At 39.5% G+C, this 72,089-nt stretch overlaps 4 protein-coding genes across 9 annotated transcripts; all 4 read right to left on the bottom strand.

Moving 5' to 3' along the window:
• Positions 1 to 2,214: 2,214 nt before the first annotated feature.
• Positions 2,215 to 5,625, bottom strand: LOC122299033 (protein FAR1-RELATED SEQUENCE 5-like). Its single transcript, XM_043108869.1, has 3 exons — positions 5,593 to 5,625; positions 2,349 to 4,609; positions 2,215 to 2,257 (listed from the first exon to the last, which is right to left on the bottom strand). Exons 1-3 carry the CDS (start codon positions 5,623 to 5,625, stop codon positions 2,215 to 2,217), a joined length of 2,337 nt encoding a protein of 778 aa, XP_042964803.1.
• Positions 5,626 to 16,943: 11,318 nt separating this feature from the next.
• Positions 16,944 to 50,831, bottom strand: LOC122299783. Of its 6 annotated transcripts, XM_043110223.1 has the most exons (9): positions 50,603 to 50,829; positions 49,042 to 49,622; positions 48,661 to 48,813; positions 39,725 to 39,862; positions 39,445 to 39,588; positions 20,731 to 20,886; positions 20,024 to 20,340; positions 18,858 to 18,935; positions 17,621 to 17,743 (listed from the first exon to the last, which is right to left on the bottom strand). In XM_043110223.1, the coding sequence occupies exons 2-8, from the start codon at positions 49,589 to 49,591 to the stop codon at positions 18,876 to 18,878; spliced, it is 1,518 nt and encodes a 505-aa protein (XP_042966157.1). In that variant the 5' UTR covers positions 49,592 to 49,622; positions 50,603 to 50,829; the 3' UTR covers positions 17,621 to 17,743; positions 18,858 to 18,875. The 6 variants fall into 6 exon arrangements, with proteins under 6 accessions (XP_042966154.1, XP_042966153.1, XP_042966156.1 ...); XM_043110220.1 differs by lacking the exon at positions 18,858 to 18,935 and having other exon boundaries at positions 16,944 to 17,743; positions 49,042 to 49,619; positions 50,603 to 50,831; XM_043110219.1 differs by lacking the exon at positions 18,858 to 18,935 and having other exon boundaries at positions 16,944 to 17,743; positions 50,603 to 50,830.
• A 17,167-nt stretch (positions 50,832 to 67,998) lies between these two features.
• Positions 67,999 to 68,526, bottom strand: LOC122299032 (protein FAR-RED ELONGATED HYPOCOTYL 3-like). The gene has a single exon (XM_043108868.1). It carries the CDS (start codon positions 68,524 to 68,526, stop codon positions 67,999 to 68,001), a length of 528 nt encoding a protein of 175 aa, XP_042964802.1.
• Positions 68,527 to 68,805: 279 nt separating this feature from the next.
• LOC122299031 (protein FAR1-RELATED SEQUENCE 5-like) lies at positions 68,806 to 70,449 on the bottom strand. Its single transcript, XM_043108867.1, has 4 exons — positions 70,369 to 70,449; positions 70,226 to 70,300; positions 70,014 to 70,142; positions 68,806 to 69,924 (listed from the first exon to the last, which is right to left on the bottom strand). The coding sequence occupies exons 1-4, from the start codon at positions 70,447 to 70,449 to the stop codon at positions 68,806 to 68,808; spliced, it is 1,404 nt and encodes a 467-aa protein (XP_042964801.1).
• Positions 70,450 to 72,089: the final 1,640 nt, after the last annotated feature.

Here is a 72,089-nt window from a genome sequence, read left to right as displayed (position 1 = left end):
GGTGGTTCGAATCGCACCGGCAGCCCCATCCCGAGACCAAGTATAGTTTATTGTCGCTACGGGAGGTTCCTTTCGAGACGGCTTCAGACGAGAAACCCTTCTCGCTGCGGGACCTTCGAATCGAGACAGAGGGCTTCGATTCCCTTCTCCCTGCCGGTGGTTTTCTCCCTGCCGTTGGTTCGAATAGTGACGACAGCCCATCTCGCGAACGTGGCAAGGAGACGGGCAGATTCAACCTTGGGACGAATTTAGAAACCCTAGCAACAACTTGGGTTCTTTCTTTTCACAGATTAATTTTTTTTCTCGTTCATATCTCTTCGCAGATTCAAACTCGTATTTTAATTGATGGTTGTTTGTTTTCTATTAAGTTTTTGGATTTTGCTTTGTAGATTCGAAAAGTTCATTCGGTTATCTTCAAAATCCAGAAGTTTGTGATACTACTTTGTATATTAATAGACAGATTCACTTCGTGAGTTATTTATTTTCTGTTAGATTTGTGGATTCATAACCTTAGATTTTGCAGTTTGTCTTCAAAATATTGTTATGTCCTATATTGTGGATTCAGAATGCTACCACTTGACTTGTTATGAACTGCTTCTAAATTGTACATCAAATTTGTGACTGTTTAATGTGAACTGAACTTTGCTATATTTCATGTTTCTTATATGTCAGTTTTTTGAACTTTATGGGTTATGACAGATTGGGTTTTCAAAGTAGTCATGCCCTTCTTATATAATATGACAGAGTTGTTAACAATTGCTTATAAATAGTTCAGTTATTTTGTGACTGTTTAATGGGAACTTTGAACCGAACTCTGACCATGAACATGAGGTCCAAGTTTAAAAAGCTCAATATGCTTTAAGTGGTATAGTTGCTTTGCTATTTCTCATGGTTCTTATATGTAAGTTTGTTGAACTTTATGGGTTAGGACAGATATTTTGTGACTGTTTAATGGGAACTGCAAGCCATGAACATGGCTTCTTTTATATCAAAGTCTCAATATGCTATTTCTCATGGTTCTGGATTGCAAGTTTGACAGATTATGTTTTCAAAGTAGTTGATGCCCCTTCTAAGTTTGACAGATTATGTTTTTCAAATTAGTTGATGCCCTGCTTTTATATTATGACAGAAAATGAGAAGTTCGGCTTCTTCTGGTTCATCTTCATGGACTGTAAGAAGAGAAGAAGTTCCACTGGAGAGACCATTTTGCTATTGTGGCATTCAAGCAAAATTACGGATTTCTGGGAAGTCAAACAGTTTTGGTAGAAGATTTTACAACTGTTCAAATTATAAAAATAATGCACAATGTTCGTTTTTTGAATGGATTGATCTTCAAAGTGATCAGAACAACTGCTGTAAGATAACATTGGAGTTAGCTGAGCAAAGGAATGAGAGGGTACTTCATCAACGTCTCGGCGTCGAACAATCTAAATTCCAAGTAATGGAGAAGAAGTACAAAAGAATATTGAAAGCGTTTATCTTATCATGGTCATTTTTTATCTTATTTTGTGTTGTAATTTTGATGTCTCCAAAAAACTACAATATGTATCTGCCAATGCTACCAGAACTGTGATTTTGGATGTAATGCTTGGATTTATTTTGGATGTAATGCTTGGATTTATTTTGAATGTAAAGGCTTATACAGCCCTGTTTGACCAGATTGGTATCAAGACTTAGTGTATTTTTTGTGAATCTATGGAGAAGAAACCTGTACTGCTTTGCTATGATGCTTAATTTATGTAATGATTTTGTATCCTCAAATCTTGCAATTTGCTTGTCATAGAAACAAATGCTACAACCAGAAATTTTTTTTAGCCGTGACAATTAGTTGAACCTGTGCAAAACACCTAGCACTTTGCTAGATCCCAGATTCAAAATGTTAGCATAATACTTGAAGAATAAAATCGGCTTGAGATGGCTTTAAAAACCCAATCCAACACGTAAAAAACACAACTACTCGAAAGCTTGCACATAAACAAAAACAAGTAGATATTTGACTCGTCCCATTAACAAGGTTACATGAACTGATAACAATCAAATACTTTATAAAGCTAAAGTCACAAAATCCTTAACATTGCAACCAAGTCCGGAAGTCTCCAAAATTTAACAATAAAACCATTGGCAGTACACATTAGAACTCAGCAATAAAGAAATTCTCCAACAACTCAAGACTTTGGTAGTTCTACTCGTAGACTTCCATATAAAAACTTGCAATTACATTGGTTGTGACAGGTTGACAGATGTTGGCCGAACATCCCTACATAAAACACAACAAAACACAAATTTGTCTAGCTTCTTCAATTAAATACCAATGAACCGAAGCCACAAATAATTCAAAATCTACATACCTTACTGAGGGGCAATTGTTCTTAGCATGTCCTTCAGCCTTGCAAATGCTACAACGTCTTTTCTTTGTTGTTTGCGTTTCTTTTGGATTCTTGGATCTCAAAGACTTTGGTCGACCTTTTGTTGGCACCCGTGGAGGGTCCTGAACCGTTTGTGAAAAGTTTGATACAACTTGACTTGTTAATACTTGATCAATACTGCAAAATACTCCTCTATTTGAATAATGTGTTCCCTCAGTATCTACGTGATCTTCCATTGCAAGTAATTCTTTATGAATCTTCTCTAATGCACGGGTGAGGAAACTGTGTTTTTCTTCTGATTGCGACCCAAGTTCAACAATGTCATAAAGTTGTATCATGGACTTGCTTTTTCTCATCGTAGGATCATCTAATCCTAGCTGAAGGAGCCCTGTAGGACTTGGTATGTCAGGGATTGGCCGACTCTTAGCATTAGTAGTCCATCTTTCCAATACATAATGCTGTGCCAATCTATCTAACTTACCTTTCTTGCCAAAAACACACAAGATATGCTTGCAGAGAATCCCCATAAACTCCCACTTATGGCACGTACATGTGGCAACACCTTCACCACTCTCCAACGTGACATGGTAAACAGGTGTTTCTTTACCATAGGGTGTCACCCCATAAGTCTTGCTTTCACTCTCTGTGGACAATTTTCTTGATATGTACAGTAGACTATCAAACAACTCATCCTGAAAGATCATAAAAGACTTTCTTGTATAAATCAGTGCTGCCTCCTCTTCAATTTTAAGAGGTGTCTTCAATATCGCACGAGTAGACTTCGTCCGCACATCTTTCTCTTTCTCTTTAAAATAACGTGCATCTATAGCCGCCTCATACTGATGAACAAAGTCACTGACCATAGTACTGGATCGAACATAGTCTTTGAAAAATTTGTTCATACTTTCACTCCGTTGAGTTGTTGACATCCCGGCACAGAATGTTGAACGCAAGTAAGCCGGAACCCACTTTTCTCGTCGAATGTAAAGATTTTGCAGCCAAGTATTTTCTCCTAAATCATACTTCATCAATATCGATGCCCATTCCTCTTCGAACTCAGCAATTGTAATAGTCTCATGGATGCAATGACGAAATCGGGATTGAAAGTCAGGAAACTTATTATATACATGGGCCAAGTGTTCAGGAAACTTTTGAAGAATGTGCCACAAGCACAACCTATGAGTTGTATTCGGTAGTACCTCTGCAATAGCTTTCGCCATCGCCTTATCATCATCGGTAATTATCGTTGAAGGGGCACGCCCAAGCATTGCCTCTTGCCAGGTTCTCAATAACCATGTATATGACTCCGCTGTCTCATTAACTAACAAAGCACAACCAAACATGATTGTCTGATGATGATGGTTGACTCCTGAAAACGGCACAAATGGCATTTTATAAATGTTGGTCAGGTATGTGGCATCAAATGTGACAACGTCTCCAAAATACTGGTATGCCGATCTTGATCTAGCATCAGCCCAAAAGCAACTTCCCATACACCCATCTTTATCAACTTGCATGGAATACACAAATCCAGGTTCTTTAAATTGGCGATCACGAAAGTAGGAATATAGTCGTTGTGCATCACCCTCTTCAAAAACTTTTCTCCTTTTGGTGCCCAAGAAATTTTCTACATCCTTGCCAATACAGCCAACATTGAAGTCACCACCTGATTCTTTACTCAACACCGACATAATCTTCCTTGTTGGTACCCCGAACTCATTCAAAGTCATTATAAGTTTTTTTTGGACTTTAGTAACTCCCCTATGTCCACGTAGGAAACTAGTACTTCTTGGTGTGAGTAAAATATGGTTATGTCCAACCACAAACTTGTTGACTATCCAGTGTTCACCATCTTTTTTTATACCCATCAAAGCTTTACATCCAATCTTTGTCTCGTCAGGTTCAGGCATTATTCGTTCTTTTTCTTTCCGATTTATCCGCCGAAATCCTTCCCTTGTGCATACATAGTCTACTGCAAGTAGTTTTTTATCATCTTTAGACAATCGAGTATGATTCGTCCGAATAGCAAATCCTTTACGCCTTGCATATGCTTTATAATATGCTTGGGCGTCTTCCACATCGTCAAATAACATACCGACATATGGCTCCAAAGGACAACTACTCGAAGAGGGCATCACATTGACCCCATCTTCGACATTGACCCCATCTTCAACATTCACATCACATTGAATGTCTACACTTTCAGCCTCAAGTTCATCACTATCAAGATTATAAAGTGGTTCCTTCAATACAAAACCACACAATCAATTAGATTGAAATCGTTTATACACCTAAGTATAAAAAAAAAAAACATTAGCTTAAATAATATATATCACAATAATTTTTAATGATATGAGTTTTTGTATTGATTTCCACTTCCATAAAAAAATAATCATCGACTTTGCCCAAAATATCATGTATTTTAAAAATCAGGTTTCTTTAGTTGTTGTTCAAATTTTAGACCTTAGAGAAAGACACATAAATATATAAAATGGCTGGATCTTAAAATATTTATTTTGTATTTAATTTTTTCTTGAAGATTTTGTATTAGCAATAAATAATGTTATATATATAATATAATTTACATATCTGTCTTTTTCATTTTAAATTGTAAAATTCCAATAAAATTCTTTAAAAAACTCAATCCATATCAACCATAAAATACCCTTGATATTAAAACACAAAAACATCTCTTCTTCCTTTTCTTTTTTTGGAAATCATTTCTTGGCAGTAATTAGGGTTTTCAAAATGAATATTTCTAATTATTGGTCATAATTTATATCGGTTAACTTTGAATTACTAGTCATTTTGTAAAATAAATTGAGATGAATACTCTCTTGTTGGCTAATTCTTGAGCCTTCCCTATAAGCAAACCAGAAAGTAAACATGTTTGATGAAAAATGATGTTTACAATCATAATATATTTTACAAAAGTCCTACGTAAAACAAAAACCCTTTGGCCATCTCTTTCAGTCATTTTGTCAAACACCTTTGGCCACTGCAAACCCTCAACAACAAATCACCCTCAACAACAAATCAGTAGCCCACAAATGCTTTGTTTCTTCCAAGCGCAAACCAGAAATTTAATACATCACATAAAATTACATTTCATAAAAATAAAGTTGAAAGCAATACAGATTTTATTGTTTAAACTGCTACCGGTACTAAACTTTGCCCAAAAAAAAATTGCAGTGAACAACAACTGTGGATTGGGATGGAGAAACACCTCAGAAACACCAAGCGCGCTAGAGTCAGCCATGAACGGATTGGTCCGGATTTGTGGTGGGCAACAAACCAGTCGAAGATGAGAACGGCGCTTGCGTGGGCGACTCACACGTCGGGTAAAATCCTTTGGCCAGAATTCGGCCTGGACCAAATCAGCCAAGGCGGACGATGGGAGGACGACGGGAGGACGACGGACGGATTCTCGACGGATGTGTGGTGGTGAACTGGTGGTGGAGATCGTTCGGGATTGGCTGAGGGTCGAAGTCGTATGGAGAAGCACGGGTTCGAATAAAGGAGTTCAATTTGCCGTTAGTTATTATCCCGTGTGCATGAGTGTAGCGTGAGTTTAGTGTGCTAGCTGAGGTGGCAGCTGCTGAGTGGAGGTCTGTTATTCTTTAAAAATCGGTTCGACCGCTTAGCAGCGGAACTGATAATATATACATGGGCAGAAGCCTCAGTCCATGATAAGGTTATTTTGTTTATAGTACCATATATTAATAATATATAGAATAAATAAGAATTTAATTAAGAACATGAGTAGGGTAGGCCAGACTGAGTTGGAAGTGTCACCACTCATTATTGCAGTATCTAATCGCACGCATAAGAGGTGGACAATGATCCAGATCGAATGGTGTGATCTAGATCTTGAGTACGTAGACAATGGGAGCGAAAAAGATATTGCAACGATTCATATGCTTGTTAATAATTTGCTGTATGCATGATACCATACTTTATCAATAATTCGCACAAAAATATAAAAAAGAAATCATATATATAATATGTTATGCCCCTTGATCTCATACTTTCTTTAGTTAGGCCAGACTAGAATTGGAGCTGAGAAGAATAGCCGGAAAGATATATAGCTAGATGATGATCTGTTTCTCACTTTGTTTCACCGAGATTAATAAATAAATATTGGCACTATCATAATTTGTTGGTACAAGAGAATCGCGATCGGGATAAAACGTCTGTACTGCACTCCTAGGGCTCACGTGATCACATACCAGCTAGCATGAGATCAGTATATTAATAATCAACGAAGATGTTGCATGTATACAACATTTTTCTGGGCAGATGCTTGCTAATTAGCTAGCATGAATGGATTTGTTATTTGTTTTCTAGAACCGCATGTGGGCTGGCGGCTGAAATTGCAAGCAAGTGCAGGACTGAATCTGAAAATTAGCTAAGCAATTGCTGTTCAGTGCTTCATAATTCATACTAATTTTTGTGACGGACAATAACTTGGGCCATCACCACTAACATCTGATGTATTTCTATCTGCCCACGGCTAGGGGTGAATTCGGTCCGGTCCGGAGAGGTTTTACGGACCGGACCGGACCTATTTGGTCCAGGGTTGGAAAACCCTGGACCGGACCGAACTTCATACGGTCCGGTCCGATCCCATTCGGTCCGGTCCGGTCCGGTCCGGTCGGTCCACCCTATGAGTTTTTTTTTTTTTTTTCAATGACATTTTGTTTAATACTTATGTAATTATATTGTGACATATTTAATATATATACATATAGTATACTATTATATATATTAACAATACACTACTACTATTAGTAATAGTGATAACTATATATGTAACTATATCATGTAATAATAATAGTAATATATGTAATATATGTAACTATATGTAATATTAATAACTAATACTATTAGTCTATTAGTACTAATAACTATACTAGTACTAATACTATAACTAATAAATATATGTGATGATAGTGATAATATATGTAATATTATATTAAATAATAGTAATACTCTTATTACTAATATTCTATATAGTTATAGTGATTTAATGCTAACATATTATATATTAAGTTAACTATACTAATACTATTATAAATTTACAAATATATGATATATTATAATTGATACTATAACTTTTATAATATGTTAATACATTAATATATATACTAGTACTATATATTTTTTTTGATCGGTTATACTAGTACTATGTATTATAGTTAATAGTTATATATTACAAAATATAGTAATACATTGATACTAAATATATATAATATAGTTATAGACTTACATTGATTTAGTTATTATGAATTTATAATTAGTATAACTATATAATTGTATTAGTATTAGACTATTAGTAATTCAATTTGACTATATTATATTAGTAATATTAGTTATGTTGAACTTGAATCAGTTAGTTAGTATAACTGTATTCTATATTATTAGTATTAATATAAATATTAATATTAGTTATAACCATATAGACTATATTAAAATTGAGTCTTAGACTATATAATATACTAATAGTATTAGTACAACTATATAAGTATACTGTATAGCTATATATTAGTTTTAATTATAGTGATTAGTATAACTATATAATATTAGACTATTAGTATAACTATATAATAGTAGACTATTAGTATAACTATATATTAGTATTAGTTATACTGTTATAGTGATTTAGTATATTATAATTTATATATTATATTTATACTATAACTCTTATAATATATTAATATATACTACTACTATATATTATAGTTATATATTAAAGAATATAATAATACATTCATACTAAATATATATAGTTATATTTCTAGTGATTTAGTTATTAACTCATTATGATTAGTATAACTATATAAATTATAATAGTATTAGACCATTAATATAGCTATATATTAGTAATATTAGTTGTGGTGAATCAGTGATTTAGCATAACTATATAAGTATTAACTATAATGATTAGTATAACTATATAAATTATAATATAGTGATAATTATATTAATTAAATATAAGTATATTGATAATTAAATTATATTAATTATAGTGATAAATATACTCTATAGCTATACATAGTATTAATTATAGTGATTAGTATAACTATATAAATCATATGATAGTATATTAGTATTAATAGTAAACTATTAGTATAGGTCACTATAACTATTGTTGAAGTATTAGTTATAGAGATTTATATAACTATATTAGTATAAGTATAACTACAATCTATATTAGACTATTAATATTTTTTTATACCATATATAATTATATAATTAATTATATACAACTATTATATAAATAATAATTTTTTTTTTAATCTATTCGGTCCTGTCCGGTCCGGTCCGGGGTGAAAAACCCCCGGACCGGGACCGGACCGAATACCTTCGGTCCCTTAAAAATTGGACCGGGACTGGACCGGACTCATTCGGTCCGGTCCAAAAATGACCGGTCCGGTCGGTTTTTCCGGTCCGGACCGTTCGACTTTCAGCCCTACCCACGGCCACCACAGATCATAAATGTTTGAAAAATAAAAATAAAAACCAACTATTTCTCTTGGTGGTAGCTTAGGCTTCATAATTTGTATATATAATTATTTTCTCTGGAAAGAAAATCCATGCATATATGCACAAAAACTTTCTTTCTCTCAAGACATTAATGTAAATGGCTTCTTCTAAAATACGATTTTGATTTTTTATTTCCCTGTCCTTTGAGCCTAAAGGCCTAGAATTTTCATTCTATCACAAGTTATGCTCAAGACAAATATATATGCACTGTTACACAACTGGGTAGTGAGTGAAGCAAGAAAAAGAAGACTTAGGGCATGCGTGCAGATGAGTGGATGACAGGCGAAAGTGTTAAAGTGCAGAAGGGATTACGAGAAAGGGGGCATACGGGAGTTAGCTGAAGGTTAATTGAAGTTGGGCCATCATGGGCCGTAGGAGAAGAAGTGGGTCACGGGCTTCAACGCAGCTGGCCCTTCATTTTCCTGATGGCAATTATATGACGTAATAACATAAGCCCATAAACTGTTAAGGGGCACTTTAGTCTTTTCATTTTCAATAGTATTTAGCATCTGTCTTCTGACAGAACGGTTATGCAAAAACATTCCAGAATTCTCTATTTTCTTACAATCGGAGGAGCCTCCCTCGAAGAAGGCATCTGTAGTTCCTTTGAATTTACAGAATTAATACAAACTTCTATCAATTTCTCATTCATATTTCTAGTTACATTACTTCCATTCCTATCAACCTGTTACAAGTGGTATCCAGAGCCCCTTTCCTACTCTATTAAACAATGGCTGAAGGTACTCGCTCCCAGGAGTTACACAAGGAATTCCATTCCTTCAAGCACCTATTCGAAACTCATATGCAGCACACTGATTCTCAATTCACAGCTATGGGGGTCGAAATGCAAGCTCTTAGACGGCAAATGGAGGCTATGATCCAAAATATGAATTCCCAGTTTGCGACTATGGCTTCAGATCTGCAAAAAATGGTTACTCACAAGTCAGTGGATGCACTTAATGGTGAAAGCTCTAATAACAATAATGGCATGGTGTTACACACTGGTGAAATACACACAAGGGCTATACGGTTGAATTTTCCTTCCTTCAATGGTGAGAATCCACATGACTGGTTGTATAAGGTAACTCAATTTTTCTCTTTTCATAATACACTACCTCAACACCGTTTGAGGCTAACTTCATTCCATATGGAGGGCAAGGCCCTAGTATGGTTCCAAGACCTTGATGAGTCTGGAGCATTAACATCTTGGGACGTGTTTGTTAAAATTTTGCTGTTGCGTTTTGGACCAAGTAGCTATGATGATCCAATGGAACAGCTTACTAGACTCAGACAAATAAGTTCGATTGAGGATTACAAGGCTCAGTTTGAGTCCTTATCAAACAGGTTACGGGCACTATCTGAACAGTATAAACTAAGCTGTTTTTTAAGTGGGTTGCGAGATGAGATAAGGCTAACAGTTCGCATGTTCAATCCCACCAACCTAATCTCTGCATTTGGCCTTGCCAAGATCCAAGAAGAAAAGATATCCCTCAAAAAGAAATTTACTCCCAAGTTCCATAATTCCCACCCATATGAACCCAACCCTTTAAAACTTACTTCCAACCTCCCAGTTCAGCCCACCCCACTTGACTTCAACCCAAAAGCTATTGTACCTGTCCACAAGATTAGTCCAACCCAAATGAGGGAGAGACGTGCTAAGGGCCTCTGTTTCAGCTGTGATTCTAAATGGCACCCAGGCCATAGGTGCCAAAACCCAAAGCTCTACCTCATTGAAGAGGTGATTGAGGATAACACCTTCATAGAGGAACCCCCTGATTCCTTTACAGACACGGCTGAATGTTGGTTAGATTTATCCCAAACTGAAAAGCACCACCCAAAACCGTTTCCCAACCTGATAAAGAACCCAAAATTTCACTCCATGCTATTATTGGCTCCATTAATCCTAAAACAATGAGGGTGAAAGGAAGAATTGGCAACCATGGGGTCACTATCCTTATTGACTCCGGCAGTACACACAATTTCTTAGATGCTGCCTTGATATCAAGGTTACCCTTGTCAGTTTTATCTGACCAGAAAGTGAAGGTTCAAGTTGCTAATGGTGATAAACTTGAAAGTGCAGGGAAGGTAATGGGTGTCAAAGTTAGTATTCAGGGTGCTGTTTTTCCAGTTGACATGTATTTACTGGAACTAGCTGGCTGTGACATGGTCTTAGGAGTCCAATGGTTGCAAGGATTGGGCTCTATTCTTTGGAACTTCCAGGAATTAACAATGCAATTCCAACACAATAATAGTGCTGTCATTCTCAAAGGGCTGAATGCTCATCACTTACTTGAGAAGGGGGTGCTACATGGGGCTAACAGTATGGAGAATAAGGGGTTGTTGTTGCAATTATCCCTCGAATCACCTTCTCACAAACCTCACCTTATCCCTCCACCTATACAAACCCTCCTAGACAGTTTCCAAGACATCTTCTCCACTCCAAAAGGCCTTCCTCCTACCCGTACCCATGACCATTCTATCACCCTACAACCCGGTACCAAACCCATTTCTGTCCGGCCATACTATTATCCTTATTTTCAGAAGGAAGAAATTGAGAAGATTGTTAAAGAACTCCTAGAATCAGGAGTTATTCACCCCTCTCAAAGCCCCTACTCTTCCCCATGCCTTTTGGTGAGAAAGGCTGATGGATCTTGGCGATTATGTGTGGATTATAGGGTGCTGAACAATGTTACTATTAAGGATAAATATCCTATTCCAGTTGTAGATGAGTTGATGGATGAGCTCCATGGAGCCAAAAAATTTTCGAAGCTTGATTTGAGGTCGGGCTACCATCAAATCAGGGTGCGACCAGAAGATGTCCCTAAAACTGCCTTTCGCACACATGAAGGCCACTACGAATTTTTAGTTATGCCTTTTGGTTTAACTAACGCGCCTTCAACATTTCAAAACCTCATGAATCAGGTTTTTAAACCTTATTTACGTCGTTTTATTTTGATATTTTTTGATGATATACTAATCTACAGTTCTGATGTTGAGACACACATAGCTCACTTAAAAATCACCTTTGCATTGTTGAGACAACATCAACTGTTTGCCAAGTTAAGTAAGTGTTGTTTTGGTCAAGAAGAAGTTGCATATTTGGGCCATCTTATCTCTGGTCAGGGCATTAGATCTAACCCGGATAAACTGCAAGTTATGACCAAGTGGCCTGTGCCCAAATCTATTAAAGCCTTGAGAGGTTTTTTTGGTCTCACTGGGTATTATTGCCGTTTTGTGAAAGGCTATGGAGCCATTGTAGCCAAGCTCACTGAACTACTGAAGAAAGACAGCTTTAAGTGGACTGAAACAGCCCAAACAGCCTTTAAACAGCTTAAAAAAGCCATGACTCAGCCACCAGTCTTGGCCTTACCTAACTTTCAATTACCGTTTGTAATTGAGTGTGATGCTTCGGGGGCAGCAATTGGGGCTATGCTGATGCAGGAAGGGAGACCCCAAGCTTTTTTCAGTCAAGCTCTCAAGGGCCGAGCCCTAGCTATGTCAACCTATGAAAAAGAGCTAATGGCCTTGGTTTCAGCGGTGCAGAAATGGTGCCCCTATCTGTTGGGACACTCATTTGTCGTCAAAACTGACCACCAAAGTCTAAAATTTTTGCTAAACCAGTGAGTGGGCACTCTAATGCAGCAAAAGTGGATATTGAAACTCATGGGATATGACTTTATGGTGGAGTACAAAAAAGGGAGAGAAAACTTGGTAGCGGATGCTCTATCTAGACAAGGTTTGGATCATGAAGTAACCTTGGCTCTAAAGGGCCTAATGGCCTACATCCACGGTAGGAACAGCCTCAGAGATCATTTTATTGATGAATCTGCAAAGCCAATGTGCCAATGTACAAGATTGAACCAATATCGAGCCAAGAAAACACTCTTTGACGGCAGAATGCACAAATGACCATCCTCCCGTAACCCTAACACAGAAAACACTCCTATATATACATGAAGCACAGATTACACCACGTGACTCGATCGGACGGTTCTCCTTCACTTTACATCCTTAATTGAGACGGTACCGTTTAATAACACATGCCCTGCACATGTCCTCATCACTTCATTTAAATATAAGAGCTGCTGCTTATCACCGAGTATACCTTTTAATTTCTGCATGCACATCAGTTAGTAACATAGTGATTATAAAAAAATAATTGACACATATGACCAAATATCACAATTCTCCACCTTGACAATACTTTATTCATCACTCCTATTCTACTCTCATCTTGGTTGTTCCTGCTATGTCCCTCTACTAAAGGACCCTAACAGATTGCATATTAATTAAGTTCAAACAGTGTTTGAACTTTGCTAACGGTAAGGACTTAGTCATCATATCTGAGGGATTTTCCTCAGTTGAAAATTTCTCCACTCCAACTTCCCTAGACTCAATTACATCCCTTACAAAATGAAGCCTAACATCTATATGCTTAGAACTTTCATGATATACTTGATTTTTAGCCAAATATATTGAACTCTGGTTATCACAATGTACAATTATATTTCCTTTAAAAATACCTAATTCATGTGATATACCATTCAGCCATATGGCTTCCTTTATTGCTTCTATCATAGCTATATACTTAGCCTCTGTTATAGACAAAGCTACAACAGATTGCAAATTTGACTTTCAACTAATAGCCCCCCCATAAGCAATAAAAACATATCCTGCATCATGGTGATCGTGAAGTCACTGGATGAATTGTTGGGTAGATAGCTCAAATTCAGGCATGACTCTTGCATCATGGTGATATAGATTTGACCTGCTCCTATACACCATGATACACCAAAGCATTTTGGGAATAAAGGAGGACATATTGGACATAACTACTCCCTTGGTTGGGGGCTGTGCTACTCTGCCTTTCTATCGATACACAGTTAAGTATGCTGATCATAAACGCTATTGGTGTGGGATACTGATCTAAAGGTGTGCGAAACATGACGTTAACACATAATAACAAATATGAGCATAGGTCTAAAATTACAATCTCAATAATAAAAACAATAAAAATATAAGTATATTGAGAAATACCAATATTACAACTTAACAATAATAAAACTTTAATTTTGAAATAAATTCTAAACGAGTCAAAACAGGGTGATTTCATGTTAAGCAAGTTGACCTGTTATTGACTCATTTATAAATCGTGTCTTAACAGGTCAACCCGTTTTGACCCAAATCCGTTAATATCAAATCCAAACTCTCTAATCTCATATCATATTTATGTTGGATTCACGGATCGTGTCACATTTTGTTACCCCTATTTCCCTCTCTCTCCCCATTCTTCACAATAAATAAGCCCTACTTCCTAAGGGGTCCCTTTCTAATAAGGAAGGAGTCAAAATAATCTCAATTTTACAACAAATCCAATCTTGTAATTGACGCAGCACTTTTTCAGGAACTTGATTAGTAATAGCTCGTTTTCTTTTTAATTGTTTGCGCGATTATTCATCTTTCCTAATTAGTTATTAGGGTACTCAATACCAAGAATAATTAAAAACAAAATTAAAAAATAAGCATCCTTATTCATCACAATTTTTTATACAGTGTTGTTACCGGCAAATATTAATTGTTGGTCTTGAGTAAATTCTTCTATAAGTTTAAGTAATTTTACCTGAATATTAATTTTTTTTTAATGTAAAAAACCTTTTGTTTGATGGAAAATACTTTTAGGTAAAAAAAAAAAAATGGTTTTATGTTGGTTGGTTAAAATAATTTCTTGGCCGGGCAGTAACACTAACGTGCACTAAGAGTGAAAATGATTAACTTACAATTATCTTACCACTTAATATTGAATAGATGATAGTTTAAAAAATTAAAATTCATTTTGAATAAAATTACATGCTTGTATTGATGAATTGCAAAATGAGTTAAAAAAAATTGTGCATCAATACCTAAAACAAAGGCAACGGCTAACAAGCAATTGCTCGACTGCACCATCAAACCACACTTTTGAAATATGATTAAGATTATGATTTCAGACATTATATATATAGTAATAAAGAATATTAAATAATATTAAATAGTATTAAAAATAAATAAAAATTAATAATAAAATAATAAATAATAGTAAAATATTTTTAAAATATTCTAATAATCACAATAACCATAATTCTTTACAAAACTCAAAGCTAGCCCACTTAGGAGACCTAGACAGTCTAGGCTAGACTTATGGCCTATCTGAGCGATGCAACCATTGAAGTCCACGTATAGAGCCCTCTTATAACCTATCCTATGGTTGGGTAGTGGGCCCTCACAATCTGGCCCATTCATCCAATTTGCCCCACACTCAAGGGTAACGTGTGGAACATCCGCTCATTAACCTCACCCTTATCCTACCTTGCTGCTTACCCGCCCTTAGAGCAATCTTAATGGATTAGTTCAAAGATTAAAAAATAAAAATAAAAATAAAAATCTTGTTATAAGTGGAGTTCGTGTACTAATTCATGTTCCGATATTGATATGTAAGATAGATATTTAATGAAATAATGTGAATTGAAGATAAATAATTTTTATGAGATAGGAGATTTTCTTCTTCTCTCAAAAAAATTTTTATATTTTTTTTTAAAATAAAAAAGATCATTGGTGCGCGAATTGGTATACAAACTTATTTGTACCTAGCAAAACTAAAAAAAATGCCTATTGAGAATTATTAGGATAAAATACGGTGTGCATTGGATTATGCAAAGTGTATGAATAGTTAGTTTATGCTACCGTAAATGTAAAATAGAAGTGATATTTGCTCTTTACTGTAGATGAACCAAATTTTAAAATAATATTACTTTTGTTCTACTTTGTGCATTGTATTTCTTTTCTTGATAGAATATTATTAACCACGTATTTAATTAGAATATTATTACTAATTCATATATAAATGGTAGAATGGTAAAATAGGATAAAAATAAATCAATAAATAATATAAAATAATATTAATTTATTATTTTTTTATTATATAATAAATAAATAGATAATCCAAGATGACAATTAGATATGAATGGAATAGACAGACAAATTCAAGTCATATTAGCTAAAACCTGTTTGTATTTTTCTATTCCAATAGAGTGCTCTTATCCTACCCTTTAGCCTGCCTTGTTACACACAACACAGATATATAATGCTAAAAATCTTCACTTCTCTCCCACATCTGAAGTCCCCACAACCTCCTCTTCCTATTTTTCTTCACCCCTCTCCTTCTCCTTCTTTTTCTTCTCATCCGTGTCCTTTCCTTTTCTATCTTCTCTTATTCGGTTTCTATTTGAATCTTTATGCTCATCTATCATGTGTAGTGTTGTGCACATGCATGAACAAATATTCCCGCCAAGCCATGACCCTACCCATGTCACAAGCTGACTTTGGGTTTGTCGTGCACTAACCGTGGTAGATCTATTGTGTATTTTGCCTATCTTTTGGCAGATATATTGTGTATTTTGCCTTCTATTGGTATATCTTTTGTGTATTTTGCAATCATTTGGTAGATATGTTGTGCATTTTGACATGAGTTTGTCACTGCGTGGTAGATCTATTGATGTGCATTGCGTAGTGTTTTTGTTAATACGGGAGGCCAGATGGTAGTAGCTAGGATGGGAAACCTGCATGTTCAATGGGTGGGCAGGGTCTAGGAAGAGATGGAGGCGGTGCCAGGGTACATGAACGAAAATCACTACCCTACCCAAGCACATAAGGGAGGTGGTTCCCACTAAAACCCACCAATTCAAATTATAATAACCATCATTACTATCAAATCCAACCCTAACTCATAAATTGAAGAAAAAATTGAAGTCTAGGGTAATTTAATTTTTAATTATAGTTGTTCATCCCAAATTGAAAATGATGGATTAATGAGTAAATAAGTGAATTTTTCTAAGTTCAATTTTTACTAAACTTCACAATAATTGTTGCTTGCGTTCAACATTAAATAGTAAATAAGAAAGTCATGTATTTTGAAAGAGTTATAAAAAGAAGAAGAAGAAGAAGTTATCGAGTAGTACAAAAAAGACAAGAAAGAAATGTCATAACTCCAATAGAAGCAAGCAATAATATTCCATGGTTTTCATTTCATATGGAGATCAAACAGTATTCTTGTCAAGCATATAATTATAGACGCATAGGATCATCAGATGATCAGAACTTATATATGTGTAGTACAAATTCGATGGATTAAATAGAAGGAAAGCTTAAAAGGGAAACAAATGAAATAAATATAAACAAATACATTAAAAATCATCCTCGTCAAGGCGCTCTGGCACATCGCTGAAAGTAAACCTAAGAAGATTTAAAAACACCGAAGAATTCTTTATAGTCAAGTAAATTACCAACGCAACCATCACAACATAAAATACCAACGCCCCAGTTTTCTCATGTTTATCTTGAAACAGAAAGAAATGTGAAGCGCAGAAGGATATCATCATTGAAACTATGCCCATAAAAAGCATCATTAAACTCATCAACAGCTTCTTCGGCAAATCACTGCTGAAAGCTCTGACTTCGTACGGTGATGACGTGAGGACGATAAACATGACCGCCGAAGTGATGGAGAAAAAGAGTGCAAATAGCGATGAGATGGCAAAGATGTAGAACGTGGGCTGGTTTTCGTACATTGGAGTGCCACGATCCTGCTTCAAGCCTCCTGGTATTGTGGCAGCGGTGGCAAAGGCCACACTAGCGATAACTGTAGCCACAACGGAGGAGGAACTGGAGGTGCTGCTTAGCCACTTTCCACCACTTTCAATGACTTCCTTGTGGCTTTCGGTGAAAATTTCTATGGGTGTCTTGCCCTCCCTATTGTGGAGGGGGAAGAAGTTGGATGGCATGGAGTCCTTGACAAACTGCACCAAGCAGGTCAATAATTAACACCCATTATCTTTCAATCTCTACCTTCCGGTCGATTGACTTGTTACATATATGATCTGTACATATCCTTATATAAGACTTTCAACCGATCAAGCTATATAAAATGCTCTCTTTAAAATCTAATAAAAAATAAAAACAGAAAACGGGGCCACCTACTACAGGTAGCTAGGTTAGTTGGGTAGTACATATCTGCTAGGGATGTAATCGGTCCAATTTGATTCAGTTTTGTACAAATTTTAAGACCGAATCGGTATATATTGGTTTTGTACTTTCAAAAACTGATTTTGGACCCGTTACCCTCCTAAATCGGTACTTTCGGTTTTACCAGTTCCAGTCCGATTTTTCAGTTTTAATCAAGTGTTAATATAATTATATATATTATATATATAAATTATATATACATATATAAAATATTTTATATAATATTAAAAATTAATTATATATATTTATATATATATATTATAAACCGGTCTGGTCCCGTGCTAAAAAGCCAAGAACCAATTCCGGACTAAATTTAACTAGTTTTTAAAATGTAGAAACCGATTTCAGATCAAACCGATTCGAAACCAAGCCAACCGGTCCTGTCTGATTCTAGCCAATTCTCCGGTTTAAACTTGCATCCCTAGTACCTGCATACAGCCCGCTCGACGCCCCCGCCTGAGACTTAAATTGATCGAATTGGCGAGCAACCAAATGGTTCTTTGAAGAAAAACAAATGCGGGACAAGCTGTTGCCAAGTGAGGATCCACACCCATCTAGAATACACTTGCCCACCCGTATTTTATTTAATTATCAATTATAAAGGTAACACCATTAGGAAAGTGTTGGTGTCTGGAATAAAGGGGTGATGTTTAGAATGAGTAGTGAAAATTATGGTAGATAATATTATCTCTTCTAATAACACCACACTTGAGTATTTGGATAATAAGGTTAGAGAGGTACTAAATATGTCAATCTTGGATTGTGAGTTTTTACATGTTCAATGTTGTAGATATCACATCCTTAATCTTATTGTGACCGATGGTCTAAAAGATGTTCATGAGTCAGTTGCAAGAGTAAGAAATGTAATGAGGTTTGTGAAATCTTTACCAGTTAGGCTTGAGAAATTCAAAACTTTTGTTCATGCTGTGGGTCTTGAATGTAATAAGATGTTGTGACTTGATGTTCCTACAAAATGAAATTCAACCTTTTTTATGGTAGAAATTGACAAATAGTATAGAAAAATGTCTGCGTCTTTGTTGAATTCTTGAGGTTTTTTATGAGAAAATGTTGCATCAAATGAATATATTATCAAATAGTTTGTGACGGAAATGAGCAATTAGATAAAATCTGTTAGAGTGTTAAGCCTACTTTACATATATGTCACTGAACATAAGGCTCAAGTCTAAGAAATATTATGAAGATCGATTCGAGTAGTATCAATGCTGTGTTATATGTTGCAATTATTCTTGACTAGAATTACCAAAACGATGGAATGGTGCATGGGCTGGAAAACATTAGCCGGCGGGGATGGGCTGATAAGGATATCATCAATAGGTTATATGATGAGTTCATTGCATTCAAGAAGGTTGATAGCGAAGTTCCTCCATTTACACATCGCCTCTTACCTAAGCTGGTAAGCCGAGAAAGTGTAAGTGATATATGAGGTTTGGTGATATCCACGACCTAAAGAAGAATTTAGACAACCATTCAAACTTGGAAATACACTTATTAGCTGAGTTACACCTATATATGAAGGAATAGGTTGGTGGAAGGTAAGTACCATTAAATATTATGTCCTTGAAAAGATAGCTCGTAGTATTTTGACCATCTCTAAATCTACCGTAATCTCAGAGTCTGCATGATTTAGCATCGAGGGGCGTATATTGCATTTAATTACAAGTTTTTTTGTCTCCTAGCACCATGGGGCTTTGATTTGAACACAATTGGATAAAAGGAAGGTGAATTCAGGTTTGGGAGGTGGTGGACTTTGCGGAGAGCTACGAGGAGGGGGAAGAGGTTGATTACACTGGAAAAAGTATCTTAATTCATTCGTTGTTCTACATTTTTTTATATTTATTTATAGCAAAATTATTTTGACTTCAATTGCTGTTGAAATGGATTTGGAAAAGAGGCTCAATCTTAATTTATTGGCATGCGGAGCGGGGTGCGGGGAGGGGGCTACCCCGCACCGTATGGTGCGGGTAGCACCCCTAGTTAAAGTGGTATACAACTAGTACAAATTGGGATGCATGCCAATAAATTGATTGTCGTACCTGATACCACCGGATCTCCCAGAGTACTCGCAGACCGGCCGGAACCATACCAGGCGTATTGGTTGCAAGCTTTGCGGCGAGATGCAAGGCACTATTCCCATCGTCATCCACATGCCCAAACAAGCTGTCTCTAGGGATAGTTTTTTGCAGCAATAGTTGATAAACATGTATTTGCCTATTCTCCACAGCCAAAAGCACTATATTCTTGTTCGTAACCGGAGTCTCATCGTATACGGCAAGGGGATATAGTTCTAAGATTCTCTCTATCATTTCAATGACACCATATTTAGCTGCAGTTAGTATGGGAGTCTCCCTGTCTGCCAATGAAACGCAAGAATGCATTCAAGTACAATTATTATATCTAAGCTGCACTGCACTTAAAATGTAAATTCATTTTGGGCCTGCTTAAGTATAAACAAGGGGTCAATATTTCATTGGCCGGCACTCTTTTTATTCACTTTTTTTTTTTTTTTTTTGTGGGGAGGTTCTTTTGTACTAAGGAAATGGAAACTGGTATTGCAAGGATTAATGTTGATTGGAATTATAATATGAGTAGCGATATTTGAAGATTTTTACACCACACATCATTTATATGGCTACATAATTTGATTTATAAGATTTAAAGTTTACTTTTCAAATTAAATTATACCATATGAATGATATATGATGTAAAAACTTTCAAATAGAATTATTTTTATAATATATACCTCGATTAGATAGTCGATAATGAATGCCTTCAGAAGCTTGGTATAATTCTGTATGCTCTAAAAGCTTGTTCATAATTTGAACGGCCCATGTGTGATTCTGTTCGACATAATAAGAACTCCGGCGCATATGCTCCATCCTTCTTCTCCTGCTATATCCTAATCAACATAATAATTAAGATTATTCTAATATGTACATAGATATATAAGAATTAAACAAATTAATAATGAATATACACACATGTACATATATCATGTGTATATAGACTAATATATTCTATGTTGGTGGCAGCTTATATATGCATGTGACAATGTCGCATTGATAATTTGGTCTGAACTGGATATACAATTAATTAAAATAAATTCACTAAAACAATTTTGCATTTTGGGAAAATTTTTTGGAAATACAAGATATACCTCAATATAAAAAGTCCACAGTTAGGGATGTAATTGTTTTTCCGGCTCCAAATACCACATCTTTAGAACCCAATTTGTGGCGAAAAGTAGTACTGGTGCTACCTACACATCTGTCCGCACCCCATCCCCATTCAACGAATGGTGGAAAGACATATATTTGTCCCCCGCCGACCTGGGTCCAACCCGATTTACAAAGGCTAAAAGTTCAAGTATCAAAAACTTAGCATATGGTGGGAAGAAGGCCCAAACTAGCACAGAAAAGATGAGACAGCATTCACATGGACACGCTTTTAGCCACGCCGCATTAAATGACTCGATATGGGTTGAGATCTCATCTCTGACACAAGCTGCCTCATTAAATGTGACATGATGCTACCCCTAGGCACAGGGACTTGGCATGAGTTGAGACCTTGTCCCTGATAGAGGTTGTAGCATTAAATGCGATGACATACTACCCAAAGCAAGGGCGGACATCCTAGGTATAGAAAGAATAGTGACCCCACTGGAAGAGATAAGTATAAAAGCCTTGATTCAAATACAACTCGATGATATGTTATCACACTCTCTCTCTGAAGCAAAAACTAACTTGGACATCGGAGGTATTTTCTGGCATTCTGGGCCACCAAATTTCCTTGTCTCAGGTTGAACGCAGAGATAGGCGGGGTACAAAACATGTCCTTAATAGTTGGCGCCATTAGTGAGATCCATTAAGTAGAATCAATGTGCATTTCGTATGCCTACCACAATGCGGTCCAGGCACCCCGTGAGTAGGAAGCTACCTCAACCAACATGAAAGGAAGGTTTGTAGAAATGGAGGAGCAAATGAAAAAGATGGCATCAGAAATGGAAAATCTTCAGTGAGAAAACGAGATCCTTAAGCAAAGGAACTCGGGATCCCAGAATGGCGTTGGCATGAGTCAGAATCACTGAATCTAGGTAAAGTTACAAAATGCAGGAGGGGTCGCTGATGATGATGAGGAAAAGAAAAAGATGCACCTTGAGTTACATAACCTCATGGTAAGTATGAGGAGATGGCCAAGAAATTAAGAGCATCATCCTTGGTTGACCAGTTGTTAAGTAGCACAAATCTCCCTTACCGTGCGAAGGTTATGGTAGTCCCGCTTCCGCTAAAATTCAAGGTCCCGTAAATTAAGATGTACGACGGATCCAAAGACCCAGTCAAACATCTCAAGTCGTTCAAGGCTCACATGACACTCCACGATTTGTCTGAGGAGATTGCATGTCAAGCTTTTCCCCTGACGTTCAAATGAACGGCGAAGGGATGGTTCAGGGCCTTGCAGCCAAGCACCATTGAGAGTTTCGAGGAACTGGGTAGGCAATTTATTACCCAGTTCATGGCCAGCAAAATAAGGACGGGTCTAAAAGCCTATCTCTTGATCGTGAAGCAGTTGGAGGATGGAAGTTTGAAGGCTTATCTCTCTTGGTTCAATAAGGACCACCTTACAACGGATGACCAGGACAAGGAGATCACGTTAGCAGCACTTGGGGATGTTGGTTCATGGTCAAATTGGCGAGAAGGACACCTACAATGTTGCGAGAATTCATGGACTGAGCATACGATTTTGTCAATGCCGAGGACACCCTCCGAGCTTTAACCACCCCAAGAAGGTCCTAGGGGGGGGTGATTAGAGAATGAGGACAAAAGAGGCACAAGTAAGGGAGCACATGAAAAAGAGTCAAAAACCAGGAAGGAGTAGTACAAGAAAGGGAAAGATGATGGTACTTCTTCCAGGAAAACACACTCAAGTATGAGAGCACAAACAAACAATGAGAAACAACCCTGAGGCAATGATGATCGTAATTAAATAACTCACAGATTTTGCACTTTTCACAATGTAGAAGATTACAGAATTGAGGATTGACATCATTTGAAATAAAAGGATAGAAGAGACGCAAGAAGATGGGGAGCTGGGGTGGCTGATCGCACAGTATTCGTCATCGCCTAGGCAAGTAGATCGCGAAGGGAACGAGTGAAGGAGGAGAGATCGCAAGAGAGAGAGCATGTCGAGAAGGACCATAGTGAGAAGCGTGGAGAACCCCCTATGCCGAAATCAGAACAACGTCCCTTTAGGAGAAATCCAAACTATTGCTAGGGGATTTCTAGTAGAGGCATGTCTACATCTGGCAGAAAGGCATAATGAGTCAAGCTGAGCTGGTCTTTGGCTTGCCAAGCTCAGCTCAACTCAAAAAATTCGAGCTCAAGACTTTTTATTTAATCTTTTTTCAAGCTCGAGATTTTTATTTAATCTTTGTTCAATCTCGACTCGTTAAACTAAAATCTCAACTTTAGCTTGAGCTCAAATTTGACTCAAGTTGTTTATCTTTTATTTATTTTTTGAAAAAGATTTAATAATTAATAAATTATATAAATAAAAATAAAAAATCTAATATTGACTATGTACAATTAACAAGTAGAACCTCTATTGAATTATAAGATTTTAAAATTTATAAATAATTAATATGTAACTAGTTGATATTTATCCATAATAACAATATAATATATGCCTATATAAATTTTTAATACATACACATAATTTGATAGTATATATCTATTTCATATATGGTTTACATATACTAATATATGAAATTATTAAATCTTATCAGCTAATTTTTTACAAATTATAAAATATAGCCATGAAGCATAGTCAATATATAGGCATAGTAATTAGGATACATATTATATTTTTAATTATAAAAGTTCTATACTTATATTATTAGCTAAGATATATATACATATATGTATATATACATAGGTGTATATATATTTATCAATATATAAATAAGTTTTAATCGAATCGAGCTAAAGAGTCGACTCGAGCATAAATAAGCGGGCGTTAACGAGTTTAGCCGAGTCAAATCAAGTTTAGTTGGGTATGTGTCATTTACTAATCGAGCGGGTATATGCTTTCACGGGAGAGCCTTTTTCTTTTTTCACAAGTGAGTTCGATTCAAATTTAATCGGGTGAGTACCGAGTAGGCTACTGAATAGACTGATTCATTTACAACCCTAGGTATGAGGAAAATTTTAGCTTTGGAAGACCAACGAAGCAAGACTAGATTGAGAAGATGACGACCGTCTCCTTCAAAGAAAGCGACTATGAAGGGGTGACCTACTAGCACGACGATGCCCTGATAGTGACAATGCTGGTTGCGAACTTCACCAGTTCTAGTTACACCCATCACCAACCTATTGAAGGGATTTTCAAGAGAAATGGTACAATCCAGGGGTTGCATAACCTTACATGTGCCGGTTAGTTTGGGAATATACACTACCACCATGATGACAAGCTTCCTTGTGGTTAAGACTCCTTACTCATACAATGCCATAATTGGGCAGCCGACTCTAAACAGTTTGAAGACCATAACCTCTACATACCACCTGAAATTGAAATTTTCAATAGAAATGAGTGTAGGTGAAGTGCGTGGCGAGAAAATTTTACATACAAGAACTGAAGGGTGGAGAAAGCACGTGCATGTGGTAGGGATCAAGAAGCAAGTTCCTCCTCCACAGCCCGAGTTCATCAAACTAGTGGCAGACACTAGGGAGGGGCGAAGCCTAAAGGCAAGGAGAGGCCAACAAGCCCCAATTACACTGAGTGAAGCATGCCTTGAATAGAAGGAGAGGAAAGATGTGGGCATGGTCAAAGAGGATGAATTCCTGCTTGCTGGGAGGACTATCAGGGAAGTCCGCTACCTAGAGCTCATTGACTAGAGGATGACGAAGGGAAAAGGATCTAACATTGCAAGAAATATGACGCTCTCGTGTAAGCACACCTCGTAAACTCAATAGAATTGCTGTATATTTCATGATACCCCTTATGTTTCATTTCCAACAATCAAATGTTTACCACTACACAAAAATCGTGGGAGCCACCTAGCCAGTCGAGTCCATCTCCAGCCTAGTCATCTAAGTTGATGCTCCCTGCTCACACTGTCGAATAAAGGAAGCAACTCCTATTCTAAGTATCTCATCTCCCCTTACCACCTAGTGCAATCGAGTCCATCTCCTACCTAGTCATCTAAGTTGATGCTCTGTGCTCAGATCGATGAACAAAAGAGGGAATGCGTCTACTAAGTGTCTCATCTTTCCTTGCCACCAAGCCTGATCGAGTACATCTCCCGCTTGGTCATCTAAGCCGATGCTTTGTGCTTGCACCGACGAACAAAGAAGGGAACACTTTCCTAAGTGTCACATCTCTACTCGCCATCCAGTGCAGCTAAACCATTTCCCGCTTGGTCATCTAAGCCAATGCTTCGCACTCGCATTGAGTAACAAAGGAGGAAACACCTCTCCTAAATCTCCCATATCTCTTTGCAACCCAGCGCGCCTAAATTCATCTCCCGTTTGGTCATCTAAGCTAATGCTTCGTGCTCTCATTGGTGAACAAAGGAGGAAACACATTTCCTAAATGTCCCATCTCTCCTTAACGCCCAGCACGGTTAGGTTCATCTCCCGCCTGGTCATTTGAGACTAAATATTTCCACTTCCAAACAATGGCCGATAGTCCTTTCATTCAAATCAAAGGGCATGGCAAGTGCACAAAAAGGAAAAAAAAAAAAAAGAGGAGGGAAACAGAAAATGCACATCTTCACAGACACCAACAAGAGTATAAATAAAAAAGACGAATGTCACTCGAAACGATGGGAGCCAAAAATATTTGTACAATGTATACATTGTGCAAAACAATACAACAATAGCAATGGAAAATTAGTTTTCGGCAGTAGGGCTTGAAAGGCATTGGCCATCAGGTCTCTACCCAAGGAGTCGAGGAACTCATGAGCCTCTTGATAAGGCTTGAATATCCCTAACTCTAGGGCCCTCAAGTCAACATGGGGGTTCGACAATGAATACTAAGTGGTGGAGGCAAGCTTGGAACCCAATCCCTTCACCTATTCTTGCAGGAGCTCATCTTTTTCTTCGCAATGGCATACTTAGTATCCAAGACAGGATTGTCCCTTGTGAACACTGCGTCCCAGAATTCAAGCTCCTCTTTCTCAGCCTTGAGGTTGTCGAGCTCCAAGCTCATATCCAATCGAGCATCCTCAGCTTCTGAGAAAGAGGCGACGTAATTGAGAAAACGCTGTTGGGTTTCTTTTAACTCCTTGCCCAGACAGGACACTCAAATCCGCTTCAGATTCCTCTCCCCTATCAGGGCTTCAACCTCTTAAGTGTTTTTGGGACACTTCCTCCCTTGATTGGCCCAAGTCCTTCTGTAAGACACATGGGCAAGCACCTTTTTGCAAAGCCAGGCAATGTCTCCTTCCAGAGACTGGTTATAATTGTTGACCATGGCAAAAGTCCGCTTAGCTTGGTCTCTCTCCACCCTGAGCTTAATTATCTTGCAATAAGTCTGCTCAACATAGCTCAGTAGTATGGGGCCTCCTTCTCCAAGTTAGCCGACAGATCATCAACCTTTTATCAGACAAAGCGAGTTAATTAGCAACAAAAAAGAGTAAGAGAACCTAATAAGAGTTAGCAAGAAAGTTTACCAAAGAGAGGAAATCCTTGAGCTGGTTGGCCATCCCACATATGAACTTGGCCCTAGCCTTGTCTATATCGAACTCGGAGATATGAGATCTAGAGGGACTGGGGCATCCTGAGGAATTGTGCTCCTCGCCTCAAGGAGCTAACCTTGAGCTGTAAAGTGGCCCTAGGGAAAGTGGTTGAAAATGAGGCAATGGTGGTGCCGAGGCTCCCACAGGTTCGAATCATTGGCCATTTCGCCACTGGGCCACAACAAAGGTCCTTCGCTTGCAAGATCAATAGGACTTGCATGTCTGTCTCCTCATCCCCACCTTGCGGAGGAAACAAAGAAGATATCCCCTGAAGGGCGAAGAGGGAATCGAAACCTTGTACTTGCTATGGGCCACATGATCATCCCGAACGAGACCTTTACAACCAAAAAGCATGGCGAGCACCTCACCATCAAAGACTATGGAAGGCACCTCAAAAATAAATGTTCGACTAGGCGATATTTTCCAAAGCAACAGGGGCGCTACTAGCCTCTTCAAGACGCTCCATGGGAGTTGGGCTTTTGGAAACACCAGAAATCAGATTGAGTAGGGCTTCAAAGAATGCCATCTATAAATCTGCTTGGTCCTGGTCGAGAACTTTCATCAGCCCTTGGTCGCCAGGCAGGATGGAAGGGAGATCTAGGGTTGGTGAAACAAACTGAGCATCTGGCATTGGAAACTCGAAGTCCAACGTTGCTGCTAGATCAGTGCCTGCTTGATCCATAATAGCATCAAAACCATCTGAGTCAAGAGAATTCTCTATAACAGGGGCTAGGATGACTGGAAGTGGCGGGGCCTATCGCTACTAGCCTACCAATGGGTGAGGAGCCCGCTGTTCAAACTTCAGGCAATCACGAGCTTCCTTCGGTGTTCGAGCCTCCCCTTGCCCTCACAGCGAGGTCTATTTTCTCTCCTTATCCCAAGAAACAACAAGGCCCCTCATAAAATGGCAACCAACCACGAGAGATTGATTCAGCATCACCAAAAGCTAACCTAGGAGTAAACCAGTTGTATGCAAGCTTGCTCTCACTCAGAAAGAGTCACAGTAATCACCTTGTCATTAGGAAAAGTCTCTACATAGCCCGAACAAGGAACTCTTGCTTGGTGACTTCGCTACTAGGGAATTCCCACCCTTTGCCAGACATAGAAGAATTTGTGCTGTTAGTTTTTAGTGTCAGAGTAATAGCTCTCAAATCAAGCGACTTGGTATTTGGACTAGGAACTAAAGCTATAGATGTTGGCCTCCAAGGATCAAATCCCATGAGTAACTACAAACTCTTGGGCAATCAAATCTGGATATTCCTTGCGGGTGGGCTCCACCACCATGCACCATACAGTGTAGCATGACATCAAGATCCTCCACGCATTGAGGTATAGCTGGGTAGTGGCCATGCCCAAAAATTCCAGAATGTCACGAACAAGGCAACAGAAAAGGAGTCTCAGCTCGTGCAAAAAGGTGCTAGTGTGCTGAGCGACCATCTCAACAAGCTCCTCTGAGTTAATGGCCCTACGATAGGAACCTGGGACTTCCAAAACAACTGAGTCTAGCACCCCATATGTATCCCTTAGCACCCTGAGGTTGGCCGAACTAGTGGTGGAGGACCAGTCGCACCCTTCATAGTAAGGGGGTTGCTACGGGAAGAAGACTTGGGCCTCTTGTGACGCCCCCAAAATCCCCACGCCCGAACACGGGGAAATTGAGACGTCCGGATGGTGACAACCCGGATCACCATCCTATCGTCGGGTGCCAAGTGTGTGCAAGGCAGCAAAAGTGTACAGAGATACACGCAGCGGATAAGAAAGTCATAACTAAGTACCAGAATTTTTCTTAACATAAAACAAGCTGTTTAAAACGTACATAGATAAAATATTACATATACCACAAATACAGTTTTAAACAAACAAAAAGATAACATCAGCAACCCGGCGGAGCCGCATCCTCGGGCTCAGCCTCTTCCTCCTCAACCTCATCTCCTGCACCAAAAGCTACGGAACCACGAATGGTACCGCAGGTAAGTAAAACCCAAACACTACCAGATAAAAACACATATAACTCAAACAAGATGCATGAAACATGCCCAATGCACAAACCCGTAAAACACAAGTTTTCCACGCACGCCAAAAGACACATTTGACATCTCAAACCATTATCCAATTTTAACCGTATGCACCATGACCTCCCCTAGGGGTCATCCGCACACCCTGGCTCCAGTGTCACACCGCAGAGTACCGCCACGCATGTGACACCCAACGAGCGATGCCCAGTTCCGCGCCCCGCGCGTGCGTAGCCAAGCATCCTCTAGCCCTCGCCAGCGAAGGGCCACGGAGTCGGTGAGTAGGCCGATGCCCGGTTCCGCGCCCGGCGCGTTCGTAGCCAAGCACCCCCTAGTCCCGCTCCCATTATCGCTTTCGATAACTCAGGGGACATCACTCAGTTTATTCCGCTCCCGAGTGACCAGAGGAGCTCCACCGAGATAATAACCCATCCCGGCTTGGGCTCGTGATACACACGCACCTGCAACACACTCACGCCAAAACACAGGCTTTTCTCATAAACCCACAACACACGTGCATGCATCATGTAATGCCATAACAAAACACATTAAAATGATCCAATCACATAAATCAAATAATCAAGCAACTCCATCCTCCATCCATCCGACCCCCGAAACTCCTCGGACTCAGTCCGGAATCAACAACCAACAACAGATAATAAATAAATTGAATGAGCAATATATATTTAAATCTGAAAATAGGGTTTGGAAAATACTTACAGCGCTATACGGCAATTTTAGAAAACACGAGGCGTTGCAAACGGCGGAAAAAAACAGCAACGTCACAGTGAAAATTCACTGTGGCCGTGGGTCCGAAAAACCCACTTTTGAACGGGGACAAACTAGGTCACGAAATTGATAGGGAATGGTCTAGGGATGGTTGTGAAGCTATTGGAAGTGACGGACGGCCGTGGGTGGCGGCGGAATGGCCGGAAATGGCCGGATTACCCAAAACGGAAACTAAGCTCGTAGGAGCTGTTCCGGTGGTCGTTGGAGGCCGGAAATGGGTGGGTTAGGACGGCAAGGAGTCGGTGATGAAGTGGTGAAGAAATGGTGGCCGGAGGTGGAGCGACGGCGGCGGATCGGAGCAAAATCCGTGCGCCCTTTGGAAGCTTTTTCCGGCCAAATGGCCGGCCGGTTGGGGGTGGGTTTTGGAGGGAAGGTAGACCGGAAGGAGAGGAAGAGAATGGGACCGGTGGGAGGCCGAACGGTGGCCGGACGGCGGCGATAGGGCTTAGGGAAGGTGACGCCGGCGTAGGGAGAGAGAGAGAAGAGAGAGAAAGCACGGGGGGGGGTGACCGGGTCGAGCGGGAGAGAGGAGAGAGAAAAGAAAGAGAAAAAAGAAAAAGAAGAAAAAAGAAAAGAAGGGAAAAAGAAAAAAGGAAAAAGAAAAAAAGAAAAAAAGATGTGAAAAGAAATGAGGTCCAGTCCTCACTCCGGGAAAAAGAAACAAACCGCCAAAAAGATTAAAACCACAAAAACAACTAAAAGAAATAAAACACAACCTCAAATAAATTAAAATAAATTAAAAACCGACTTTAAAAACGCAATTAAAATAAAATAAAATATCTGATATATTAATTAAAATAAAAACAATTATTTCAGCGAAAATACACTTAAAAGCGGGTCATCACATCCTCCCCTCCTTAAAAACAATTTCGTCCTCGAAATTGCAAGATCACCACCAACTTAAACCAAGCCACACAAACGCACATGAACCAACTGAGACCAAGATTAAAATTACATACCTTCATCATTCAAACAAATCTGGATATAGCTCCCTCATGTCCGCTGCTCGCTCCCAAGAGAAGTCTTGAGCTAACGGATCTCCCCAAGCCACTTTAACCAACGGTATCGTCTTGGACCTCAATTGTTGCTCCTTCCAATCCAAAATCTGCGACGGAACAACCTCGTAAGTGAGATCCGGTTGCAACTGAATACCTGCTGGGTCAACGAAACGTGGCTCTTGCTGCCCAAAGCTCTTCTTCAGGGATGACACGTGGAAGACATCATGAACATCCCCAAAATAATCCGGCAAAGCAACTCTATAGGCAACGGACCCTACTCTCTCCAGAATCTGAAAAGGGCCGACGTACCTCGGATCTAGTTTCCTTTTCTTACCAAAACGCTTAACACCTCTCATGGGAGAGACTTTAAGATAAACCCAATCACCAACTTCAAATGACAATTCTCTCCTCCTGGTATCCGCGTAGCTTTTCTGGCGACTCTGAGCTGCCGCCATTTTTTCTCTGATGATCCGGACTTGGCTTTGCATTTCCTGAATTATTTCGGGTCCAATTACCCTACTCTCCCCAACTTCATCCCAACACAAGGGCGACCTACACTTTCTCCCATAAAGAGCTTCATAGGGAGCCATCTGAATGGTCGCATGGTAGCTGTTATTGTAGGCAAACTCAATGAGCGGCAAATGATTTTCCCAACTCCCTTGGAATTCCAGGGCACATGCTCGCAACATGTCTTCCAGAGTCTGGATGGTGCGCTCTGACTGGCCATCTGTCTGCGGGTGATAAGCAGTACTGAACTTCAACTTAGTACCCAAAGCTGCCTGCAAACTCTTCCAGAACTGCGACGTAAACCTCGGGTCTCGATCCGACACTATACTCTTCGGTACACCGTGTAGTCGCACTATCTCCTTGACATACAAACGAGTCAACTTACCCAAAGAGTCAGTGTTGTTAACAGGCAGAAAATGAGCACTCTTCGTTAACCGGTCCACAATCACCCAAACAGAATTCTTCCCACTAGGTGTTCTCGGCAAACCCACTACGAAATCCATCGTGATGTCATCCCACTTCCACTCAGGAATAGGGAGGGGTTGGAGCATACCTGCAGGTCTCTGATGCTCGGCCTTTACCTGACGACACGTGTGGCATTTCTCCACATATAAGGCAACGTCCTTCTTCATTCCATCCCACCAGTAATTTTTCTTCAAGTCTCGATACATCTTTGTACTGCCGGGATGAACTGAATACGGGGCCGCATGAGCTTCCGCCATGATTCGTTCTTTGAAATCTGCGTCCTTCGGGATCACTCTGCGATCTCGGAACCGAAGTACCCCATCACTATCCATGCTATAGTGCAACGGCCCTCGAGATTTTCGGACTCTTTTCCTGATGTTCAGCAGCTTCTGATCCTTTCTTTGGAGAGCTTTCAATTCTTCAAAATCTATTACCCGAATGTCCAGAACCGAAGACAAAATCTCTACTTGCTGCGAACTCTCTATAAGGAGCCTTCTCATCCCATAAAGTAACGAATCCATTTCTGACGGTTCGGCTTCATCCTCCAAATGAGACTTCCGGCTCAAAGCATCAGCAACTATGTTAGCCTTCCCCGGGTGGTACTTGATCTCACACTGATAGTCACTGATTAGCTCTAGCCAACGCCTCTGCCTCATATTCAAATTTTTCTGGGAAAACAAATGCTTCAAGCTCTTATGATCAGTAAATACCTCACAAGCTTCCCCATACAAGAAATGCCGCCAGATCTTGAGTGCAAAAACGATCGCAGCCAACTCTAGATCATGCGTCGGATAATTCTTCTCATGGTCCTTAAGCTGACGAGATGCATAGGCTACAACCCGTCCTTCCTGCATAAGGACACAACCCAAACCGAACTTAGACGCATCACTGAAGACTACAAACGGCTTATGCGGTTCTGGGAGTGCTAACACTGGTGCCGTCGTCAGCCTGTTCTTCAATTCCTGGAAGCTTCTCTCACATTTTTCTGACCAAACAAATTCTGTATTCTTCCGAGTCAAAGCTGTGAGAGGTCCGGATAAGCGAGCAAAACCCTCTACAAACCTTCGGTAGTAACCGGCGAGCCCCAAGAAACTCCTGATCTCGCGTACAGTAGTTGGGCGTGGCCATGACAAAATGGCTTCTACCTTACTGGGATCAACTGCCACTCCACCCTGAGAAATTACATGCCCAAGAAATTTAACTTCTTCCAACCAGAACTCACACTTGCTGAGCTTGGCGTACAACTGGTGTTCTCTCAATTTCTCAAGTACCAAACTAAGATGATACACATGCTCTTCAATATCTCGGGAATAAATCAGTATATCATCAATAAATACTACCACGAAAGAATCCAGATAAGGTTGGAACACCCGATTCATTAAATCCATGAAAGCGGCAGGAGCATTAGCTAGCCCAAATGGCATCACCTTAAATTCATAGTGTCCATACCTCGACCTGAAGGCAGTTTTCGGCACATCCTGCTCTCTGATTCTCAGCTGGTAGTATCCTGACCTCAGATCAATTTTAGAGAACACCGCTGCTCCTTGAAGTTGGTCAAACAAGTCATCAATCCGCGGGAGAGGGTATTTATTTTTGATGGTCACCTTGTTCAACTCCCTATAGTCAATGCACATACGAAGGGTTCCATCTTTCTTTTTAACAAATAAAACTGGAGCACCCCACGGCGACGTACTAGGCTGAATAAACCCCTTCTCTACTAATTCTTGCAACTGAGTCTTCAACTCTTTCAATTCAGCCGGTGCCATGCGGTAAGGAGCCTTATGCACAGGAGCCGCTCCAGGTTCCAAGTCTATAACAAACTCCATCTCTCGCACGGGGGGTAGTCCGGGCAAGTCATCCACAAACACATCGGGGAACTCTTCCACAACTGGAATGTCTGCCAAGGACTTCTTCTCAGACGGCGTGGACACCATCTGGACCAAGAATGCATCCGCTCCCCATGCAATCTCTCTTCTTGCCTGTATCGCCGATATAATCATCGGCTTTTCTTTTAATCTACTCCCCGCAAATTCCAGACAATCACCATCCGGAAGCTGAAAGCTAATTGTCCGACTTCTGCAATTAATAGTCGCAGAATATCGGTATAGCCAATCCATCCCGAGGATGATATCAAAACCCAACAGCTTGAATACCACCAGATCAGCATCCAAAAATCTTCCCTCAAAATTTAACGGGCAACCCAAAGCAACCTTGGAACACCACACCATCTCGCCGTCGGGCAGCGCCACTACCATAGCCTTCGGCAACGGTTCCGTGACCAAGTTACACACCCGAGCAAATGTGGAAGACACAAACGATCGTGAAGCACCAGAATCAAACAAGGTACAAGCATAAAACTCATACAAACGAACTCTTCCTGAACCAAACACACAACCCATAAAATCCAAAAAAAACAGCGAAGAAACCCAATATACCAAAAATAAATCCAACTTAAAAGATTAAATTAATCCATACCTGTGATTACTCCAGCATCATGGGTCGCTGGTGCCTCATCGTCCACCTCTCCGGGCGTGACAGCATAAACCCGGGCTTGCACTGCTTGTCTCGGGTTGGTTCTTCCACCGTGTCTACCTCCACGGCTTCCTTGAGCTCTAACGGGGCAATCCCGAACTATATGTCCCACTTGACCGCACCGATAACACTGGGGTCCGCTACTCGTGCGACACTCGCCCTCATGAGCTCTATTACAAACCCCACAAACAGGCATACGTCCTCCCATGCGAACACTGGAGGATGCTTGAGATCGGGTTCCAGTCCGCTGAACAAACTTCTGAGGCGAACCCGAGCTGCTTCCTTCACCAGAAAAACTCCGCCTCTTTTGCCCTGAAGGGGATCCCATACACAGATTATTTTCCCGCTCTATAAGGGTGGCCACATCCACTAACTCCTGAAAAGTGGATATCCGATGGCTGACCACCAATCGGCGTATATCAGGGCGTAGTCCCTCCTGAAAACGCTCAGCTCGCAGCTCCTCTGTGGCAACAAGATGAGGAGCAAACCGCTCCAGTTCTATGAACCTCCGGGCGTATTGTTCCACTGTTGCGCCCCCTTGGACCAGATTAGAGAATTCTCTTGCCTTTTGCTTCCTTACCGATGCGGGAAAGAAGCGGTCATTGAATTCCTTCTTGAAACGCTGACAGGTCACCGCAGCGAAAGATCCCAGCTCAGCTTCCAACATCACCCTCCTGGTATCCCACCAATCAGAAGCGATACCTTGTAAGAGGTAGCTGGCATAGAGTACTTGTTGTGCTTCAGTGCACCCACTCACCTCAAAAGTCTTCTCCAAATCTTTGATCCATTTCCCAGCCTGAAGTGGATCCTCATTCCCATTGAAGTGTGGAGTCCTATGCGCCAAAAAGCGCTCATAGGTGCACCCAGCTTGCACCATGCTACTGGACCCTCCTTGATACATCCAAGGCCCTCCCTGATATGGCCAGGGACCTCCTGGTTATGGCCAATACATTCCCTGTGGCGGACAAGGCTCTCCTGACGGTGGATAGGGCCCTCCTGATGGTGGATAAGGCCCTCCTGATGGTGGCCAAGGACCTTGTGGTGGCCAAGGCCCTGCCTGTTGTGGCCTAATATTCTGTTGCATGAACTCCGTCATCTGCCGAATTGCTTCGGCTATGGAGTCATCCCTGGATGTATTGTCTTGCGGTTCCTGAGTATTTTTCCTTGGTCTACCTGGTCTCCCCATAATTCTGTCACAACACCACTCTTGACCCTCCTTTAAGAAAACAAACAAAAACCATCATAAAACCAACAAAACAAAACAGCACCACGCAACAAGAAACAAAAGAAACCCGCGTGCCAAATCATAACTAAATAAAACAAGCAAACAAACATAAACAAATAAAACAAATAAAACAACTATACTTAACATAATTTTAAAACACAACTTTAAAAACATTCTGGTACTACCTACGGGACTTATGGTTTTACCCAGAGCCAAACCGCTCTGATACCACCTGTGACGCCCCCAAAATCCCCACGCCCGAACACGGGGAAATTGAGACGTCCGGATGGTGACAACCCGGATCACCATCCTATCGTCGGGTGCCAAGTGTGTGCAAGGCAGCAAAAGTGTACAGAGATACACGCAGCGGATAAGAAAGTCATAACTAAGTACCAGAATTTTTCTTAACATAAAACAAGCTGTTTAAAACGTACATAGATAAAATATTACATATACCACAAATACAGTTTTAAACAAACAAAAAGATAACATCAGCAACCCGGCGGAGCCGCATCCTCGGGCTCAGCCTCTTCCTCCTCAACCTCATCTCCTGCACCAAAAGCTACGGAACCACGAATGGTACCGCAGGTAAGTAAAACCCAAACACTACCAGATAAAAACACATATAACTCAAACAAGATGCATGAAACATGCCCAATGCACAAACCCGTAAAACACAAGTTTTCCACGCACGCCAAAAGACACATTTGACATCTCAAACCATTATCCAATTTTAACCGTATGCACCATGACCTCCCCTAGGGGTCATCCGCACACCCTGGCTCCAGTGTCACACCGCAGAGTACCGCCACGCATGTGACACCCAACGAGCGATGCCCAGTTCCGCGCCCCGCGCGTGCGTAGCCAAGCATCCTCTAGCCCTCGCCAGCGAAGGGCCACGGAGTCGGTGAGTAGGCCGATGCCCGGTTCCGCGCCCGGCGCTTTCGTAGCCAAGCACCCCCTAGTCCCGCTCCCATTATCGCTTTCGATAACTCAGGGGACATCACTCAGTTTATTCCGCTCCCGAGTGACCAGAGGAGCTCCACCGAGATAATAACCCATCCCGGCTTGGGCTCGTGATACACACGCACCCGCAACACACTCACGCCAAAACACAGGCTTTTCTCATAAACCCACAACACACGTGCATGCATCATGTAATGCCATAACAAAGCACATTAAAATGATCCAATCACATAAATCAAATAATCAAGCAACTCCATCCTCCATCCATCCGACCCCCGAAACTCCTCGGACTCAGTCCGGAATCAACAACCAACAACAGATAATAAATAAATTGAATGAGCAATATATATTTAAATCTGAAAATAGGGTTTGGAAAATACTTACAGCGCTATACGGCAATTTTAGAAAACACGAGGCGTTGCAAACGGCGGAAAAAAACAGCAACGTCACAGTGAAAATTCACTGTGGCCGTGGGTCCGAAAAACCCACTTTTGAACGGGGACAAACTAGTTCACGAAATTGATAGGGAATGGTCTAGGGATGGTTGTGAAGCTATTGGAAGTGACGGACGGCCGTGGGTGGCGGCGGAATGGCCGGAAATGGCCGGATTACCCAAAACGGAAACTAAGCTCGTAGGAGCTGTTCCGGTGGTCGTTGGAGGCCGGAAATGGGTGGGTTAGGACGGCAAGGAGTCGGTGATGAAGTGGTGAAGAAATGGTGGCCGGAGGTGGAGCGACGGCGGCGGATCGGAGCAAAATCCGTGCGCCCTTTGGAAGCTTTTTCCGGCCAAATGGCCGGCCGGTTGGGGGTGGGTTTTGGAGGGAAGGTAGACCGGAAGGAGAGGAAGAGAATGGGACCGGTGGGAGGCCGAACGGTGGCCGGACGGCGGCGGTAGGGCTTAGGGAAGGTGACGCCGGCGTAGGGAGAGAGAGAGAAGAGAGAGAAAGCACGGGGGGGGGGGTGACCGGGTCGAGCGGGAGAGAGGAGAGAGAAAAGAAAGAGAAAAAAGAAAAAGAAGAAAAAAGAAAAGAAGGGAAAAAGAAAAAAGGAAAAAGAAAAAAAGAAAAAAAGATGTGAAAAGAAATGAGGTCCAGTCCTCACTCCGGGAAAAAGAAACAAACCGCCAAAAAGATTAAAACCACAAAAACAACTAAAAGAAATAAAACACAACCTCAAATAAATTAAAATAAATTAAAAACCGACTTTAAAAACGCAATTAAAATAAAATAAAATATCTGATATATTAATTAAAATAAAAACAATTATTTCAGCGAAAATACACTTAAAAGCGGGTCATCACACCTCTTCAGGGACTCAACCACAGTGAGGGGAACACGATTCCCTTGAAGAAAGCCTAGATGTGTTTCTAGGAGCCATTGAAGATAGGATGAAGAAGCAATGATAAAAAGAGGGACAGTGGAGCTTATGGATAGAGAACAAACAGAAGAAGAAAGTAAAAACTAAGGCAGAGTAGAAGACATTCAGAAAAAGGGAAGGGGTATAAATAAGGGATAGGTGATGATTGAGTAGCCCTAATGAGCGACTGACAAGTGTATGAGGAATGAAAATGTCACTAAGAGTTCCCACAATCCACGCAACGTGATAGGATTTGGGTACAAAGTGTTAGTTCCATATCCTGAGACATGGGAATGTGTAACGCCAAGGAGATTTATGAGGATAAGGACAAAACTGTCGTGGGTAATAAAATTTCTTGCCATGCCCACGTCGCAAGAATTCATGGGGCAATTGAAAGGACATAGTTGTCCCTTGCCATTCTGGGCCTGGCCCGATTTACCAAGGCTAAAAGCCCATATATTAAAGACTCAACGTATGGCAAGAAAAAGGACCAGACTAGCATAGGAAAGATGGGAGAGCACCCATACAGACACACCTCCAGCCAGACAGCATTAAAAGGAGATCTCTCTGACAGGGGTTACCACATTAAATGTGACATGATGCCGCTCCCAAGCACAAGGACTCGGCATAATTCGGGACCTTGTCCCTGATAGAGGCTACCACATTAAATGGGATGACATGCCGACTGGAGCAGGGGTGGACATCCAAGGTACACAAAGAATAGTGACCCCATTGAAAGATGGAAGTATAAAAGCCTTCGTACATGTACAATTCGATGATATGTTATCACACACCCTCTTTCTCTGAAACGGAAACTGACTTAGACATTGGAGGTGTTTTCCGATACTTTAGGCCACCAAACTTCCTTGTCTCAAGTTGGACATAGAGACAAGTGGGGTGTGAAACACGTCCTTAACAAACGGTGCATTCTTGAATCCGTTTGCCAGTCACCCACAAACCAACCAAACAAAATTCAACCACCAATCCAGAAAAACAATCACAAATCCAAAAATCTGGCCAACAATCAACTAGATATTGACCACCCATTGATATGTGCAAATATGTGTGTAGATATGAAAGAGATCCATGGCACTCATAGGCCCATGATAGTGCCATGGTTATGAATATATTATAATATTCATTATAAATTATATTTATATGTACTGTATCATAAGCATTTGACATATAATAAAAAAAAAACAATATATATTATCGATCAAAGCCCATTATATATATATATATATATATATATGATTCCTTTGATATTTAAAATTAATAGAATTGAGTATATAGCGTCCGCACATTAGATCATCATGATACCTTTTTTTTTTTAGCACATTAGATCATGATACTTAGTATATATAAACGTACAAGTTACAGTTAATTAAAGTCAATGAATATTATAAACAAATAATACCAAGTACAAATTCCAGACTCATAAGCGGGCCTGAGGATCAAATCTCTTTGAAAAAAAAGTGATCAGAGTAGCCTTTTATTTTCATGGAGTCCACATATTTTTAAAAAGCCTGTACGCATAATATTACTCGGTATTTGTACAAATTAATCATTATTAATAAATCATATGTACATCGATCCAGGGCGTTGATGTCACGTACCACGATAATTAATTCAGATTAATTTGTGTCATTTAGTAACAGAATATTCGATGTGATCATACGTACATACGTACATACATACATTTGTTATCATTACAAGAAAAATGATCTTTTACGGCTAATTTATAGCGGCGAAAAGATTATTAACAACCAAATTTGGTTGCTAATAGTCTTTTCGCTGCTATAAATTAGTCGTAAAAGGTCATTTTTCTTGTAGTGTATAATATATATATAGAGCCATTAATATATATGCGTACCTTTTATTCCAAATGGTAACAGAAATATTCCCTTGAGTTCACTGGTGAAATTGTAGAGAAGCCATGAACTGATCCACATTGACCATGAAATGATCAACATTGACTTGGAATATGCGAGCTTGAAATATGGCCTAGAAAAGATGCCTGCAAGATTGAAAAAGGCAAATTAGATGCATGCGTACGGCCTCATGTATCAATATTAATATTAGTACGTAATTAAAACACACACACTTATCTCCTAGCCTCTCGGCTACCCTTGAGAGCATGTAATTTTGTTTACCTCCATGATCATGATCATCATCATGTCTTCCTGAATATTCGTCTGGTGATCTATTACTCTCAACGTCTGTGCCTATGGTCGGATCTGATTCATTTGCATGTATTCCTTCGCCAGTTCCATTTGTTCCAGAAGTAGATGCTAATTAAGGGAAAAAAAAAAAAACAAATTAAATAACTGTATATATATACATCTAATTTGTTCTGTTAGGGGATATTTTCGTCAGGACCCATAGCCTATAATACTGCCTCAGGCCCATTATTTCGTCAGGCCCCATGAGTCGTGAAAACATCGGCCCAAGCCTAGAAAGGCCCCCTTTGGTAGCCTGGGGCAGGTCCCATACCCATGCAAGTCAGGCGGGCTCCAGACCTGTGCAAATCGGAGGTAATCATCAACATTGGGATGAGACGTTGCAGAAGGATGCGGGAAACCATAATTGGGAAAAAGGCAAAGAGATAGCACCAAGCAACTCTACCAGAGACCCACGCCACATTAAATGACTGACACCAAGAAAACTACGCCAACTCTACCAGAGACCCACGCCACATTAAATGACTGACACCAAGAAAACTACGCCGCATTAAATGCAGCATGGTGGTAGAGACTCCGGGAAGAGGTGTCCCTCTACCTTATAACACAGGGCATGGCCCACCTGACCTAAAAGACCAGGTATAAAGGTCGCCCAAAACTGCGAGGTAAGGGAATTGAACTCAAATCTGTTATGAATTATACTCAATTGTCATCTTCTTCTTTAAAGCATTTTCGATCTCTATACTAACTTTGGCATCAGAGGTTCCCAGGGCCACTGCAAGGCCACCCCTCTCTTGCCTCAGGATCCAACTTGAGTGAAGACCCGGTCCAGCTGAGTGACCCAACCCAAAGGTGTACGAAATATGAAGTTAACATTTAGCGTCGTCAGTGGGATTCAACTAATCTTTCGGTCGAGCATGTCCTTCTTATGCCTGCGAGGACCCGTTCTTAGTTGGCATGGGAGCAGGATGAAGGCATGGCAAGCGACACAGAAGCAAAGTTGGCCGCTATGGAGCAACTCATTGAAAGACTCAATAACGAGGTGAAGGACCTTCGGGAGGAAAACTAGGCCCTTAAGGATACCTCCAGTGACTCGGTACATCAGGACAAGCCCAGTGCGAACACCATTCAAGAAAAGAGAATGAGGGTGACAATGCCTAGGATGAAAGGAAATGCATGCAGTAGGACCTGCTTAATCTTCAGGGAAAGTATGAGGAGGTATTGAGAAAGATGGGCAGCTTGTCCTTAGTAGACCAACTACTGGTCAGCACGGGCCTACCGTACAGCACACGGGTGATGGCGGCCCCATTGCTACCAAAGTTCCAAGTCCACCCATGGAAGTGTATGACAGGACTCGAGACCCAGTGGAGCACTTCGAGACCTTCAAGGCCCACATGACGATGCATGGGTACCCCTGGAAAGTGGCATGTAGAGACCTGCGAGAATGTGGTTTGGATCCTTGGCGCTTGGATCCATCAAGAACTTTGACGAGTTGGCCAGCCTGTTCCTCACTCACTTTATGGCCAGTCAAAGACGAAGACACTCGGCCGCTTACCTCCTCACCATCAAGCAAAAGGAAGATGAGAACCTGAAGGCTTACCTGGTCAAGTTCAACAATGAGTGGATGACTGCAAAAGACCAAGATGAGAAGATCACGCTGGTGGCGTTGCTCAAAGGGGTCTGGCCCCGATCGATGTTTGTGGCTGAGCTGGCAAAAAAGACTCCTGCCACCCTTCGAGAGTTTATGGATCAGGCCGATAACTTCACCAATGCAGAGGATACCCTCCACACCTTAACTAAGCCGTTGGTGGAGGGAGATGGAGGGAACGTGCAAAAAGGAAAAGGCCTTGACCAAAGGCCTCATCTGAGAGAAGATGGAACGTAAACAGCTAGAGTCGAGAAAGAAGGAGCTCGCTGTGAGAGGCATGCAAAACAAGTCAGATTGTTCGACGTTTACTGTCACCCAAGAGGAGGAGCGGCACTCTCTGGGGAAAAGTCGCTACTGCACCCACCATCGAACCACTTCTCACCACATCGAGGATTGCTGATCATCACTTCTCACCACTTCTCACCAAGAGGAGGAGCGGCACTCTCTGGAGAAAAGTTGCTACTGCACCCACCATCGAACCACTTCTCACCACATCGAGGAGTGCTGATCATCTCCAACAGGCTACCGTCCACCACGGTATTCACCTTCCCAGCGGAGAGAGCAGCCATGGAGGGGGCGTTCCAGGGAAAGCAGTCTCGCCCGGGAATACCAACACAGGAGGCGGGCGAGCCCAAGAAGAGGAGACACATAATGCCAACCGCCCCCACCCTCTTAGCAAGTGCACCAAACGGTTTCCCTTGCAGGGGAGATTCACACCATCGCGGGAGGCTTCATCAGTGAAGGGACAACCTCGTCCGGGAGAAAGGCCCACGCCATAGAGGCCCAATACCGAGAAGTTTACTCAGCCTCCTACCTACCTGCGAAGCTCCCCCGAACTGAGCCAGCTCCAGTAATCTCCTTCGGAGAAGCTGACGAGGATAGAGTATTCTATTCGCACGATGACGCACTGGTGGTCACCATGTAGGTCGCCAACTTCACCACAAGAAGAATCCTCATCGATAATGGCAACTCGGTAGACATCTTGTTCTGGGATGCATTCACCCTCATGGGGATAGACACAGCTTGGCTCCAACCAGCCCCAATGCTGGTTAAAGGCTTTTCAGGAGAAACGGTTCAGCCAGTGGGGACCATCACCCTCTCCTGAGGGAATGTCAAACCTCCCCCCGAGATCACGCACTTCAAGCGGGAAAGCTCCCCCGATGGAATGCTCTCTTGAGAGAATGAACCAAAGCTCCCCTGAGGGAAGAAACGAACCTCCCCCGTGGAAATACTCCTCGCGTGGGAAAGCCCCTGTCAAGGAAAGCTCCCCTGAGAGGATCACGATCCTCTCCTAAGAGGGAATGCCCTCGGGCATGAGAACACTCCCGTAAGGGAATGAACAAAGGCTCCCCTGAGGGAATGATTGACCTCTCCCAAGGAAATCATCTCGTGTCGGAAAGCTCCTGTAAGGGAATGAACAAAGGCTCCCCAGCGTGGGAAAGTTCCCCAAGGGAATAAACATGCTCCTCTCTCGGAGGAATGCGAAAGGTCCGGAGACCAGTTAAGCACGTAGAGGCCCTGAGGCCCCACCGCGCCGAGTCAACAAGACATGTTGGTGATGGTTAAGTTAAATTTACATGTATACACCTGCGCATAACCTTTGCAGTAAACTTGGTTGGGTTTGGCTTATACGCCGCTCGACCATCTATTGAAAATACACCAAGTCTACATGATGGCACATCGAGGGAATTTCCATCTCGACTTTAGCTATGCAGCGTAATTCAAGCAAGATTGAGACCTTATGTACAAGATCGTAAGCCGATTATGTTACAAATGGCCTTAGGGGTTGACAGGGGCAGAAGCTCAGTTACGCCCAGCGGGGTACCTGCAGGATAATCATTCGCTCACTGTGACATGAGCAAGCAGACGATATACCGCTGCCCGTGAAAGGCGTGCGTAATAGAAGGCATTGCAAGTAAAAGTAGCAAAAGTAAAGGCAACTGAACGGGAAGGCATAAAAAAGAGAATTTTATTCATCAACTGTCAAGACAATTACAACCAGAGGAATACGATACAACAGTGAGAAACCATCCAAAGAGATACAAGAAAGAAAGAACAGCTCGAAAGCCCAAGTCAGTCCTGGCGGGATATGGTACCACCAAAAAAAAAAAAGGAACGGTGGCGCCCATGATTCAAACAGCAACCCCAGAAAAGGCACCATCCAACAAGTACCAAGGCAAGGAGGGAAAGCAGGAGATGAATCGCCTCGAGGGGGAAGGGGGTGTGGTCAACTCGAGCTTTATGGACTCCCCGAAGAGCTTGAGTTGAAGGAGAGATCCTCTTACGTCCCTCCCGTCGCAGACCCTTCTCCTACTCCTACTCCTCCCTGGCCGGAGAGGAAGTGTCTGGACCTGAGCAAGCCCAGGACACCAGAAATCCCCTTCGCTGACCAGGACAGGTAAGGAAGCCCTGCTCATCCTAGATGCGAGGGCAACCCAGGATGTAAGGAAGAACTGCGAACTGCAAAAGGAGTTCTGAGGCAGAGAATCCATTGAACGATTGTCCTACAAAGCTGGGGACATGCCATCTTTTCAAAACATCTCACAGTAATCAAGAACAACATAACTTTTGGAAATGCATCTGTGAGAGCCACAAGAAGGCTACCATGCACATGTCTCCATAAGAACTCATCACAGGATTCGAGTTCAAAGCCAACCCTGGGTTAGGGTACCCATCAAAGTTAAGAGCAACCAGTATTAGGGCAAAGGGGGAAAGAGAGAAGGCAGAATTTCAGAACGCTTAAGGAAGCAAGAAGGAAGATTTGGTGGGAAGCAACGAAGGGAGATGACCTATATATAGGCTCGGAATGACAGTTCATAACCTGAGGTTTAGAGTATATGCATGTCGAAGGGCTCCATCAGATCAGACGCCAATCTAGCAAAACTGCCAGCATAGATTTCGTGGCATATATGGAAAAACGGCATCCACGCCATTAAGGTAGGACAACCAACAGATGACCAATGAATGACCGACTATTCAAAATTCCTCCGAATCTGCAGGAGAAACACCAGCCATTAACGCATTCCCTTGGGAAGGCTAAAGGGCAAGTACAACATTAATGACAGGAGAACAAAATTCAAAGCGTCATCTCTGAAAGAAAAACGCTACAGGTAAGCGGCAGCCAAACAGTGCGAGAGGATAAGTCAAAGTGTGGGAAGAAAGTCAGGAAATAAATATACATCTTTATTGATTAATCCGTCTACAATTTACAAAGGGACCACGTTGCATTTACTATTGATGCGGCCCCAAGAAAGTACACAACAAGGAAAAGAAGAACTACATCCGCGGAGGAGGATTAGGACCTGGAAGCTCTAGGCCTTTCCACGAATTAGAAAATCTTGTCTCGGCAGGGTTCCGCTCTTGTTCAGAGCTAACCGAGGGGATCTTCAGAGTCCTCTATCCTTGTGCCAAGCCTCTCAACTCCTCATTCTCCATTTGGAGAAGGTCCCGTGATTCCTGGAGCCTACTCAAGGACTCTTGGGTCTTCAAAGCCCACTCCCGAGCCACAGCTAGCTCTACCTCCAAGCACTCTCACTCTTCCCTCCCCTGCTTGACTATGGACCGGAGATGCCGTACCTCACCTTCAGCAACGCGATGGGCTAGCGCACTTATTTCCTGAACGGGCTCTGAGGTTAGACATCAGACTCAAGACGAAGAGAGTAGAAAAGGAATGCGGAATGTGAGAAGTACCTCGAGAGAAGTTCTTGTAGCCGCTCCATCTCACGGCCTATGGTGGGATCCTCCCGCAGGGACTCGTTCAGAGGATCGAGAGGAACTATCGTGTTTGCAGTTTCCAAAGAATTCATTTCCCTTTGGGGGGACTCGACTAGATCACCTCCGCCAGGCCCGGTCAAGGCACCCTAACTCATCGACAAAACTGGGGGAACCACCATAGAAGGACCACTCTCACCCCCAAGCTGGCAACCGTCATCCCTAGAGGAACCAACTGCTCCAGCTACCAATTTGCCAAGGCTCGAAAAGGTGCGAGCTAAAGGCACCTCCGGCGCTTCCCTTCCAAGGCTTGACGGAGTGGAAGAATCTCGCACCCCTACCGGCCTCCCCTCTCCAGACCCGGCCTGGGCTGCAGCAACCAGGCTTTCACCCGTGGTGAGGACGCACCCAAAATCAGAGGCGCCTTCGTCATCGAGATCAACTTGAGGGGGATCCAAAGCCTTATCAAGGTCGAAGGCTTCAATCAGGGACGAAGAAGTGGACGACAGAGAGGGAGATGTCTTGACATTTAATGCCGAAGGGGGTTCAATCATCCGGTTTTGCCAAGGTTCCTTATCCAGAAGAGCACTCCATAAGTGCATGTTGACCACTTCTGCCCTACGCGAAGTGTCGGTCGCATCACCGAGATGCACGGGTTCTTACGGCCAGGATCCCTCATAGAGATAGTAGGAGGAAGGGACTTAGAAGTTGCACTCAGGCCCCACAACGCCCCAGCCTGCTGGTGTCAGCAGAGCATTGCAGAAGAGGAAAGAGGGCCAACCATCTCTGCGGATACGGGACGAGCCGCACTAATCGTCTGGAGAACCAAGGCCTTCGGAGACGTCTAGACCTCCCCCCTTGGCTCAAGACAAATCATCTTCCATTTATCTTCATGATAGCATTCAGTGGCCCGTTTCCTCAAAGAGCACAGCAAAGGTTTAGGCACCACACCCCGAGCAGAATGAGCCACATGACCCAATGAAGGAAGGAAGGCAAATAGACTATCTTCCCCGAGGAGGATCTTAAAGTGAACCAAGAGTGAATGTCAAGCTGCCCAGTCCTGCACGATCATGATACGACACAACTCATCCGATGTGGCCACAGGGCGCACTGCCTTATTGTTCGTCATAACCCCCCAAGGCCGCCTTTTTCGGGAACTAAGCTTGGAAAATTTGTCCCATTAGGAATTCTCATCCTTGGCCACCCACGAAGAAGAATTTGCCGGTCCAGTTCGAGACTTTACAGTATCTCGACTCCAGCACAACTAGGGCAGTGCCACTCCCCTGAAGCTTCGGATCTCTCATGTTCCTCTTTGTATATGATGAGTCAGGAGGAACTCACGATAAGTAAGATCCGCATTCTCTGGGTTAGACTTCAACAAAGCCCGCCACTATAGCACGCAACAGCATACCAAAATCTGCTAAGCATTCGGATGAAGCTGAGCGGGAGCCAGTCGTAAGCAGTACAGGACTTCACAGACAGAATGGGGAAAGGGCAGTCTTAGCCCATAGGAAAACATGCCGGGAAAAAGGCCGACCCTCATCGTAGAGCCATCTGCACTTACGGCCCCTTCACGCGGCCCAGGAACTTCAAGAATAACCTAATCTAGAATGTGGTAGGTCAATCTTAAAAATTGAAGAAAGGTCGGGGTGACCCCAGAGTGCCAGCGACGACCCAAGAATCCGGGCTCCAACTGGTTGGCCTCAGAACGGTGCACAGAACCAATCAGGTTGGTGGGTTTTTGGGAAGCCATTAGAGTTAGGAAGACTAAGTAAAGAAAGAAAGGGTTGAGTTTGCAAGAAAAGGAGGGCAACGAGCACAACAGAAACACAGAAGACAAAAGAACAGTAGCAATGCTGACAGGAGGGGAAGCGAATTTAAAGATATAGTCTCACAGTCGCAGCCAGGGGGTAGCGTCTGATAGCCTAATTGTAGGGTATATGAAGCGACGGGAGCTGTATCGGCACCCAGGGGGTAGCGTTTGGGGAATCGACATCGGACACGTGGAGCAGCCACTGACCAGCCCATGCCACCATTCGGTGACAAGAAGAGTGATCAGCTGTGACAGGCAACTAAACTATGAAAATTACCATCAAGCTAGCCCGATGAGAATTAGCAGGGTAACTGTTAGGGGATATTTTCATCAGAGCCCATAGCCCATAATACTGCTAGAGAGCCACGCCACATTAAATAACTGACACTAAGAAAACTACACCGCATTAAATGCAGCATGTCCCACCTAACCTAAAGGACCAGGTATAAAGGTCACCCAGACCTGTGAGGTAAGGGGTTGAATTCAAGTCTGCTGTAAATTATACTCAACTGTCATCTTCTTCTTTAAAGCATTTTTTATCTTTATACTAACTGTGGCATCAGAGGTTCCTTGGGCCACCGCAGGGCCACCTCTCTCTTGCCTTATGATCCGACTCAAGCAAAGACTCGGTCCAGCTGAGCGACCCGACCCAAGAGCATACGAAACACGACGTTAACACATTCACTTGCACATGATCATCATGTATATATAGCAAAATCATGAAATGAATCACAAACAACAAAAAATCTGGATTCAGGCAGTGTGCCTTTGTGTGTCCCATTCTCTTTAATTATTACCATTTAGCGTGCAGTAAATTAAACTATATATAATGTGCACCTTGAAAGTAATTATTATAAGCAGTTAGCAAATTAAGCCCCGATGTTGTAACTTACACACACACACACACACACACATATATATATATATGAAAGAGAGAGATGTATATGTCTTTGACTTGATCAATAACTAGTATATATATATATATATCGCGCGCGCGTGCATGCAGTATTTTAATATAAATTAAATTATATTTTATAGAAGATTATTTCGTGTGCATATTTAAGGCTTGCAAGGCTTACGCAAACCTTTTGAAAAAATTTGGGCCAACTAAAAAACCTGTAGACAGTCTTACATATTTTCAAAACACTGAAATGTCTGGCCTAAACCTCATGTAACTAGAATTGTTCATATTTTATATACCAAGACGCTTAAACATAGTGTTCAATGATGGTAGATATATAGACGTTGGTCATGAATGCCCATGCCCTCTTCGGATGATTATTTGGAAGATTATCTTCGTCCTTGTCCATCTTGAGCTCATCAACAAATATGCCTCCAAAATAACAATAACGTGCATAAGATAATTACTCGTGCATGACAGACAATCGGGATTATAGTACTGGATGTGAATCACGCCAATATTTAATTATTATCAAATCATTGTGCATAATGCCCATATTATTATAAACTTTTGGGTCTATAGAAAAATCTTACACAAAACAATATTTTACCGGATATATAGCATAGTTTAATGCGATCTATTAGATTGTCAAGTTTTTATTATTATTATTATTATAAAATTAATCTAACGTACTAGACTAAACCAAATCAATCATGTGTGAAGTTCTTAATTTGTGCAAGATTTGTGTGTAGACTTAACAATTCTCTCTAGCTATCTATTATATATATATTCAATTATATATATGCATACATGCATTACTCTTTACAGATACTTACGGTTATAGATGGCTCTATGCCATATTGATTCAAGGGGTTTGCCACTTCTGAAAGCGGAAGGCTTGGCCGCAAGTATGCTGAGAGGGTATACTCCTTTCTCATTGACACTGTTTGCTAGTTTCGGATACAATTGAGCTATCTGAATTGCCAAATCTGTCAAAAAGTGCAAAATGAAACATGTAGTACGTTTTAGCATTAATCATGCAGCTTTTATATTAACTGCTGATCCACAATATATAAGTCTGCCTGCATGCACTTACATAATTATATATATAAGCATTAATGAAACATGATGATATGCTTTCAAAGTAGTAATTGATCGCTAATTAATTTAAAGCATATAATTATATATATATATATATATATATATATAATACTCACCAAAATGTTGTCCGTTAATGGCACTGTGAAGAGTGGTGTTACCATCGTACTTGGTGGAATAATCGTAGCCATCCTGATTGGTTTCAGCTGCACAGATTCGGTGAAGATAAAGAAATGCTCCTCTATTACCGTGGAACGCTGCCAAAAAAATGGGAGTCTCTCCTTCACAATTACGACAAAACACCAAAAATGGATCAACTTCTGCTATGGACTCGCACATGCTGGGACGTTCCTTCTCCTTTGATGCAGCAAAGTGGAGAGCGGTATTCCCTTGCTTGTTTTCAACACTAACAGCTTTCTTGGCATTCTGATATGTTTGAGACTTTATTGCTGTTATAAGTTGTTCGACAATCTTTTTTTGGCCATCGGAGACAGCAATGTGTAATGCTGTTTCACCTGACCTTGTGATCTTTTCCTTGTGAATCCATGCCTCGTTTTTGTATATCTCCACAACTTCACGCCATTGGCCCTTCATCGCATTTTTCAACAAATCTCTCTTCTTCATCTCCCTGGTTGTTTTCGAACTCATTTGGTCTACGTTGTCAGCCATTTATATTGATCTGATGAGATCCTCCTAGCTACTATACGTACGTACAAATTGAAGAAGAAGCATGCACGGACAATAGAAAGAATTAATGGTTAGCAGCTTGTGTGTGTTTGTCAAGTGATATCTTGTGGGATTACTAATTAACTACTGTCATATATAAGACTTGGGAGTAGCTGATCGATCAAGCCAAGAATATATGTTCCATACATTTATGCTTGTCGTGTACTGTATCAATCGATTCCATGTTTTTCACGCTATTACGTAGATCTTTTCCTAATTTGTACATCACAAAGAGAAAACAAGCACATGATTAAAGCAAAAAGCGGCTTATTCTTAATTTCTTTCACCTAGTTTTCTTTTCGGGTAATATATCACTACAAGGGAAAAAAAAAAAATGACGATGAGAATGAAATTATTTTAATAAGAAACGATTATTTTTGTTGTAAAAGATTTATGGGGATCTACAAGACTACATACGGGATTTAACCCACGCGCGGAATATGGCAAATTCTTCCTTACTGTTCATGCACTTGCATAAATAGTAATTAATAAGGCCATATTTAGAAAATGAGATAAGCTAATCTCAATTCAAAATTTCTCTCAATTTTCTTTTCGAAGGTCACTAAAATATAAAATATTTTTTAATTTTAAATCTTTAACCTTTTCATCTCATCATTATCTACTCATTATAAATTTTTAAAATCAAACATAAAAAATTATACAACTTTTTCAAATCTCAAAATAAAAATAATATTTAAATAGTTTTATTAATTTTATAATATGCTTATTCAACATTTTCTATTTCTTTTCCTAAAATTCAATGAAATATTTTAACTCATTATTTGTTATTCCTATTCATAAACCATTTCATTCCTCTTAATAGAATTAAAAAGCATTAATTCAAAACTAGTGTACTTAAAGTTGAAAAATGAATAGCGGAAACTTAGAGGGCCGCCTCTAAAGTTGAAAAGGCCGAGAAATGAACAAAAAACGTTGAAGAAGAAGAAGAAATACCTGTTGAGAGGAATCAGGTTAGGACAACGTAAATCAGTGAATCAAAAAGTGAGGTTTAGGTATTGGATATTCGAGCTAAGGTTCGCTGGATGTGTTGCACGGAGAGAGGAGAGGTTCTGCGGTGGGTGACAACAAACCTGAAGATAAGGTTCTGTCTTGTTACTGAACTTCAAAGAGAGCAGAGAGCATGTTCTATGAACCCGTGTCACCTTTACGTCCTCGTCGTTAATTTGATAATGTTACATGTACGTTATTATATCTAGTGAATTCAATTTCTTTTTATCTTAAATTTTAAAATTTCATATTTTCGACACATTAGCATGTGATTATTAATTATATAAATAAAATTACAAATATAGATAATATTGTCTGTTTATTTTTACTGATAAAATGAGATGAAATAAAATATTTTGAGATATATGTAAATAATATTAAGATATTTTGAATATAGGTAAGATGAAATTGGATAAGATTAACTGTTTATTTATAGAGATGAGATAAAATTAATTGGATTTTTTGTAATATTTAATAGAGTGGGATCCACAAAGTGTTGTATTATTTTTTTATACTATTTTATTAGAGATAAGTATAACCCATTGAAAAGGAAGCATGACTTTGGGGACGCCATCTTGACCTGGTGATGGAGATATGAGAAGAGCTATTTGCAATGCCACTAGAAGGGTTAGGCGTGTTGAGACTGGGAAGGTTGCATGCATGGCTCGGGTGGTGAGGCGATAGACATCCAAGATAAGTGCAACTAGAGAAGTTTCATGTGTTGGCCAATTCCTTCATTTTAGAGATTGGATGACAAGATGACAACGATGGATGACAAGAAGATTGTGTGACAAAATAAAAAGTTCCTAAAAAATAAGGGTGGAAGCGCCAATCATAGTGGTGGCCAGCCATGATCCTTTTATTTATGAATTTATTTATTTTTAATATATTTATGTAATTTCCTAGTTTAATTCCTAGTTTATTTCGTAGTTAATTTCCTTTATTTTAGGCATTAGATTTTGTTTATTTAAATTTAGAATTCGTAAAACTTATGAGTGGATCTAAAAGTGAGATCTAGATCTAGATCTAGGTTAAGGGAAGAGAGGGGGAGGCATGTGGCGCCAACCCTAAGGGGATTTTCTATTTATATGTTGCTTTGCATTGTTATCTCATCAACTTATTGTTATGTTATTTCAATGAATGAGAATTTTCTCTTCAATACTTTTGAGAGTTAAGTGCTAGTCCGAGCTAGTCTTGATTTTTACCAACAACCAATTTAGATCTTTGTGTTGCCTTGAGGTAATCCTAGATCTAGCCAACCAACAAGCAAAAATCCCTAGATCTAACCACCCAACACGCCAAACACAAGTGAGTGAGAGTGATCAAGGCTTCCATCAAGTGGTACTTTCATTGAGAGAGATCCAACCCAAGAAGCGGAAGCCATGGCCGATCGACAACCAACTCATAGAGAGCGTATTGAGAATATTGAAGTCACTTTGGAGGCACAACAAACCGCTACCAATGAAAGACTTGGAAGGATTGAAGAGGTGCTCCACCAATTAGTAGATCAAAGGAGGAATGGAGAGAAAATGCACCATAGAAGAAGAGCTCATAGTCCCGAAGGTTCCGTTGGATCTAGAAGAAGCCAACGCCATGAGAGGGTAGATGATTTGGATTCATCTTCTCAAAATTCCTCAAGCACTCATGAGGAATCCACCAGTGAAAGTGAAGGAGAGGAAGGGAACTGTGAAGAGAGGAGAGGAGCACATAGAGGGGAAAATCTCAAGCCAAAGATAGACTTTCCAAAGTTCAATGGTGATGACCCGAGCACATGGGTTAGTAGAGCCAAGCAATACTTTATGCACAACCACATGGAAGGTCGTGCTAAAGTTTCCTATGCCGCTTACTTCCCTTGAGGGAGAGGCCAATCAATGGTGGCAATGTATGAGGAAGACGTATGGGGTTCAAATGAGGGAGTTGAAGTGGAAGAAGTTCATCAAGGAGCTTTTGAGGAGATTCGGGCTAACCGAATATATGGATTATTATGAGACTCTCTCAAAGATCAATCAAACTGGATCTTTAAGAGATTATTAAAAGGAATTCGAGTATTTGTCCACTAGAGCACATGGGTCATCGGAGAAGACCCTTATTGGAAACTTTGTGGACGGCTTGAAGAGCAAGTTGGCAGCGGAAGTAAAGCTAAAAAAACCAAAGACTTCGATGCAAGCTTTGGAAGTTGCACCGATCAAGGATGATCAACTTCAAGATCTAAAGAAGAGTGGCCGATTTGAGGTGAGGAAACCACCCTCAATGGTTTCCAAAAGTGATGCAAACGTGACTTTTGGCAAGGAGTTCTCACCAGGAGGTCCTAGTGAAAGTGCATCAAGCAGATCCAAACCTTTACCTGCGGGGGTGAAGAGGTTATCTTGGGAAGAGATGCAAAGAAGAAGAGAGAAGGGGCTTTGCTTCAATTGCAATGATAGGTTCACTATGAGCCACAAATGCAAAGCTAAGCATATTTATCTCATAGAGGTGGAGTCCGAGGAAGAGAAAGGTTTAGTGGAGGAAGAGCAAGGGCAAGAGGAGCAAGATCAACAAGAGGCCAAGGGGAGAGACTCTCAAATTTCTATTCATGCTTTTGTGGGTGTTGTCGAGCCTAGAATGATGGGAACACAAGCACACATCAACAAGATGAGTTTAACGGTTCTTGTGGATAATGGCTCATCTTTGAACTTCATCAATTCAAAGGTGGCTGAAAGCTTGGGGTTGCCTATGACTTATATCATTCCATTTGAGGTCAAGGTAGCTAGTAGGAAGTGGTTGATGTGTAAAGAAATTTATAAAAAGGTATGTTTGAAAACACAAGATCTAGAGATTGTGGTAGACTTGTATTCTTTGCCAATTGTTGGGTTGGATGTGGTGTTGGGTGTGCAATGGTTAGAGGGGTTAGGGAAGATTGTGTCAGATTATAAAAAAATAACTATGGAGTTCATGATAGGGACAAATGGGTGACCATGAGAATGAGTGAAAGATGAGGATGCAAGGTCGTGGGTCCTAGTGAGAGGGAGAAGATCTTGAGGCAAGGCGGCAATATTTTGCTATCACATTGGCCTCCCAACCAAGGGGCTTGAATGAGGGCCATGAAGTGGAGGATGGTGGCTTGGAGAGGGGGTTAGGGGCCGAGGAGCCTCTTGATTTGAGGGAGTATTTGAGGAGATGTGACACTTGCCAAAGAGTGAAGAGTGAGAGTAGCAAACCCAAGAGATTGATGCAACCCTTACCGATCCCTACTCATATGTGGGAGGATGTTACCATAGATTTTGTTAAGAGGTTGTCACTATCAAATGGTTATGATGGGGTGCTTGTAGCCTATGAATTGGGGAGTTCACCAAATGATTTGATGGATGTGAAGCTTAGAGAGGGATGAAATCTTGATGGATCTCACGAAGAATTTGGCATGTACTCAAGACTAAATAAAGAAGCATTTTGACAAAGGGATGAGTATGGAGTCTTTTGAACTGCGTGAATGGGTATTTCTCACATACATACCAAGAGAACACAAGGCACTATCCAAGAAAACATTGAGCAAGTTGAGAGCTAAGTATTTTGGCCCATATCAAGTGTTAGAGAAGTGTAGACAGTTTGCATACAAGTTAGATCTATCGGTTGGGGTTCACATTCACCCTATTTTTCATGTCTCATAGCTAAGGAGGAAGGTTGGAGATGCAACCAAGGTGGTGAGTGAGAAGCCCGTGGTGGGTGAAGATAGAAGAACAGCAATCCAACCCGAAAAGATCATGGAGTATAGGTTGTGAGGAAGGCAAGTGAGAACCGAAGCCTTGGTTCAATGGAAGGGGCTTCCAACCGAAGATGCTATATGGGAGAGTGTTTGGGTTCTCAAGGATCAATTTTTAGATTTAGACCTTGAGGATAAGGTCGTTCTTGAAGGGGGAGGATTGATGGAGATCCAATAAGTGACATTTACAATGTCATTAGGAGAGCTAGGCCTGCCAAGGCTAAGAGGGTTGCATTGGGTTGCATGCATGGCTTGGGTGGAGAGGATGTTTACGTGACACAGAATGTGGCCATTAAATTGTTGATTTCATGTATTCAGGATTTTGGAGATTAAAATCTGACGTATCTAGGATCTGAAGCCTCTCTATTGAGTACTGGGTTTTACCCTAACTGTTCATTTGACATTTATTATAGTTTTGGAAGAATTTCTTTTACCCAACGAAGAAAGGATTACATTTTCTAGTATGATATTGGCCATCTTTTTTATTAGGTATTGTGAAGGAAATTTTAGGAATAAAATATCTATTTCCCAGAACAATTCAAATTTTATCGCAAAATGGGTCGCCTCCTTGATGGGTCTGATAAATTATAAGAATACAAAAATGTGTAATTTATCGCTGAGATTTCATAGAACAGACTCCTTGATGGGTTACTTTGTTTGGGATTTCATATTCTTGTAGTCTCTAGTTGTTGTTATGTTGAGCTTGATCCTCCAAAGTGTGCAAAATCAAGGTGTATGTTTTTCTCAAGTAAAAAGTTCTGCTTTCCTTAACAACATGTGAGTAGATGCCTAAAAAGCCAAACTTTTTTTTTCTAATAAATTCCACCAACAGAGTGGTTGTTGCATGCTGTGCAAATAACATCTCAATTATTGTTAGTTTTCTTTTCCCCTCTTTCAAGTAGAATAAACCTCACTTGAGTTTATTGAAGGAAATTTTAAATTTCTATATGTCCTTTGTATTATGAAGGAACTAGTAATGGCAGAGTTTATATGTTCCTATATTAGATTACGGGAGTCTATAATGGTTTGTCATTTCCTTTTGTGTCACCTAAAAATATTTGAGACAGGCTACAATGATGCCACGAATGACATTGCCTTGAGTGATGTCACCTGGAAAATTTAGCAGATTTTGAGATCTCTATATATATGTTTGAGCATGTTGGAAATTAGAATAATGCCAAAAGTTAGTTTGGTTTGAGATCTCTGATTAACATGATTTATATATAGGGATGAATTTATCCAATTGAGTTTCTATTCTTTCTCTAAAGCCTGAATTCATCTTTCTTTGCTGGAAAAACATGGAACAAGACAAGAAGGCATATATTAACATCCCCTAAAAATTGCATTGTACAAACTTATTGAAAGGTAGATTGCTAGTTTTAATTCTTTTGAAGTTAGATTTTCTTTTCCTTCTATTCCATCTCTAGGCACTATCATGGTGCATGACAAATGCCAGATCTCTCTCTCTCTCTCTCTCTCTCTCTCTCTCTCTCTCTCTCTCTCTCTCTCTCTCTCTCTCTCTCTCTCTCTCTCTCTCTCTCTCTCTCTCTCTCTCTCTCTCTCTCTCTCTCCCTTTTTGTTGTGTATTTTTAAGAGACCATACAGGTTGGCTTAATAATCTGTTAACATTTTTGTACATACAATTAACATTCCATATTTAAATTTCAGTTGTTGTAATTCCTTGTGAATGTTATCGTCAATTGCTTCATCTTCTTTTATTATTCATATTTCAAGGAACAACCCAATGTGCACTTGTGGGAAGCTTGCGTCACTTAGAATATCAAATATGCCAAGAAATCTGGGGTATCATTCTTTAAGTATCCAAAGTACAATACATACAGAGGTAGAAACAATCTGTATTATTTTGATGTGCATTTGGGTTTGTATAAAATTTTGATATTTTACATACCTGTCGTTTGTTTGTTTATAATTAGGGGTTACCATACTACAACTATTTCAAATGGGTAGATAGCAATGAAGAAAGAGAAAAAGAACTTGTGAAAATATAAATTAAGTTGTTAAAGAATGAGGAAGAGTTTCGTAAAAGAGAGGAAGATCTTGTGAAGAGGGAGTTGGGAGTCCACAACGACCAAGTAGATGTCCAAAGGCAACAAGCAGACAATCAGCATGAACGTACACTTCTTCATATCTATTGGGTGTTGTGTGTATTAATTTCATTGTACTTGATAAGATCATAGTAATAAACGTAGTGCTTGTAATGGACGTAGTTTCTATTTATCACATTAACATGGAATGAACGTAGTCTTGTAATGGAATTTGTTTGTTGTTGGAAACATAATAGCTTCTTTTACTCATTTAACAAGCAACAAAATCTTGTGCACTTACAACTATTGTTCCAAAATATAGCTTTTTCCATTAATCAAACTGTTGAAAGTGGCTCAACCAATGAAGTATATACATTGAACACAATACAACAAGTTTGGAACTCAAATTACACAAGTTATATACATTGAACATAATATAACAACCGCTTTACAAAACACTTCACAAAAATGTGAACATAATATAACAACCACTTTACAAAACACTTTACAAAAATGTCAACTTTGCTACTTCTACTTATCAACTAGATTTTTCTCAACTACATTGAGTCTCAATCACTAAAACGCCAAACTGGGGCCTAGGCAAGCTTTCCCAAGTCGAAGGTGACGTGCCTTGTCGATATAATTTTGATAGTCTTTTTCTAGGAACGACAAGTTCTCGAACCCACCAATTTCTTGCACAATAGTAGAAAAACTCTTATTCATTCAGATGCCAACTTAATCATTTATATCTAACACTCTATTCACTAATTTTCTCACTTCTCTATTGCAACAAAAAAACCTTATTTTTGTGGGGACAGGCTGTTGTGAAAAAACGATGACAATGAATTGAAAAATAATAACGAACGAGAAAGACAATCACACACGCAATCACACAAGACACAAGATGTACGTGGTTCGGCAAATTGCCTACGTCCACGGGAGCTGCAGAGGATTTTATTATTGAGGAATATCACACTACAAGATGGATCTCAACACTGTTCGTCCACAGTGTTCTCAGTGTCAATAGTAACCGGCCATATGAAGTAAAACATCATATATATAGTTTAAACGACGAAAACCCTAAAAAATGCATGTTCGCTTTAGCGGCGTGTCGAGCACGCGTCGAGTGAACTTCCCTTCCGCATCCTGCTTGAGCTCACTGTCGAGCTGACATCGAGCGTTCAACTCTGCCTGACTTCGCTCGAGCGGCCAATTCCTTCGCTCGAGCGAAAGCCTTCTGCTCGAGCTCACTGTCGAGCTAACAACGAGCGTTTGACTCTGTCTGATTTCGCTCGAGCGGCCAATGCCTCCGCTCGAGTGGTGTGGACTAGACTCCACAGTACTCAACACAGGCCGTGGTTGTGTGTGTGTTGTGAACCGTTAATACTTTCAACATCCCATCAACCAGTGTAGCATTTATCTTCACCTTAGTCTGTTTTTTATGTTGAACATGGCCTTACAACATTTGAGGTCTGATTTTCGTGCCTTTCCACCATGAGCACAACCCAACGTGACATATCTCAAACTTCCATGTTCATCTCTCTTACTCGTTTGCGTCATTATCCTGAAACTACATTGTTTCCCATATTTCTTATAATAAGAAACTAACTCTTCTTCGGATCTGAACAACATCCCCAACCAAAGGCGTAGTTAAAGAGTGAAATGGAGAGTTAATGGAGCTACGTGCTCTTTCCCTTTCTCCATCTAGACAATACTAATGAAAAAAAAAGTAGTTTAACAGTCTTGCATAATGGACATTGAGGAAATTGATGCTTGTTGTCCATGCCCCAATCTTAAACAATTATGAAGAATAAAAACTATAAACATATGGGGATTATTTGGAATTTTTGGGAAAAAAAAAACCCATGTCCCTCTTTTTGAAAATCCACCCATTTGCCACTTTCTAAAATATAATTCATTTTAGACACCAATAAAAAAAAAAAAAAAAAAAAAAAAAAAAAAAAAAAAAGAGGAGTTAATAAAGAGTTAACAGAGAAATTAGGAGTTAGATCATAGCCATATGTTACATGACACGTATATGTACGTGACATAATATTTATTCCAAGAACTTAAAGTATTAGACCAGTGGTTCATAAACAAATTCCTATAAAACATTAATGTGGCAAGGAGGATAAAAGTCGTAAGTTATATGTGTATAATATTGAGAGTATTTGACAAATGGGATATATTGACACCGTCAAATATATATATACATATACATATACATATATATCTATTCTATTATATAATTGGTTTTTTAACTATAAGGGCACGTTTGGTAGATGAGAATTCTCATCTTAAACTCAAAATTCGCATCTCATCATTACAACTTTTTCAAATCTTCACACAAAATATAATAAATAATTTAATTTTTTTAAATTTCAATACAATTTTTTCAAATTCCAAAACAATAATAATACTTTCATCTCAAGCTCAAAATTCTCATTTTTATCCTAAATAATTTTTTATTATTTTTCCATTATCTTTCCTTCTCTTTCCTTTAATTTTGTTTTCCCGTTAACGTGTAATAGTGAATAAGATGTGAATCAACTTGGAAAAAATCTACACAATCTTTTACTATTCATACGACCTCTACACATCACACTTTTTTTAATTTTTCTTATTTTTATTTTATCAAATATTTAATATATGAAAAATAAATAGAATAATTAAATTAATTTAAAAAGAATAAACTCAAAAAAAAATTAAAAAAAATATTAAAAATTTGATAAAAAAAAAAAAAGTGGTGTGTGGAGATTAGAAGGTTGTATAGCATTGCTCATCAACTTGACCTACAACCCCAAGGGCCACACCATGCACGCCATGGCTGATCTACTACTAGCCAGATTCAAGGAGTCATTTCACCCTGCCTTCAGGGAGAAAATCGATTGGATTAATGAAGAAGAGGGAGAAAAACGGGTTTTCGATACAGAGGAAGAATTGCAAGCGAGTGATAATAATAATACTATTTCGATGTAAGTTGTAGAGAGATCGGACCAGGTTTCGAATCATTCTGAACTGTTGCAGAAGCTTCGTGCGAGCTTGTCAAGTCGTCAGATGGTGCAATCTCTAGTGAAAATGCCATCAATGAAACTGTTGAAGCAGCCGAAGCCGAAGGCAAAGGATCCGAACAAGAGGGAGATGAGTCTAGAGGAGAAGTACAAGCTGGGGATCGGATTGTAGAGTTTGAGATTTATTTTGGTTGGTTTTTTCGTGTTTGTGTTTTATTGCTTGTTTGATTTATTTCATATTGACTGCAAGATCTGCTCGGTTGTGCAGAAATTGTAGAGGGAAAAAAAGTAATGCTGTTAATTTTTGTTATTTATGTTTATAGTTCGTTTTGTTTGAGGTTTATTTATGTTTATGTTTATAGTTTGTTTATTGATGCGAATCACTTCACTGCTAAGTTGTTTCCCCATGACTACAATTTTGAGTTGTATTTTTCTTTCCTTGAATGAATCCTTGTATTGCATATTGCCCCATTTGATTCTACTAAAAAGAAGAAGAAGAAGAATGTCATATATCAGGATCCTGCTGATGATTCTGTCGAGAATTTGGCTGAGTAGACATAAAACTTGTCAGGTATCTAAATTGAATGAATGGTTGTTCCTTAGTTTAATATAGGCAAAAGTATGCCGCTATGTGCATAACCTAGCTAGAGGCTTTAATCTTTTCCTCGCTTGCAGTTTACGATGGGCTCAAAAGTACTTTCTCTGGTTTGAAAAAGAAAAAGAAGGCAGTAAGTGTTCATGATATCTACATTGAACCTATATGTATCCATTTGGGTGAATATATACGTTTGGGTGTGTTTTACATGTTGTAACAAAGTAAATCTCGAGTCTTGGGCTTATTGTAGGTTGAAACCAGTTCATTCAATGATGAGAGTGGAGATGCAGGGGAAGATGTGGACGGTAATTTTTTGCATTTGCAATCTTTGAATAATCTTCTGCTAATGTATTAGACATAAGGCGCCTCTCAAAGCTGCATTTTTTGTGTGGACTGCCTCTTTGGGTAAGATTCACACGATAGATAATTTGAAGAAAAGAAGGGTGACCATTGCAAATTGGCGTTGTATGTGCAAGAATGGGGGAGAAATGGTGGACCACCTCTTATTACACTGCAATATATCTAGAGGGTTATGGAACGAGGTATTTAGTAGATTAGATTTGAGTTGGGTTATGCCTAAGACAGTTGTGGCGGCACTAGCTAGCTGGACAAATTTAAGAGGCAATCAACAGATCAAGGCTATTTGGAAGATGATTCTTATTTGCATCATGTGATGTTTATGGCAGGAGCGTAATGAACGGACTTTTGAGGACAAAGAGAGATTGATGGAGGAACTAAAAGCTTTCTTTCTTAGAACTCTTTGTACTTGGACCATTGCCATTAATTTTCATGGTCAAGCCTTTCATGACTTTCTTGTATCTTTTGCCCCCACTTAGAGTAGGGTTTTCTTTGTAACACTTGGCTATGCCTATTCTTTTATTAATACAATTTGATTTTACTTATCAAAAAAAAAAACTATATATATTTTATTTCCTTTCCCTTCTAGATCATGCTGGTGAGGATGAAGAAGGAGAAAGAACTGTGCTACAACCACGTTATCCTTGGGAAGGAAGTGATCGTGATTACGAATATGAGGAGGTATATTGTTTATTTTGATGTTACATGAGCTTTCGTTTGAAGTGCGCGCATGTTGTCCCTAAGTTTCTATGTTTTACATTTATTCAACAGTGTATTTTTTATTTATTAAGTTTATAGATGCCTCTTATAGGAGCATGTGTTCTCGTGAGACAACTATGAATCATTCCTTTTTTTTTTTTTGGTTTATCACTGGGTTTTATGTTGAAGTGCTGAGCTTGTGTACCTCAAAAGAAAGTATAAGGGAGCTCTGTATCTTTATAGTTTTTGTTGGTGGCACATCAGAATGAACTTGACATTTGTTTATGAATAATTTAGATCCCACTCATGTCATTGGTACTGGTGTAACTTGTTAGTGCCTAAGTTCTGCCGTGGTGTGTTCTTGCATGTTGCCAAAGTAGCTTGCTTGTGTCTTTTGATTGCCGTCACTTGGATTTTGTCTGCTGTTGCTTAAAACTTTTATCTTCTTGGGTCCAAAAATCTCTTACTATTCTTTTCATTCTTCCATGTGGATTCTCTGCTCTCCCATATTGGCAAGGGCTCACCAGTTTTGGATCTAACAATAATTTGCTTGAATGCAGCATGTGCTTACAAAAAAATGAACATGTTAATTTTCGTTCCACTTGTTCATTCCATTTCATTCCAAGTGCAGCATGTGCTCACCAGTTCATTCCATTTGTTTATCCATTTCCCATATACAAGTTTGATGATATTTATCGATTTATCGATATTACTATGATCCATTTTTTGTCATTTATATTTCTAGTTGATTGCAGAAATTGCTATATTAGTTCTTTGTTTGTTTGATTTATTTCATTTTAAATGCATTGCAAGGAAAATCAATTTAATGAAGGAGATGTCTGCGTCTTTGAGCTGATGAGAGAAAGGATCCAGTGCTAAAAGTCCTCAAAATTGTGCACAACATTTTATTGATCTTTTTGTCTTTTCTATTGCTATTGTGTAATGCAATGTAAAACTTTTCTATGTTCGTAGATGATGTATTAACTTATTATATTTGCTTCCGTTAAAGTGAGTTTTGTTGATTTTTAGAGGCACTGGAATGATACTAAATGAGATGTGATACTTTAGTATTACTATATTAGAAATCTAATATATTAAATATAAAGACTACAAATTTTTCTTTATTCCTTTATATTTGTTTGAATGGATTATTTTTATTTGATAACATTCAAAGATTTCAAATATTAGAAATATAATATTTGAAATCTATTAGTATATTAAGATTTCGGTGTTAATATATTAAGTATATTAATATTACTAATGTATTTAACAAAAGAAATATGTTGAGAATTTATTAGATAATAAAATGTATTTAATATATATTTTTTTATTTAAAACATATGATCAAATAAATATTCATGTTTAAGATTAAAATATTATATTATAAATTATAATATATTATTATTTTATATTATATATAATATAAAAAATTAATAAAATATATATAATATTTGAACCAGTCCGGTTTGGTATTGGAAAACGTAAAACCGATTTCAGACTAGATTTGACCAGTTTTTAAAATGAAGAAACCGATTCCGGACCAAACAAAGGGGTCAAGTCCTATTTTCCGAATTATTTTACATACCTAGATACAGTGTGCGGTCTTTCTTTGTGACTATATAATATGAAACTAATTAATGTCGTGGTGTCTAGTTTGGATCGATGTTGGCGGTCAAAATTGTGTCTGAATGAAATGACTTCTTGTTCTGTAAGAGTTAACAGAGAAAATGTAGTCCAATTCAAAATTCCTAGATATGATAATATCTATATATTTTGGAGAAAGAATGTAAAGAAATTTAAACCAATCAGACAATGGAATACGGAGTTGTGCACCCAAAGTGTCACTAAAAAGAAACGGAAATTCTGTAAGTAACCATCCCCGCGCAACCATCGTGCAACAATCTGACGTGGCAAGTCAAAAGTCAGTCTTGACTTTTTAAATGAAACGGTTTGAGGAATCAGTAAATAAGCGGTAAGCGAAAATTTTGAATTTATTAATATCAAAACTATGCGTTTTATAAACATCTTCTTCCTTCCCCTTCTCTCCTTCCTTCCCCTTCCTCTCCCCCTCCCGCACCCTTCCCTTTCTCCTTCTCGTTCTCCTCCCTTCTCCTTCCCCTTCCCCTTCCCTTTCATATATTTTCTTTAGATTTTTCTTCTCCTTCATCCATTGCAACACCCTTCACCTTCTCCTTCATCTATTCCGCACCATGCTTCCAAATCCCCTTCAGGAAAACCCTAACTCATCATATTTTGTCCATGCTCTGAGAGTTTTCGTCGTCCAGAAGCCCCATTGGTGGTAGCTTTGGTTGCTGCATCCAAAGGTTCATTTTTTTTTTTTTTTTTGCAGTTTCTGTGAGACCCATCTGTTCAGAATAATTTGTCTATATCATTTTGAATTCTAGCGTATCTATTGTGTGATCGTATATTATAATTTCTGCATTACAATTAAAATTAAAATCACGCATATTAGCTGCATTACAATAATTTCTGCATTATAATTATTTCTGATCGTATTTGAGATATAATGATGCCGGAAGAAAGAAAGGAAAAAAAGAGCTGATAGACTAATATGAGCTAAGCTACTGGAATCTTTGAAGTGGCTAGCTATTAAAGTTTAAAAAATCCCCTGATAATTTTTTTCTTTCCTGAAGTTTGTATATTCTATATTTGTCTGTGAGTGTGTGGCAACTTTTTTAATTGCACTGAATAATTAATCTTCCCATGTGTCATTTTTCCAGCCCAAAGGACTGGAAACTCAAGCTCATGTCCATCTCTCTCTTTCTCATGCACTGACATATATATGCACTAATTCTCTAATGGTAATATGTGGTGTGTTGAGAGTGAGGAAAGGATACTTAAAAAGACCAAGATCAATACGTAACTAGGTTGATATATAATTTGACGAATGAGCTAAGAGTTGTCGTCGTGTATTTGAAGAGGTTTGTGTTGTTTCTTGGAGAGAGCAAATCATGCAAAGGTACTCCAATTTCGTCAATTGATAAGCTCCTTCCACTATTAACATTTCTAATTAAATTGAGGCGACTTGTTATTTATTATAAGTTCCTGGTATAGGTAGCTCTCAAATATTTCTCCACATTCGGGCCATCATGTTTTCAGTAGCAGCAAAAAAATATATATATTAATTGGTATATACTGATCATCTATATATAGACACTTTCTGATGATCTAAATTCTTAGACAAAATATATATATATGTATGCATGTGGATCGATGCATGCGTATGCAAACTAATTTGCTATGTCTCTTTCATTAAAGTACATCCATATAGTTGCATTAGTTCATGATCATATAGTCACATTATTAGTTGGACACGCACGTGAACTCAAAAGGGGATTAGATTGAGGTGTAATATCAATAAGAATCAGGTATATTGTAGTACTAGTACTACTACTTGTATTATCAGAGATCAGCTAGCTAGTACTCATTATATGTATGTATGTATGTATTTACATTTACAAATATTTTATATATATATATATATATATATATATATCTTTTACGTGAATAGTTAATAATGTTGTCCCAAAATCTTGTCCATTAACAAGACCAAAGACGTCTTCTCTGAAGCAAGCAAGCAATTAATATCGTCTTAATTTGTCACACTTCCTACATTGAGATTTTTTCAGTATGTTTTTTGCTCATATTTTTGCTGCCCATTAAGCTGCAACTTATAACTGTATATATACTCACTTACATGAATGTGGATAATTTTTGTTGATCTCTCATGAATGCTTTTCTGCATCAAATCAGCTCCTAGCTGCAGCTAGTTATATGTAGTTAACGCAACGCATAAGATTTGAAGATCATCATATGCTTTTGTGCTTTTGGGATCCACTGTTATTATGGAGCTACTAATTAAAGACGTACGGGGTGTATTTAAAAATATTTTACTAGAAAATAAACGAGTCACTCATGACTCACTGGGGTGTATCATTTGTTGACTCGTTTCACATGCAGGCCCTGGGGTAGTTTATGCTTCAAATTTGTAGCATTCATAGTTCATACAAATATATATATATATATATATACACAATGTTGCAAATAAATCTGTTTAAAAATCACACAAGATACACAATATTATAAATGGTAATTAATGGAATTCGTGGAATTCCATTAATATAATGGTAAGAAAATAAACTGACCCAAGTAATCAAGTCAGCTCTTTTATTATTGGCACATGTATATCATATCAAAATACACAAACATAATTTTACATATGTCCATCATAAAGCCAAGGCCCACTCATTGTGTTTGCTTTTAGTTGATAGGATGTCAACAACAACTTCTTCATCTTCTCTTGGTAACCGTACTTTGGTGAACAACCCAATATGCACTTGTGGCCAACCCGCTTCACTTAGAACTTCAACTACGATGACAAATCCGGGACGATCATTCTTTGGGTGTCCAAAGTATAATAAACAGGTGGAAAGTTAAATAAAAACAAGTTTGTATTTTTTTACAGAGCATGTGGTTTGTTTCTTTGATTTACATACTTAATTTTTTGGTTTTATCAGGGATTACCACATTGCAACTACTTCAAATGGGCAGATATCAGTGAGGAAATAGAAATAGAACTTATGAAGATCGAAATTCTGAGGTTAAGAAATGAGCAAGAGCTTCGAAGAAGAGAGGAAGAGATTTTGAAGAGGGAGTTGGAAGTCCATAATGATCGACTGGATATTCAAAAGCAACGAGCAGACATCCGACATGAACGCACACTTCTCCGTATCTATTGTGTGATTTTAATTTTAATTTTATTGTACTTCGTACGATCATAGTGAATACCCACTGATCAAGGCAGCTTGATATAGATATTAATGTAGTTGGACAAAAGCTCAGAAAATGTATATATTAGATCCATGTGTATGTAGTCACCATAGTGACCTTAGTATGTTGTAACCTTCTGAATGTAGCTGGGAACTAGATTTTGTAACTGGAGTTACAGATTAGCTGTCCAGATTTGTATGTATTGTGGTTTATTTATATATAGCAGTGTCCGAAAGATGTCCAGATTACTGTCCAGATTTATATATAGTTGTCCAGATTTATTTATTGTTGTTTTATGTGTTGAAACATCTATTAGGTGTTGAAAATATGTAGGTATATTTCAGACAACTGTTTTGGGTGATTGAGAACTTGGCAAGTACCCAAACCTCTATGTCGTTGAGAACTGAGGTGTTGACAAGATAATTGGAAATAAATATTTGAGTTTAATGATTAGAACTGAGGTCACTCGGCCCCATTTTCCAACTGAAGCAGAGCTCCTCCACGTAATCAATGATGTATATTTCAGGCAATGGGACCATTGACTTCCCTGAGTTACAGATTTAGTAACTATCTATTTTTAGTTTAAAGCATCTGCTTGTAATTTAAAGCATAGTTTTGATGGCATGATTAAGACTTGAATATTTATACAAGAAGTGCTACAAGCTTCCATCTAGGATCCCATCATTTTTGTATCAAACTTCATATATTCTTTTTACAAAAAATTGTATCTCCCGTATGTATCAACCATTATATACATATAAATATATGAACATGGCAGTCTCCAAACCTAACATCCAATCCTAGAAACCTTTAATACATACATTCTTGTTGACCAAAAACTACTTTTCAGATATGTACGTATAATTTCTAAAAAACAGAGCATTCAAGGCCCGATGCATCTTCATCGACTGGAATTTCAAATCAATCTTCTTGGTTGACCAAATAAACATGGGGAAGTTGATAAATTCAGAATATTTATGATACCAACTCCTGCAAAGCACAAAACACCATGGTAAGCAAGAAAATAAATATCCACTGGAAGTAGGCAAGCAAAGCATAAAACACCATGGGGAAAATGCTATTCAATAACCAATTCCACACAAAATAGGCCAACCCACCCCTTCCACGCCATAGCCAAATACTGAAACAGACCCACAAAAAAAAACCAACACTACAACAAAATATTCCACCCACTTTTCACCAACTATAGTAGTCTTTATAACCATGTATGTGTCCTAGACATCGGTTCCAATTGGATTCCATCTACCCCAATATGTACCTGTTTACCATTAAATAATGGTTAAAAAAATATCCACATGTAACTATATAAGCCAAATTAAAGAGAGTGACCAAGTTAAGAAAGTTACACTTTCTTGAGTCTCACTCATTGCAAAACCAAACTGGGTTCCACCATATTCCAACACCTCTGTAGTATTTTGTGGTTGCTAATAATAGATACAAACAAGTAGATTATTTTATAATAAAGACATAAATAAATCAATGGCTACAAACAATAGAAAAGGGAAAAAAAACTAGATTACTTTAGAGCACCACCTTACACTCTAAAAATGCATGAGGCTATAAATATCTAAAAAAGTATGATACCTGAATGTGAATTACCTCTTCAGTCCCAATATCTACATGTCCAAATAAATTTCTGCATGTTTCTCCTCCATGCGGCTATAAATCATTAAAAATAAGTTTAGTATAACAAGCAATTGACCAACATAGATAAAACTGCAATTATCAACATGGAGTATTGACTCGACCTGTTTACGTTTTCTCTGTTGAGTAGCCTTCTTCGTTGTCGGTCTGACCCGCTCAATCATTGATTTCTTCCTGAGAAATGGTGGTCTGCCTTTCCCTCTCACTTGAAGGGGACTCAGTACTTTTTTTGAACTCCCCTCTATGGTGGTATTGACAGGTGTAACTGCAACGTTGGAAGAAGTTTGAAGGGGCAACTTGTTGGTGAGGTAGCCGAGGTTCATTTCATGTAACTTATGTATCATATCCTCGGCATTCTTATCAGATGACGCTGCATTTGTGGCAACCTCGTAGCATACCTTCATGATACGTGAATATCTACAGACTTCTGGCCTCGCATCAACTTAGTCATAAGAACTTCGAATAAGAGTGTATGTCCGTTTAATGTCCTTTCTCCATCGATCTAATATGTATTTTTCTAGCACTCTTTTCACTTTGTTAACTCTCATAATAGCCAATACATGTCGACACAATATCCCTCTCATTTCAAACAGTGCGCATGAACACTTCACATCACATTCAGCCTCATTGAAGTACACTGTTTGGGTCACCTCTTTGATGAAATCATCAACAGCAACTTCATCTTCTACATGATACGTTGCGATTACACCATCTTTTCGATGTAGACTTGGAAGAACACCAACCATCCCGATTATCTCTTTTTGAACTTCTCTAAATTTAGCATTAGTGTATATGTTCTGAAATATCTTTTCAAGTGGAGAGATCGAGACGACGGGAATTGTGACGTGGAATGAATGGAAGTCCGCCCCATTTTCATTTTCAATCTTCTTTCGCAATGCATTATCAAATTGATTGACAAACTCTTTTAAGTTTGTCCTTGAGTGTACGTAGCCATCAAAGAAAGCATTCATGCTCTCGCTTCGTTGTGTTGTACTCATCCCAGCCCAAAAGATTTCTTTCAAGAATACTGGTACCCAAAACTCACGCTCATCATATAAACTATGCAACCAAGCATTTTCTTGCAAATTGTAAGTGGTAATTAACACATTCCAACTATTTTCAAACTCCCCTATGGTTTGAGAGTCATACACACACTTCATCAAACTAGTTTTCAACCCAGTTTTGTAGGCATGATGGGAACCAAGTTTCTCAGGTACTTTTTTAAGAATATGCCACAAACAATATCTGTGTCATGTATTGGGGAAGACAAGAGCAATTGCATTCTTCATAGCTCTATCTTGATCGGTGATAATGGCCTTTGGCGCTTCCCCATCCATACAGTTTAGCCAAGTCTGAAACAGCCATGCAAATGTTTCCGTATCCTCGTTAGAAATCAATCCTGCCCCCAGAAGGATTGACTGACCATGGTGGTTTACACCAACAAACGGTGCAAACGGCATTCCATACCTATTTGTCAGGTATGTGGTGTCAAATGTCACAACATCACCCCAATATTTATAGGCTGCCCTGCTCCGTGCATTTGCCCAGAAGACATTCTTCAACCTTCCATCATCATCGTGGTCGATGTCTGAAAAGAATCCATCATTTTTGTACTGCATCCTAGCAAAATACTGACGATGGGCTTCAGCGCCACCTTTCCCAAGTCGAAGGTGGCGTGCCTTATCAATATAATTTCTGCAATCTTTCTCACTGAAAGGCAAGTTCTCAAATCCACCCACTTCTTGCATAAGTGCTGCAAAACTCTTGTTTAGTCTAATGCCAGCTTGATCATTTGTATCTAATACTCTCTTAACAGACTCGCTCACTTCTCTATTACAGCGAAAGAATCTCGACTTCTGTGGACTTACGCTGTGATTGTGGGAATTGTGAACACTCAACAACTTGAAAACTCCATCCATGAACGTAGCATTTATCTGTGCCTTACAGCCAGTCTTTGACGTCGGACGCGACCTCACAACATTTGTCGTACGGTTCCGTGCCTTCCCACCACGAGAACAACAAAGCGTGATATATCTGAGGCTCCCATCCTCAAACCTATGACTCCTTTGAGTCATTATCCCAAAACCGCATTGTTTCCCATAACCTTTATAATATGCCACTAACTCGTCTTGAGATTTGAAGACCATCCCCACCTTCGGCTCCTCAATGATATCGGCCCCCTCATTATGCACTGTATTTTCTATCTCGGCCTCATTGTTATCTTCGGATTCAGAGGATGTAGAGAATATTTCAACCTCCCTCGAGTCAAGTGTGGGCTCTTGAATTTCTTCAACACGGCTGAAGCTTGCAGATGGAGTACCAATCAAAGAGGGGGGAGCTGATGACTGAAATTCTGGCATAAGGTTTTCCTACAGTTTATAACAATAAAAACCAATATTTAAATCAATATAAACATTTTTATAAGTACACACCCTAGTTCAAAAAATATATTCATCACCTGACAAGTCCATGACGATGGGTTGGCATTAGGACAAGGTAAGAAAGGTGGTAACAGAGCATGTGGCATTGGTGCATGGCCCCCATGCATATAACTTGAGAAATCTGGACAAAATGATATTGGTATGACCTAACATATAGATCAATAATGAAAATTAAGTAAAGATGTAGTAATAAATATAGACATTAGTGTCAAATTAATATTTAAAGCACCTGGGTTGTTGGATTGATAGATGCATTTGTGGTAGGAGGTGTTGACAAATATGTATAAAATGGTCTTGGTATCACCTAAGATGTCAACAACCATGTCATGATAATGAGTAAAAAAACTGAAAGAGGTAAGAAACTCCACATACTTGAGTTGATGGATTAATTGATGGATTAGTGGCAAGAGGCGTTATAGGAGATGCATGCTCTTTCCCTTTCCCTTTCTCCATTTACATGGTATTTACTTGTATTTTAGAACAAATCATAACTTTTAAGAGTGACAAAAAATATGTAAAAAAAGCAACTCAATTAAATGAAATTACTCACATGATATATAACATCAAGAAAGAAAACAACTTTAATAAGTTAGAACATGCATTTCAGTTTTTTTTTTTTTTCCCAACTGATTATTACCACTCCATTCAGCCCAAAAGCATCTGAGCTAAGCTACATTCAGACCCACAAGTTGGTAGATTCGAGTTTAGCTAGACTGATGAATATCATCAACATGGGCCATTCATATTACATAGACACACATTGGAAGTCTGTCCTAAATGAAATCATTCCCAATTCCGCAAGGAATTTCCTCGTGTAGCTTACTCTGAATATTAAAAAATAATGGAAGGGGCAGCTAATTAATGTATAAGACTGTTTAAATACCACTGGACATTTCTCCTTGAAAAACTCTGCCCACTTAATTGAGGAATGATTGTCTACAGATATCACTTGGAAGAATGTGAAAGACTACTGTAGGCAAGAGCCTTCAGACTTCTAAAGCCTACATCTCAGAAAATTACCTGAGTTGTCTGATAGACGTAGAAACCATGGGCATTGGTTTTATCTTATACGGAATACCTAAGTATATATAATCACCAGTCTAGTATCTAGTAAAACAATGCTCATCACAATCCAATTTAACAAAACCATAGTGGTTGGAATACAACATCTCTCTAACCAGTACATTTTATTGGACATGGGAGTGATCATTTTTCTTTTGTTTTTCATGCCATAAAGAAAGGTGGGTTGTCAAGTTCCCACCCCATTAGCTAACTGTGTAGTCTGTAGTGTTTGTTTTTCACTCTACTCGACCTTCTTAACTATTCTCTTAACAATAACTTTGATAAAAGCATCAAATATCGATTAGGAATAGTTGACAAAAATATTAAAACAACTATTTCTTCATACTTATATTGTACTGTAATGAATTATTGACCAATCAAATTCTGAACCAAAAAAAAAAAATTAGTGGAAGAATCATCATTTGCCTAAAAATAACGACTTTATTTAAATCACATTCAGAACATGCATTTTTGAGAATATTTCATCGACATTAAAACTTAACGAAATTTTAAATATATTTATTTCGGGCTAAGACCACTTAATAGAGATATATTGTAGGAAACAAACACTACCTCAGAACCATTCGTTCATGAAGTCAGGTCCAACGTCCGGTTATATCTGTTAATGACTTTATCTAGTATAAACAAAAGCAAATGCATTCAATGGATTGCTGGATACAAAAAAAGATAAATCTAGATATCCTTAAATACTTGATACACAAATATCTACTCACTTAGAAACCAGCAAATACTACCTGAGACCGTATGAAGCAGAGGATAATGTCGTGTGCAGAGGACTTGGTCTGTGTAGAGCAAACCGGCCAACAGGTAGAGGAAGAGATTTGGGGGAGATGAAGGAAAAAAAAAAAAAAAAAAAAAAGCAAGCAGTTCTACGTCAACGAGAAATCAAAAAACCCACCAAAAGGGATTCGGCGTCCAGAAGAAGGAACCAGAGATGAAAAGCAGAAAAGCAGTATGGGTTATGTCTTTCTATTTCGATTTCCCTCCATTTTTTTTTTTTTTACACTAAC

The sequence above is a fragment of the Carya illinoinensis genome, chromosome 16 (genome assembly GCF_018687715.1).
Source record: "Carya illinoinensis cultivar Pawnee chromosome 16, C.illinoinensisPawnee_v1, whole genome shotgun sequence".
Classification (NCBI taxonomy): domain Eukaryota; kingdom Viridiplantae; phylum Streptophyta; class Magnoliopsida; order Fagales; family Juglandaceae; genus Carya; species Carya illinoinensis.
This window is presented reverse-complemented; position numbering and strand designations above follow the sequence as displayed.

Bases quoted from the DNA above. Each gene is read 5' to 3' on its own strand.
- LOC122299783 (XM_043110220.1), bottom strand. From the start codon at position 49,591: ATGGCTGACAACGTAGACCAAATGAGTTCGAAAACAACCAGGGAGATG. The intron at 39,863-48,660 runs GTAAGTATCTGT...TCCCTTAATTAG, and splicing joins GCATAGAGCCATCTATAACC to CATCTACTTCTGGAACAAAT. The intron at 17,744-20,023 runs GTACGACAATCA...TGCTTGGTGCAG, and splicing joins GGGAGATCCGGTGGTATCAG to TTTGTCAAGGACTCCATGCC.
- LOC122299032 (XM_043108868.1), bottom strand. From the start codon at position 68,526: ATGAATGCTTTCTTTGATGGCTACGTACACTCAAGGACAAACTTAAAA.
- LOC122299033 (XM_043108869.1), bottom strand. From the start codon at position 5,625: ATGGCTGACTCTAGCGCGCTTGGTGTTTCTGAG. The intron at 4,610-5,592 runs GTGTTTCTCCAT...TTTGTATTGAAG, and splicing joins GCGCGCTTGGTGTTTCTGAG to GAACCACTTTATAATCTTGA. The intron at 2,258-2,348 runs GTATGTAGATTT...TGTTTTATGTAG, and splicing joins AACAATTGCCCCTCAGTAAG to GGATGTTCGGCCAACATCTG.
- LOC122299031 (XM_043108867.1), bottom strand. From the start codon at position 70,449: ATGGAGAAAGGGAAAGGGAAAGAGCATGCATCTCCTATAACGCCTCTT. The intron at 70,301-70,368 runs GTATGTGGAGTT...TTGACATCTTAG, and splicing joins CAATTAATCCATCAACTCAA to GTGATACCAAGACCATTTTA. The intron at 70,143-70,225 runs GTGCTTTAAATA...TCTATATGTTAG, and splicing joins CTATCAATCCAACAACCCAG to GTCATACCAATATCATTTTG.